The 63,816-nt window shown below is 47.8% G+C and overlaps 1 protein-coding gene across 2 annotated transcripts; it reads right to left on the reverse strand.

Moving 5' to 3' along the window:
• Window positions 1-26,678: 26,678 nt before the first annotated feature.
• Window positions 26,679-48,872, reverse strand: FUS (FUS RNA binding protein). 2 transcript variants are annotated; one of them, XM_089694163.1, is made up of 15 exons: window positions 48,756-48,872; window positions 40,976-41,000; window positions 39,958-40,115; window positions 39,272-39,434; window positions 38,925-39,187; window positions 38,647-38,842; window positions 37,227-37,261; window positions 36,094-36,129; window positions 33,954-34,060; window positions 33,717-33,846; window positions 33,535-33,636; window positions 31,045-31,174; window positions 30,860-30,957; window positions 29,019-29,196; window positions 26,679-26,908 (listed from the first exon to the last, which is right to left on the reverse strand). In XM_089694163.1, the coding sequence occupies exons 1-15, from the start codon at window positions 48,766-48,768 to the stop codon at window positions 26,869-26,871; spliced, it is 1,674 nt and encodes a 557-aa protein (XP_089550289.1). In that variant the 5' UTR covers window positions 48,769-48,872; the 3' UTR covers window positions 26,679-26,868. The 2 variants fall into 2 exon arrangements, with proteins under 2 accessions (XP_089550289.1, XP_089550290.1); XM_089694164.1 differs by lacking the exons at window positions 37,227-37,261; window positions 39,958-40,115; window positions 40,976-41,000; window positions 48,756-48,872 and having other exon boundaries at window positions 39,272-39,431.
• Window positions 48,873-63,816: the final 14,944 nt, after the last annotated feature.

The following is a 63,816-nucleotide window of genomic DNA, read 5'->3' on the forward strand; positions in this document are numbered from 1 at the left end:
ACTGTGTGCTGTTTTATTGTAAGCATGCTGCTATGCAGAGCCATACAAAGCAGCATGCTGGAGCTGACAGGGGAGAGATCTGTATTATTCACATACAGACCTCTCCCCTGTCAGTGTTCCTCAACGATCACTGGGTGCCGGAGAGGAATCACCAGCCGGGACCCGGTGATCAACAGCTGAAGCCACCAATGGTGGTGCGGATAGGACGGCGTGCGCGCCCCCTACCCGGAACTACAAAATCATGTATATATATATATACAGTATATATATGCAGAGCCATACAAAGCAGCATGCTGGAGCTGACAGGGGAGAGATCTGTATTGTTCACATACAGACCTCTCCCTCTCTCAGTGTTCCTCAACGATCGCCGGGTGCCGACGGGGAATCACCGGCTGGGATCAACAGCTGAAGCCACCAATGGCGGTGCGGATAGGGCGGTGTGTGCGCCCCCTACCTGGGAATACAAAATCATGTATATATATCAGGGGCGGACTGACAACTCATGGGGCCCCCAGGCAATAGGGGATCATGGGGCCCCTGTGTCCTTGCCGAATCTCAAAAAAGCCTATGAAAAAGGTACCAGGGGCATCTCATGGGGCCCCCTACTGACCCCGGGCCCTCGGGCAGTGCCCCGAGTTTCCAAATGGTCAGTCCGCCCCTGATATATATCTGATTTTGCACAGCCCTGCCGCCGCGTAGCTTTTTGCGTTTCTGCAAAAAGCATTCAAAAACGCACGGGTGTGAACGGAGCCTAAAATGGATCTTTTTAAAGGAAAAAAAAATGAGAAAAGCCGCGTGCAGTGCAGGTCCAGGGGGGGGGGGAGGATGGGGGGTAATGATCTGTACGGCGGTTTTGCTACATTGTCTCTGCATTGTAAATTGTCTCTCCAAATTGTTTTCTTTCTTGGGAATGACAGGCACCGTGCAGGTGTGACGCAGGTCCTGGCAGGTCCTGTTCATGTTCCCGGGGCCCTTCCCATGTCACCGTGATAATGCGCTCCTCTGCATCATCTATGACTGCTCCTTGTAATTGGAACAGTCAGGTAATGCAGAAACCGCCACACCTTCTGATTACACAACCACCGCCGAATGTGAAGGATTCCTGGGACCTGAACGTGGCGGGGACAGGAGGCGGGGGAGGGGCGGTGACACAGAATACATTACATTACTATACAGTGACACTCACAACTTCTGGGTCAGTGAAACACCTGGACAATAATCGCTGGACGAATTCCACCATGCGATGGGAAGATGGAGAGATGCAGGAAATCTCTTTCCATCCGCTATGTCACCTTTATCCCAGCAAATCTATTGTGATAGAGATACAGGGACTGTCATTGCTTGCAGCAGGGGGCTGATCTGTGTCAAACATTTGGGAACACAGCTAAGAACTGCACAGGCACCATGATTTACATAACTATAACATTTTTTTCCATAGTGCCCCTTTACTTAGACCGGCCATACATGGGTCAAAATTCAACCGATTTTTCGTCCGGAATAATCAGGGGGCTGATCTGTGTCAAACATTTGTGAACACAGCTAAGAACTGCACAGGCACCATGACTTACATAACTATAAATTTTTTTCCACAGTGCCGCTAGACTTAGGCCGGCCATCCATGGGTCGAAATTCGACCGACGAACAACCATATCACCGACTTTCTGTGCATTTTGGATGCAGAAAAAAGCAACTGAAAAGCATGGAGTGTGGACTGGTCCTTAACCAGTTGCCGACCGCAGATATCCAAATGACGGGTACACTGCGGCCGGCCAGTTCTGGGAGGGCGTCATATGATGTCCTCCCAGAACGCGCTCTCCTGCGCACCCCCGGGCGATCTCCGTGATTGCTGTGTCCTACGGACTCAGCTGATCATGTGATGTGGTAAGAGGCCAATCACAGCGGCCTTTTACCACATGACCAGCTGTATCCAATGACACGCTGATCACCGGGAAATGCAATTGCCGGTTCTCGGCTGCACTTTCCTCACACTGTCAGATCATGAGGAAAGTACTGCCGAGAACCGGCAGTTGTCAGAGGAGGGATTGGCACCGATCATCAGGGCACTAATGATCGGTGCCCAGCATTGCCACCCACCAGCTCCACCCACCTGTTCCCACCAGTGCCACCCACCAGTGTTTATCAGTGCCACCCACCTGTGCCACTCACCTGTGCCCACCAGTGCCACACACCAGTGCCCATCAGTGCCGCCAGTCAGTGCCCAGCAGTTGCGCCAGTCAATGCCCAGCAGTGCCGCCAGTCAGTGCTGCCTATCAGTGCTGACTATCAGTACCCATCATCAGTGCTGCCTATCAGCGCCACCTATCCATGCCACCTCATTAGTTCTGCCTATCAGTGCCCATCATCAGTGCCGTCTATTAGTGCCCATCAGTGCTGCCTCATCAACTTACATCAGTGATGGAGAAAAATTACCTGTTTGCAAAATTGTATAATAGAAACAAAGAAACTTTTTTTTTTCAACTTTTTTGCACTTTTTTTGTTTATAGCACAAAAAGTAAAACCCCCAGCGGGGAGTAAATACCACCAAAGGAAAGATTTATGAGAAAAAAATGATAAAAATGTCATATGGGTACAGTGTTGCATGACCGCGCAATTGTCATTCAAAGTGTGACAGCGCTGAAAGCTGAAAATTGGCCTGGACAGGAAGGGGGGGAAAGTGTTCGGTAGGCGAGGGGTTAAAGAGACTCCTGTCACCTTGCCCTATATCAGGGGTCTCCAAACTTTCTATATGAAGGGCCAGTTTACTGTCATTCATACTTTAGGAGGGCCGGACTGTGGCCAGCGGGAGTAGGAAATGTCTTAGGGTCAGTTGGAGTTGACAGTGTCCCGTCATTGGTGTCAGTGGGAGGAATAGTGCCCCATCATTGGTATCAGTGGGAGGAATAGTGTCCCATCATTGGTGTCAGTGGGAGGAATAGTGCCCCATCATTGGTGTCAGTGGGAGGAATAGTGCCCCATCATTGGTGTCAGTGGGAGGAATAGTGCCCCATCATTGGTATTGGTGGGAGGAATGGTGCCCCATCATTGGTATCAGTGGGAGGAATAGTGTCCCATCATTGGTGTCAGTGGGAGGAATAGTGCCCCATCATTGGTGTCAGTGGGAGGAATAGTGCCCCATCATTGGTGTCAGTGGGAGGAATAGTGCCCCATCATTGGTGTCAGTGGGAGGAATAATGCCCCATCATTGGTATCAGTGGGAGGAATAATGCCCCAGCATTGGTGTCAGTGGGAGGAATAGTGCCCCATCATTGGTGTCAGTGGGAGGAATAGTGCCCCATCATTGGTGTCAGTGGGAGGAATAGTGCCCCATCATTGGTGTCAGTGGGAGGAATAGTGCCCCATCATTGGTATTGGTGGGAGGAATGGTGCCCCATCGTTGGTGTCGGTGGGGGTAATAGTGCCCCATTGTTGATGTCGGTGGGAGGAATAGTTCCCCATCATTGGTGTCAGTGGGAGGAATAGTGCCCCATTGTTGGTGTCAGTGGGAGGAATAGTGCCCCATCATTGGTGTCAGTGGGAGAAATAGTGCCCCATCATTGGTGTCAGTGGGAGGAATAGTGGCCCATCATTGGTGTCAGTGGGAGGAACAGTGCCCCATCATTGGTGTCAGTGGGAGGAATAGTGACCATCATTTGTGTCAGTGAGAGGAATAGTGCCCCATCGTCAGTGTCGGTGGGAGGAATAGTGCCCCATCATTGGTGTCAGTGGGAGGAATAGTGCCCCATCGTCAGTGTCGGTGGGAGGAATAGTGCCCCATCATTGGTGTCAGTGGGAGGAATAGTGCCCCATCATTGGTATCAGTGGGAGGAATAGTGCCCCATCGTCAGTGTCGGTGGGAGGAATAGTGCCTTGTCGTCAGTGTCAGGAACTATTCCCCGCTGTTACTGACAGTGAGGGGGGAATAATGGCCCAAGAGCCGGATAAAAGCAAGCCAAAAAGCAAAGCGCTACATTTGGCCCCAGGGCCACAGTTTGGAGACCACTGCCCTATATGGACTAGAAAGAAGAGGTGGGGGATGTTTTGGGACACCGTTCTTCCCTTGTTTCTAGCTCTACGCCAAGCTGGCCGACAAGCTGACCGCCAAGCTGGCCATACACTAGTAGAATTTAGTTTGATGTTTTGTACAGAACTTGTGACACCGGATTCCTCTGAGCATGTCTCTCCTGCATTAAGGAGCCGCCTGCTTGCCGTGTTTTTTCTTCTATTGTAGGTTTAGTTCCTCCCCCCGGAGGACACACAGCACTGACTGAGCCCCGGCGCGGTGAGTGCCGCGGTCTCCGGTGACCCCCTAGTCCCTGTAGATGGAAGCAGCCAATGCCGTTGCTGAATCTGGTATTCCGGGGACGTGTTTGTCTTCTCTGTTGATGGACATTCCTGAGCGATGAGCTGACACTTCATCACGGATGCCTTGGCTGTGATTGGCTCCGGATCGGAGCGACTTCTCTTCTGCTTCCAGCAAGTCGAACAACAGAATTTTGTACCCATAACACTCTGTCAGCAATTCGTATGTCAACAAGACAGATCTCCGCCCTTCGCAGGATAATAGGCCTTCTGGACTGACTGGAAGGGCTCATGTATACGGATCTCGCCCTGTGAAGAGTGATCCACAATGGATCGCTATTTATAGAAGGGATTTGGCAGGTGGTGAGGAGGCGCCATGTTGCCTATTTACACATGGTCCAGGCAGGGCCCTATTCACATGCAGGGGTTGCATTTGGCGGGCGGCATTGTCTGCCAAGTGTGAGGAAAATTGTAACGGCCGAGGCATGTGTACACAACACTATGACTGCCTTTGCAGCTTACGGGGAGTGGATGGAGGTTGGTAAAAACATGGCTCAACTGCCTGTTTTTACCACCTCCAACAACAACCACAAATTAAAGTGTTACTAAACCCACAACAGTACAATCAGTCTGTAGATGCAGGAAAGCGTGCTTGTTATACTCACTGTGGACCCTAAGGGGTTAATCCTCCACACTGTTTGATCCTGTCCTCTCCGATCCTCCCCTTCTTCCACAGCCCCCATTTCATCTCCTGATAGAGCACAGCCTCGAGGGCACTCTGCACATGCTCAGTTTGGTGTGTACTGCTAGAGATGTTTTTCTCTTTCTTGGGAGAGTGCATGTGATCAGTACAGGGCCAATCAGCACTGTCCAGACAGAGGGTCATGCAGCCTCATAGGACAGTCAAAGGAGATTGAAAACTCCTCCTACAAGCTTTAACCAGTGCTCTGCTGGACACTGATAGAAGTCACAAGATTGCTATATACTGCTGCTGAGAAAAGGGATTTAGCAGTTTATGTTTAATAAAATAATTGCATTTCCATGTTCTGTGTACTGTATGGGACCGGATATAGTGAATGCAGGGTCCGAGGAGGGGGGTGGCGCTTGCAAGTTATATAAAAGCAATTTCCACAGCAGGGTCGGACTGACAACTCATGGGGCCCCCGGGCAATAGGGGATCATGGGGCCCCTGTGTCCTTGCCCAAACTCAAAAAAGCCTATGAAAAAGGTACCAGGGGCATGTCATGGGGCCCCCTACTGACTCAGGGCCCTTGGGCAGTGCCCGAGTTTCCAAATGGTCAGTCCACCCCTGCTCCACAGCCACCTACAGTAAAGCTGGGGGGAGGCTGAAAAAAACTGAAAGAAAATACTGTCTGTTACTACAGTTCTGAGCTGAGCATTTCCAGGTTCACAATGGGCAGTGGAGATTGGGAAATGGATGGTGTGGGGAGAGACCCGGGAACCATCGAGGGGAAGCATCGGCAAGGGGGGGGGGCTCCCATGAGCTATGCAAAAGCGATCTCCACAGCCACCTACAGTAAAGCTGGGGGGAGGCTGAAAAAAACTACTGGCTGCTACTACAGCCCTGAGCTGAGCACTTCCAGGTTCACAATGTGCAGAAGAGATTGGGAAATGGATGGAGGGGGAGAAAATCCAGGAGCCACAGAGGAGGAGTGATGGCAGGAAGGGGGGGTGGGCACCCGCAAGTTATGTAAAAGTGATCTCTACAGCCACCTACAGTACAACTGGGGGAAGGCTAAAAAACACTGAAAGAAAGTATTGGCTGTTACTACAGCCCTGAGCTGAGCACTTCCAGGTTCACAATGTGCAGAAGAGATTGGGGAATGGATGGAGGGGGAGAAAACCCAGGAGCCACAGAGGAGGAGTGATGGCAAGAAGGGGGGGTGGGCACCCGCATGTTATGTAAAAGTGATCTCTACAGCCACCTACAACACAGCTGGGGGGAGGCTGAAAAACACTGAAAGAAAGTATTGGCTGCTACTATGGTCCTGAGCTGAGCACTTCCAGGTTCACAATGTGTAGAGGAGATTGGGAAATGGATGAAGGGAGAGAGCCCAGGAGCCATTGAGGGGAAGCATCGGCAAGGAGGGGGGGGGGGCACCCATGAGTTATGTAAAAGTGATCTCTACAGCCAACCTCAGTAAGGCAGGACACACATTATTCAATTTTCTTGAGATTTTTGCTTTAGATTTACCAAAAACCATATAATAGGAGGTCAAACCCACACAGCACTTTCAGTTGTATCCAATCAGGCGAGCCCTCGCACTACACAGTTGAAGGTAAATCTAAAGGAAATTGGACAGAAAATTGTATAGTGTATGGCCGGCCTAAAGCTGGGAGGCCGATAAAGAAAACTGAAACCAGCTGCTCCTGCGGCCCGAGTGTCTTAACATCTTCAGACTTTGGAAGTACCAGACCCAACCGAACGATTTCCCCACCTCTCACATTTCTTACCCGCTAAAGAACAATTCATTCAGGGGGCAAGACAATCCTCCGAACTGCCCGACTGCTCTGCGGGTGTTACTCTATATCAGGGGCCACCAAAGTTTTTAGTCCGAGGGGCCACATCGAATATTTATGGGCCAAAAAAGTGGTTTTCTAAAGTGGTAGTAAACTCTACTACAAGTGAGCTTATAATAAAGGTACAATGAATATCTCTTGTATCTCCTATCAGGGGCGGACTGACAACTCCTGGGGCCCCCGGGCTATAGGGGATCATGGGGCCCCTGTGTCCTTGCCCAAACTCAAAAAAGCCTATGAAAAAGGTACCAGGGGCATCTCATGGGGCCCCCGGGCAATAGGGGATCATGGGGCCCCTGTGTCCTTGCCCAAACTCAAAAAAGCCTATGAAAAAGGTACCAGGGGCATCTCATGGGGCCCCCGGGAATAGGGGATCATGGGGCCCCTGTTTTCTTGCCCAAACTCAAAAAAGCCTATGAAAAAGGTACCAGGGGCATCTCATGAGGCCCCCGGGCAATAGGGGATCATGGGGCCCCTGTGTCCTTGCCCAAACTCAAAAAAGCCTATGAAAAAGGTACCAGGGGCATCTCATGGGGCCCCCGGGCAATAGGGGATCATGGGGCCCCTGTGTCCTTGCCCAAACTCAAAAAAGCCTATGAAAAAGGTACCAGGGGCATCTCATGGGGCCCCCGGGCAATAGGGGATCATGGGGCCCCTGTGTCCTTGCCCAAACTCAAAAAACCCTATTAAAAAGGTACCAGCGGCATCTCATGGGGCCCCCGGGCAATAGGGGATCATGGGGCCCCTGTGTCCTTGCCCAAACTCAAAAAAGCCTATGAAAAAGGTACCAGGGGCATCTCATGGGGCCCCCGGGCAATAGGGGATCATGGGGCCCCTGTGTCCTTGCCCAAACTCAAAAAAGCCTATGAAAAAGGTACCAGGGGCATCTCATGGGGCCTCCTACTGACCCGGGGCCCTCGGGCAGTGCCTGAATTTCCAAATGGTCAGTCCGCCCCTGTCTCCTATACATGCTCTGATTCGGAGATATTCCAGTGAGCAGCAGCTGATGACATCACCGGCACATGTGATCTGGAGGAACAGCATACCCGTGCCGCTCCATCAGAGCTCTGTGCTGTGCCCGGGACTAGCATGCACATCTACAGGAGTGACGTCATCGCAGCTCGGCCAGTCAGAAGATCGGTGCCTGAAAACCTGGAAGGTGAAGATGGAAGCCGTGTCAGTGGTGGCAGCGAGCCACTGGAGGCCTTCACTGGAGGCCTTCACTTTCAGGTAAGTACTGGTATGGGATGCAGGGAAACTTTTTTTATTTTTATTAAGCTTTACTACCACTTTACATAGAATTTTTGAAGAGAGAGGACTTCAATAAAAAATCCGAATAAACCTGAGCCTATCAGAGTCCTCATAAGAACCTCCTTATTTCAGATTCCTCATCAAAGTCCCACTTACTTTGGAGTCCCCCCTTACCTGAGTCCCCATCAGAGCTCCTTATACATCAGGGTCCCCATCAGAGCTCCTTATATTGGAGTCCCCATCAAAGTCCCCCTTACACTGGCGTCTCCCTTACATGAGTCCCCATTAGACTCCCCCATTACATCAGAGTCCCCTTTTACATCAGGGTCCATATCAGAACACCCTCTTAGACTAGAGTACCCATCAGAGTTCCCCCCCCTTACATCAGGGTCCCAGTCTGTGTCCACCCTTACATCAGAGCCACAATCAGAGTCCCCTTATATTAGTGTCTCCTCCCACCTTCCATCAGAGTCTCCTCCCACCTTCCATCAGAGTCTCCATCTGATTCCACTCTTATGTCAGAGCCCATATTAGAGTTTCCCCTTACATCAGATTCCCCATCTATGTCCACCCTTACATCAAAGCCATTAGCAGCGTTTTCCCTTACATCAGGGACTCCATCAAAGCTCCCTTTACATCAGGACTCCCCCCCCATAAAAGTCGCCTTACATTGGAGCCCCATTGGAGTCCCCCCTTACATTAGAGTCACCCCCTTCCATCAGTCCCCATCTGATTCCCCTCTTATGTCAGAGCCCCCATCAGAGTTCCCCCTTACAACAGATTACCTGTCTATGTCCACCCTTACATAAGGACCACCATCACAGCCCCCCCTTACATCAGAGTCCCCATTACATCAGAATCACCATCAGAGTTCCCCCTTACATCAGGGCCACGATCAGAGTTCTCCCTTTACATCAGGACCCCCCCCCCCATAAAAGTCCCCTTACATTGGAACCCCAGCTTTCACCAGAGTTCCCCCTTACATTAGAGTTGCCCCCTTCCATCAGGGTCCCCATCTGATTCCCCTCTTTTGTTAGAGTCACCATCAGAGTTTCCTCTTACATCAGATTCCCCATCTATGTCCACCCTTACATCAGAGCCACCATCAGTTCCCTGTTACATCAGAGTTCCCCCTTACATCAGAGTTCCCCCGTACATCAGCGCCACCATCAGCATTCCACTTACATCAGAGTTTCCCCATACATCAGAGTTCCCCCTTACATCAGAGTTCCCCCTTACATCAGTTTACCCATACATCAGAGTTCCCCCGTACATCAGAGCCACCATCAGAGTTCCCCCTTACATCAGAGTTCCCCCTTACATCAGTTTACCCATACATCAGAGTTCCCCCGTACATCAGTTTACCCATACATCAGAGTTCCCCCGTACATCAGAGCCACCATCAGAGTTCCCCCTTACATCAGAGTTCCCCCTTACATCAGAGCCACCATCAGAGTTCCCCCTTACATCAGAGTTCCCCCTTACATCAGAGCCACCATCAGTGTTCCCTTCAATTTGAGAATTGAAATCGCATCTAATGAATGTGAATGTCAGTGTGTTAAACGTGTGATTTGCTGCGGCACAATTTCTAAAGTAGCTCTTGCATGGCTTTGTCTGCAGTTTTGTTGCGATAGCACATACATAGGATACAATGGAAATCGCACCGCAAATTGCAAGAAATCGTTGAATATCTTCACAAGTAGCCATAAAGTCTTCAGAAATCGCTCCAGAAATCACGTTGAAATTGCTCGGAAATTGCGTGATTTTAAACCGCAGCGGTGTGACCGGTGACTTCTCTCTGAGGACAGGAAGAGAAAGCGAAGAGATATTGGCCAACTTGCTTGATTTGCCTGAGCAGACGTAAGGATCTATGGCCAGTGCTGGCGCTCCGACCAATAGGGAGCCCAGGAACGCAGACGCATTGTGCAAAGTCGGTGACGCATGCAGACAGACTTCATTATTTATGTTCCCGATGAGGAAAAAAAAGCAACAGCCGTCGCTCCAGAGCCAAGAGCGGGTGAGACGAAACCCGTTTCTCCACATTGGTTCTGTCTCATGTTATCTGATCCGAGGGTGTGGTGGGGGAAGGGTATGTGTGCTGACAATAGGTTCTGCTGCAATGCTGTACATAGCTGTGTCCTCCATGACCCCGCCGGCAGTGATAGCTGGCAAATCATTTGTCCATACACTGGAGGAGCTCAGCCAACTGCAACGTGTCTAATTGACAAGGAATACCACTGGCCATAATGCCGGCCATAGACGGGTCAAAAATCGGACGATTTTTCAGCCAAAAAAATCGGCGGATTTTTGCACCATTAGTGGGTTAATTGGTCGGCCATTTTTCGTGATTTTTGCACATTTTTTTTTATCAGGCATGTTGGAAAATTTGCGATTTTCCCGGCAACGATCGGCAAGTCGGCTGATCATTTTACCGATAAAAAAATCTGCACATGAGCCATGACCTGGAAGAAGAAGAAAGAAGAAGAAGAAGAAGGAAGAAGAGGAGGAAGGAGAAGAAGAAAGAAGAAGAGGGAAGGAGAAGAAAGAAGAAGTAAGAAGAAGAAGAAGAAAGAAGAGGAAGAAGGAAGAAGGAAGAAGAAGCAGAAGAAGAAGAAGAAAGTAGCAGAAGAAGAAAAAGAAGAAAAAAGAAGAATAAGAAGGAAGAAGAAGAAAGAAGAAGAGAGAAGAAAAATGTAGAAGAAAGAAGCAGAAGAAGGAAGAAGAAGAAAGAAGAAGAAGGAGGAAGAAGAAGAAAGAAGCAGAAGAAGGAAGAAGAAAGAAGAAGAAGGAGGAAGTAGAAGAAAGAAGAAGAGAGAAGGAGAAAAATGAAGAAGAAAGAAGCAGAAGAAGAAGAAGAAAGAAGCAGAAGAAGAAGGAGAAGAAAGAAGCAGAAGAAGAAGGAGAAGGAAGATAAGAGAAGAAAGAAGCAGAAGAAGAAGAGGAAGAGGAAGAAGAAGAGAGAAGAATTCCAGTCCGCTATTATATTTTATATGAAAAGTCTTGCGGTTGCAACAAATGTATCCATTTGTATCCAAATAAAAACATCTGTATCCGAATAATGTATTACAATGTTATTATTTGGATACAAATGGATACATTTGTTGCAACCGCAAGACTTTTCATATAAAATATAATCGCGGACTGGAATTCTTCTTCTTCGGCCGATTTTTTTTAACGTTGGTGGTTACGTCGGCCAATCGAACTACCGATTTTTTTTTTTTTAAAATAGGCCGATTTTTGACCCGTCTATGGCCTGCATAAGTCCCCAGTCACCCTGGATGCAAATTGGCATGCGATTTGCATGCCATGCGACTTGCAAAGTCGCAGCCTATTGTCCGCAATTACAGGTCCTATCGGTGCGGTTCCGACTTGGTCAGAGCCGCACTGATTTCTAAAGTAGTACTTTTGGTAGTGTCGGATGTCTTGCAAATTACACTAGAAACCGGCATGTTATCCGACTCTGAAATCGTGCGACTTCGCTGTGAGTTGCATGATTTCAGTCCTCATGCACACGGGATGTTTTTACAGCGGCTGTTTTTGGCTTTTGACGTTTTTTTTACAGCCAGTAAACCCCCCAACATGTTATCCTCTGTGTCCATACACACATAGACTGGAATCAACGTTTTTTGGCTGGAAAAACCCCCAGAACTAGTGGGCTTCTATATGAGTTTTTTTTAGTTGTAAAAACGCTCTAACGCTGAAAAACGTGGCAAAATGTGGTAAAACGCCGCAAACTGGCGTTTTTGGACTTTTTTTGACCAAAAAATAATTTTTTTTGGTAAAAAAAACATGAAAAAATACAAACGTGGGAAAACGTCACTAAACGCTAATGCAAAAACGCTACAAAAAAAATGAAAAACTTACGTTTTTAATGTGACTTTACGCAGCTAACGTTTTTATACAGCGGCTGTTTTTGGCGTTTGATGTTTTTTTCTACAACCAGTAAACCCCCCAGCATGTTATCCTCGGTGTCCATACACACATAGACTGGAATCAACGTTTTTTGGCAGGGATGTTTTTTGGCTGGAAAAACGCTCTAATGCTGCAAAACGTGGTAAAACGTCAGAAACTGGCATTTTTGGACTTTTCTTGACCCCAAGAAAATTTTTTTTTTGGTAAAAAAAACAGCAAAAAAATACAAATGCGGGAAAACGCCACTAAATGCTAATGCAAAAACGTTAAAAACTTACGTTTTTAATGTGACTTTACGCTGATAACGTTACCAGCATTATCAACCCCCCCCCCCCCCCCCCCAGAGTGTATAAAGACTCAAAGTCAGATTTGGTGGAGTTTTTACAGCAGCTGTTTTTGGCGTTTGATGTTTTTTTCTACAGCCAGGGGTGGACTGACCATTTGGAAACTCGGGCACTGCCCGAGGGCCTGGGTCAGTAGGGGGCCCCATGAGATGCCCCTGGTACCTTTTTCATAGGCTTTTTTGAGTTTGGGCAAGGACACAGGGGCCCCATGATCCCCTATTGCCCAGGGGCCCCATGAGATGCCCCTGGTACCTTTTTCATAGGCTTTTTTGAGTTTGGGCAAGGACACAGGGGTCCCATGATCCCCTATTGCCCGAGGGCCCCATGAGTTGTCAGTCCGCCCCTGCCCCCAGCATGTTATTCTATGTGTCCATGCACACATAGAATGGAATCAACGTTTTTTGGCTGGAACAAAACCCAGAACTAGTGGGTCTCTAGAGGAGTTTTTTTAGCTGTAAAAACGCTCTAACGGCCAATCCCAATAAAATACATGGACATTTTTGGTTATAGCATGACAACATGGGGAACATCTCAATGGGTAGGAAGACTTTTTCAAGGCGTTGCATCTCTAAGTCTACATCTATTTCTGTGACTTCAATTGGGCTGTAAATTATATGGGACCATAAGTGCAAAATGGATAAAACAGAAAGTGCCAAAGGGAAAGGAGTCTGTGTACCTTGCTGTATGGCAGCACATGGCCCAGAACATTACGTACTGATAAGCAGCTTCCTGAACAATGATTCATAAAGTCACCAGCTGAATTTCCGCATATTTGTGTGACAGTTGGACAATGCATGTACTAGACCTGTAATTGGATCATTTTGTTGTCTACTTAACAGAGACAGAACTACCCCAAAGGTGTCATATACGACAGCTTTGGCATTTGTAAATATCTGCAACAAAAAACTATTTTAAAGGGTAAGTTCACCTTTTCATTAAAACTGAGGATAAAGGTGATGGACTGGCCAAGCATGTCTCCAGACCTAAACCCTATTGAGCATCTGTGGGGCATCCTCAAATGGAAGGTGGAGGAGCGCAAGGTCTCTAACATCCACCAGCTCCGTGATGATGTCATGGAGGAGTGGAAGACGGAAGGTGGAGAAGCTCAAGGTCTCTAACATCCACCAGCTCCGTGATGTCATTATGGAGGAGTGGAAGAGGACTCCAGTGGCAACCTGTGAAGCTCTGGTGAACTTCACGCCCAACCGGGTTAAGTGCTGGAGAATAATGGCGGCCACACAAAATATTGACACTTTGGGCCCAATTTGGACCTTGTCACTTAGGGGGGGACTCACTTTTGTTGCCAGCGGTTTAGACATTAATGGCGGTGTGTTGAGTTATTTTGAGGGGACAGCAAATTTCCATGTTATACAAGCTGTACACTGACTACGTCACATTGTAGCAAAGTGTCATTTCTTCAGTATTGTCACGTGAAAAGAGAGAATCAAATATTTGCACAAATGTGAGGGGGGGGGACTCACTTCTGGGGGATACTGTATGTGTAATTTTAAATCCATAGGAAGACCACCATTGCCTTGCTAAAGAAGCTGAGGATAAAGGTGATGGACTGGCCAAGCATGTCTCCAGACCTAAACCCTATTGAGGATCTGGGGCATCCTCAAGCGGAAGGTGGAGGAGTGCAAGGTCTCTAACATTCACCAGCTCCGTGACGACGTCATGGAGGAGTGGAAGACAGAAGGAGGAGCGCAAGGTCTCTAACATCCACCAGCTCCGTGATGTCGTCATGGAGGAGTGGAAGACGGAAGGAGGAGCGCAAGGTCTCTAACATCCACCAGCTCCGTGATGTCGTCATGGAGGAGTGGAAGAAGACTCCAGTGGAAACCTGTGAAGCTCTGATGAACTCCATGCCCAAGAGGTTTAAGGCAGTGCTGGAAAATAATGGCGGCCACACAAAATATTGACACTTTGGGCCCAATTTGGACCTTGTCACTTAGGGGTGGACTCACTTTTGTTGCCAGCGGTTTAGACATTAATGGCGGTGTGTTGAGTTATTTTGAGGGGACAGCAAATTTCCATGTTATACAAGCTGTACACTGACTACGTCACATTGTAGCAAAGTGTCATTTCTTCAGTGTTGTCACATGAAAAGAGAGAATCAAATATTTACACAAATGTGAGGGGTGTATTCACTTCCGGGGGATACTGTATGTGTAATTTTCAATCCATAGGAAGACCACCACTGCCTTGCTAAAGAAGCCGAGGGTAAAGGTGATGGACTGGCCAAGCATGTCTCCAGACCTAAACCCTATTGAGGATCTGGGGCATCCTCAAGCGGAAGGTGGAGGAGCGCAAGGTCTCTAACATCCACCAGCTCCGTGATGACGTCATGGAGGAGTGGAAGACGGAAGGTGGAGAAGCTCAAGGTCTCTAACATCCACCAGCTCCGTGACGATGTCATGGAGGAGTGGAAGACGGAAGGAGGAGCGCAAGGTCTCTAACATCCACCAGCTCCGTGATGTTGTCTTGGAGGAGTGGAAGAGGACTCCAGTGGAAACCTGTGAAGCTCTGATGAACTCCATGCCCAAGAGGGTTAAGGCAGTGCTGGAAAATAATGGCGGCCACACAAAATATTGACACTCTGGGCCCAATTTGGACCTTGTCACTTAGGGGTGGAGTCACTTTTGTTGCCAGCAGTTTAGACATTAATGGCGGTGTGTTGAGTTATTTTGAGGGGACAGCAAATTTACATGTTATACAAGCTGTACACTGACTACGTCACATTGTAGCAAAGTGTCATTTCTTCAGTGTTGTCATATGAAAAGAGAGAATCAAATATTTACAAAGATGTGAGGGGGGGCTCACTTCTGGGAGATTCTGTACAATCCTGAAATGTGTGTCCAGAGTGGGGCACAATCATACAATCTCCTTCAAATGCCCTTTCACCACTGCGTGCCACCTATCGCTCGATACTCCTAGGTGCGTGTCCCGGTCACGTGACCATTACATGAACGTACTCCAACCTACCAAACAGATGCTGAATTGCACAATCATTGTGTTGTTTTCCATCTGTCTTTAGAATGTCTGCTGCTCAGGTGCATATTAGCAAGACAACAATTATATTGACATTCTCAAGTATCGTGAGTTTTAAACGCTGAACGATTTGTTGTTTATGTATACAATAGGGATCTCTGTGCCTGGAGGGTAATTATTTGATGCTAGCTCACCTGTATTAATCCTCTACATGCTGACCTACATTGTGTAGTCACCCTATACAGTACACAAGGTGTCACATCCAACGCTCTGACCTTTCTGTTATGCAATAGTGGAAATAACTTTTGTCTTGCAAGAATGAACAATGTATTGCTGAAATGTAAACATCCCAACTATTACATGCCAGTGAAACGCTTAACTTGCTGGAATGTTGATGAATAGATACACAATACACCCGTATACTGAAACTGCTCAGACTCTTACATCAGTGTCAGGGATTCTGGATATGCCTCATTTAACCCCCCTGGCGGTGTTCCCGAGTGTAGCTCGGGGTAAAGTTTCAGTACCAAAAGCGGTAACCCTGAGCTACACTCGAGAATACACTGCAGCGTTGCTCTGGAATCCCTCCAGCACTTACCTTGTCCTGCGCTCCCGCGATGCCCCCCCTGCAGAGTTCCCGGCAATCTCCTCCGGCGGATGCCGGCATCCGGCTTCCATTTCCTGCAAGTGTCGGGACGTACGGGGGACAGAACCGGCGGGAAACTGAAAAATTGATATTCACTCAATACAATACATTCCTGTATCAAACCATTTCACATACATTTTGTCCCGAGTGCTTTGTCCGGCGCCCTGCCTGCATTTTGTCTGTTCTTTCTGCCTGGAAACTGAGAAACGTCCATGGCGTCCAAAAAGCGTCCCTTTAGGTCAGACGCGGTTTTAGACCGGCTAGAGAACAGCGATAGTAAATCAGAACCACTTGCAGAATTGAGTGATAATGATTTGTGGGGGAAATTCCTCATCAGACATTGAAAACGATTCTGCGACTGAGCTCAGCGATGTGCGAACTTGGCGCTCTATTTCACATTTCAGTGTTTTTGGTTTGATTATATTATTGAATTCAATTTAATATTATTATTTTTTATGATTATTTATTATATTATAATTTATGATTTTGTGTTTCAAATTTTATCCTACCCGGGATGTTTACTAGACTCTTGTTCGGACAGATTTCAGTGAGTTATTCCTAAGAATTACAGCCTACAATAAAAAACCAACATATTTTCATGCAAAAAAATTTACCGCTTTGAGCACAGAAATATGGACATAATCAGACCGCTAGGGAGGTTATTGTATTGACCAGCTGAAAAAGAGTTAAGCCGGCGGGAAGAGACAATGATGGTATGTTCATGTCCGGCTACCAAGCACACACAAACGTAGCGCTGGGCATATATAAAGAGAAGGGTCCCGTTCCAGGCAAATGAGTCTTCAGAGATGGAGACAGGATATCACTATCATAGCTTTGGTCCTCATAACTCAGCAAGGATTAACCAGGTTGGTCTGACCAGAAAAGTGAAGTCTCGTGCTAGATGGAACACAAACCGCAGTGTCACCGCAGAAAAAATGGCAGTACTCAGAGGCGTCCCTAGGGTTGGTGTCACCCAGTGCAGTAACACTTGGTGACACCCCCTCCGACGATCCCCGCAGGATGGTTTGGATCTAAGGATTGAGCATAATGGATTGGAGTCTGATCCATTATGCTCCCCAATCCGCAGATCCGATCCATCCTGCCGGGGATCGTCGGCTTGCTTTACAACTGGCACTGTCAGTACTATCACAGTGGGAACGCCAGTATACTTAAAGCGGAGCTCCACCTGAAAAACAAAAAATAAGTCAGCAGCTACAAAAACTGTAGCTGCTGACTTTTAAAATACAGACACTTACCTTTCCCTCAGTCCAGCAATGTCCTCACCACAGCTGGTTTCACCGGCCGTCTTCTCTCCCCGGAGCCGGCATCTTCAGTGTGGGCACCCGGCTGTGACAGCTTGCGGCTTCACAGCCGGGTAACCACTGAGCATGTGCGAGAAGCGCTGCGCTTTGTGAATGGCCCCGTAGTCTTCTGGGACCTGTCACGTCCCAGAAGACTACAGAGAGGACAACTTCTGCTTCCGATCGTCTTGGGTGATTACAGCGGAAGTGGGAGTGGGTACCTGTCAAATTTGGGTACCCGCTCCCCCCAGGTGCCAATGCTTAATGGGGAGCGGGGGACAAAGACTTAAAATTGAACTTCCCCTTTTGGGTGGAGCTCCGCTTTAAAGAACTGATGAAGAGGGTACTACCCTTGAAACACGTTAGATACACCCTTGCAGATGGGCACCCTTTGAAAATCTGGAACTGGATTTATTTTATGCTTGCCGTTCATTTTTGTGAGTATATTGAAGTTTCTATTATTTTACAATAAAATGGCCTTAAGATGGAGCCCTAGTCTTGCTCGAGAACAAAGATGTAACTAGAACCTTCCGAGCCCTCATGAACCCACAACCAGGTTGTAGCAAGCTTGCTCATCAGAGTTGGACGCGGAGTTCCCCTTTTTCTTTTCTCTTAGTGGAAGCATTCCTCAGCCCTCATTCCCTACCCCTCCCTTCCTGAGAGGCAAACGTTATCTCCTGAGTGACAGATGGTGGGGGGGTCAACACAGGCTAGGCATTCCTAGTTTGGTGCCAGCCGTCTGTGAGAGTGTACTTTCTCCCCCATCGTAATCAAGATAAGATAGCTTCTCTCCCGGGCTTGAAAGAGAATTGAACATTCCTCAGGTCAACTGTATGTTTCATATCATGGGGTATGAAGCTGTTCCTCTAATTCAGAGTTTCCCACTGACCACTCCCAAAACGTGTAGTCAGAGCCCCCCTCCCTTTGAGAGGGACTTTTAAGAAGAGACAGGCTAGCAAGTCTGAGTGAGAGTTTTAACAGATCTCCTCAGCTGAACATCGTAACAAAAGGAGATCAAAGAATCATCCTGCTCTGCAACTTGGATCTGCAAACCCAGGCATATGGGCAAGTAACTTAACCCTGTAACTTTCTTCCTAATATCTCTTGGCTGTATCTATATATACATATATATATATATTTTCGTGACATCTTTGTAAATATTTTTTTGCACCTGTTTGACTCTTTAAGTAATAAATCTTTCTTTCTGAAAGTGTTAAACTGTTTTAAAGCGCTTACCTGCAATTCACGAATTCCTGCCTTTTGAAGAGACGCTACTGTGTTTGCTTACTCCCTGCCCAATTGACTATATTGGACAGGTGACTTTTCAATCATTATAGTGTATTTCTGACAGAGTCCGTCTTCTCTGTACATTTCAAGACGGTGGTGGCAGTGTGAAGGGTTAGTGGCGTAATTAACCTGACCCAGTAACAAGCGCATTCAGGCTGCAGGCACCGATTGTAGCCCATTAGCTGGACAATCGCTGTGCAGGGTGCAGCTGGGTGGTGCCTTGTTACGCGCCTCACACCGCGGTTTTAGATTGGCCGGTCCTTCGGTCACGAGTTTGGTGAGAAGGTCTGGGGTCTGACGCCGTGCGCGTGACGTATTGCTGTTAGTCGCGGTCGTGCAATTGTCGCATGTTGGTGGCGTCGACTGTGCGATCGTGACACAGAGCACTTCCTTCTGAGCCTGGGGCCCCACCCACTGATCTTAGGGTTCTTTGCTCCCTTTATTAGGGTCTTGCAGCAGGACCCTTTCACATGTTCTGCTGCCTTGGGCCACTCTCACAGTAGTGCAATGCCAGGGCCTGGTCGCAAGTGCAACCTTGGTAGGTCCACCAGTTTTGTTAGCTTGAGGCTCAGGCTTCGGTCACGTGACCATTACATGAACATACTCCAACCTACCAAACAGGCTTCTTCAGCCGGGGCAAAAGTGCTTTCAGTGAAAATTTTATATTTTTTTTACACAGAATTGTCAATTAATAAGATATTTCTAACACACAGCATGGGCATACTTAGAATTACACCCCAACGCACATTCTACTTCTCCTCCCGAGTATGGGGATGCCATGTGTGAGGCTTTTTCAATGTTTGGACTGATTATGTACAAGACATTGAGAATCACAAAACTCAACATACACTGTATAGAAAATAATGTACTGTAATGGTCACCTCTGTGCGAGTGGTCGGTAAATATAGCATGGTATAGTGTCACCTACAGCAGCCCCGTTCTGAATAACCAAGCAAGCCTAACTTACTAATACGTGGCTACCCCCTTAGCACAACTCTGTGTTCATTGGCCAGGATTTACAGGAGGCTGACTATGCTGTCCTCAGTGGTGTATTCAGGTTTTGTGCTGCCCTAGGCAACACAAAAATTGGACACCTCTCCTCCCCAACGTAGAGAGCCTGACACCGACCAACACCAGCCCCCCGTGTGGAGACAGCCTGACAGTGACCAACAACACCCCTGCCCCATCATCCTCCCCACTAGAGAGAGCATTTCCCTAACATCCACCTCCTGGGTGGGTCACCTTTACTGCTCTGGACATCACCAGGAATGACAGTCGGGCTCTGCATACACCATCAAGCAGCCCGCAGCCTCTATCAGATCCCACCTTGTTCCCATACTGCATATGTCCCTTCTTCCAGGGGGCAGTGCTGCCCCCCTAAAAAATGCCGTCCTGGGCAAATGCCTTGTTTGCCTTGTGATAACTACGCCCCTGGCTGTCCTACTAACAGTTAGCTTACAACTAGCTAACAAAACTAATGGAAGCAGCATTGTGTTTCACTCCAAAACTGAATTTACTTCTGTGACTAGTTCTATAAAACTGCAATACAATTGTAGCACCCTCTAGTGTGCTACTAGAACAGTGTAGTGTATTGCAGGTAAAATCATTGTGGATGACCCGTGGTAACTGCGAGTCCGTGATTGAAGTCGGGTTATTGCGGGTCAGCTGGATGACTCAACAGTTTGTGGCTCTATCGCCTCCTCCTGACTCTGGAGGACCATAGAACCTTCCAGAAGTCGGTAAGCAGGAAGGGGTGGAGACCTGATCTGCCTGTTTATGGGAGTCCGGCCAATCCCAGGTTTGGAGGCCCTGGCAGAGTGGTGGACTGGCTCATAAATATGGGCATCAGGCTGACAGATGAGGCAGGTGGAAGATGGAGTGCTGAGGAGACTTTCAGTGCCTGGGTGGGGTCCCCTAAGTCTGGTGGGGTGGGGGGGCTGACCTCCAGAGTGCCTCAGGAGGATACATTCAGCAGTGCAGCATGAATGGGATCGGGACCTGGAGGGAACAAAGAGGACAGTGCAAGTACAGCAGCACTCTCTGGGATCTACAAGGGAAAAGACAGCCACGCATAGCAAGCTTTCAAAGGACAGCATTGGGCTCAATCCTTATCCTTGTTCGGGAGATCTTTCGAGAAGCCAGAAGGGCTGGTAGTGTTTGCAGGCCTTGGAGCTGGGAGCAGCTCTAGAGGGAGAGAAGACATCCCTGCATGTAATTACGAGACAATAAGCTGATTTTTGAGGGGCTGCTAGTTCCTTGCTCATAAAGGGCTGTTACTACTGATCCACAATGACTGATGGCTTTCAATAAAAGAACAGTCCAGGATCTGCCTTTGTACATAGGAAGGAAGTGTCCCTCTCCCATTGATTGAAACCAACTGGGCATCTCATAAGCCCTATCCAAGTTGATTTCTCCTTACAAAACAACAAAACAAAGCCCATGGACTAGTCATTGTCTTTTGGATGCAAGTCTGTGTGAGAAATATTTGTTGCCTGGCTGTGCTAACAGAAGCTTATGGGTGCTCACAACACAGCTGCCTTCACAAAGGTAGTGCTACACAATCACATAAACTGAAGTTATAATACACTTGTATACACATCTCTTTACAAATGCATACAATGAACATATTTCTTGTAAACAGCTACCTACAAGTCACAATAAATATATTGTAATGTGATCTGGCTATGTATGACTTTTAACAAACACAATGAAAGAACTTACAGGCATATGTGTATCAAAGGGAGAAAGGAAGCCTTCACTGGTGTATCCTTCTGGAGGCTAAAGTGGAAGTGCAGTGGTAGATGGAAAATCTTTATTTTTTTAAAGCATGAGACACTTCCTATTCTTTATTGACTTGAGTACAAGAGTGCAATTTCAGTGAATACCCAATAGATGGCTCCCTACGCAACACAATGATGTGATACAGAACACTGACTATAGGGTGAACAAGAGTACCTGTGGTTCAAGTAGTGCATTTGTTTGCAGAGGATGGGTGGGACTGATGTCTCGCAGTAACACATTGGGACGTGTAGACGGGTCAGTACCGGTGACAGGCAGAAATGTGGTCAACAAACAGGAAAAGTATTGGTCCAGGCAGCAGACAGAAACATGGTTGATAAACAGGCCAGGGTCAGTACAGGCAGTTATAGTCAGCACATAGCCAAAGGATTGGTTTTAGACAGCAGGCCAAACATATTATTATTATTATACAGGATTTATGGCGCCAACAGTTTGCTCAACACTTTACAATATAATGGGAGACAATAGAGCAATAATACAAGAGGGGTAGGGGGGCTCTGCTCCTTGGAGCTTACAATCTAAGACAAACATATGGTCAAGTATGCTGGCAAAATATCAGTCCAGGGGGCATGTAGAAATGTAGTCAAATAACAGGTCGTGGTCAGTTCAGTCAGAGGCATGGTCATCACGCAGACAGGAACATGGTTGAGAAAATAACCAAATGGTTGGTACGCAGGAAATCAGATCAGTCCGAAATCGGAGAAACACCTTCACCAATATTTTAGTAAAAGTACGGTAGTGACAGAAGCAGTCCTTTATGCAAAGGCCAAGCTGTGAGGGACAGTAGTCCCATGCGTTATTTAATCTTTCGTACATACACTTTTTGGGGTAGGGGGTTTTCAGCCTATAGGAAGTGGAGGAAAATTGGAGAAGTGGCCCTCTTGCAGCCTGCATCTGAATTAATTTGTGCAAATATGTGCCAATGAGGTGTCTTGATAGATGGAAGAAAGGATATAGACATCTCACTTATCCTTCTCTTCAAGGACCAAAATGTTTTCACTGTGAATCTTGCCGACTCCCCAATTTCATCTTCGCCGTGACCAGTCTTTGTGATTCTCACACTATGGCATCTGTTTATGAAAGTCAGAAGAGCTGCCATCCTAAAGATTACACCGGAGCCTGTGCCTGAGCATTAGCAGTTTATGGAACTGAGGTGATCAGCGGAGAACATGCAAGTCATGTGTGCCCCGTGGCCCTCTCACAAAATAACTTCTCCCTGTGGGGGCAATTCACTAAGAGTTAAAGAACACTAAAAAAATACGGTGAAATAACACATGCGGAAACAATTGTGCAAATGTTCAATTCACTAAGAACTGTGTGGCAGATACCTACCGTGGTAAAGTTCCCACAATGTGGCAATTGCCGCATATTTTAATGCATTGTTACCACACCCATTAAGTTTGGGATTGATGCCATATTGTAGAATCCTTTAATTTGTTCCCACTCCTGCAGTGACGAGGACATGTAGGTTGGTGCAATGTGATGGAAGCCCTGTAGCACTCTTTCAAGGATTCTTGAAAAGGATGCCTGCTACATGCCGACCACATCAACGGCAACCATCTTGGTAGTAGGACTTTCCAAGAAAATGCGGCACAGCTAGCAATTTGGTCATGCCAGCTATTGCATGACTCTGCCAGGTGGTGGACTCCAACACTACACGAAGCCTGACGTTCAGTAGAATGAGCTTCTTGGTCAGACAGACATTTTGCAGTGCTTCAGCCTCTGTAGACATCCAACAGGGGGCTCTTTGGAAAATGCCTTGGAGCTATGATGACCGCTCTTCACCAACCACTAATACAGCTTCTCAGCAGGTTGAGCTGCCGGAGATCACATGCATTCAGACAACTCCATGCCTAATTCTTCCAATGTCTCCAAATGTCCTCAGAGAATCAGGAAATACCACACCTGATACCGCCACCAAAACCCTGGTGATAAAGATCACTTTTTTTTCTTCCTGTTCCATTTGTGAATTGGACTTAACAGGTTGCTGCATATTTTTTTTTTTTTGCATTTACCAACAAATAGCACATAATTTGTTGCCACGTGACTGTCCTTTAGGTAACTGACCTGTGTCTGGCACATTTACTGTTAAATGCCCAGTCTGGCTATAAAACTGAGGGTCTCATCAATGCAGATGTTTGTCAGGAGCATATATTTCAGTAAAATTGGGGGGAAAAAAATGGCCCAATTCAGTAAAGCTTGTCATATACAAGGACAACTTCAGAGAAGCCGCAAGGAATTGTCAGTCAGACGCACAAATCTTTTTAAGTGTGTCCTGGTCATAACGAAGGAATACAATGACATACAGTAAATGGCGTGGGTGGACCAAAAGGAGCGCAATTTCCTTTGAGAGTCCCATATTTGGGGTAAGGCAAAGAAAGATTTTAGATACCTCAAATACGATGAGCTCCCTCTCACATGGACAGGCATAAACAGATTTGGGAATACCAGTGATGTATTGCTGGGTAAATTACATTGGTCCACAGTTGAATAAATATTTGGTGAAAAACAAAACTGAAAGGGTATAAAATGTGTTTCATACCCAGTTGCACTGTATATAGGGGGAGGTTAGCAGAATGAAGCCAGAGCAGTGGTCTCCAAACTGCAGCCCAGGGTCCAGATCCGGACCTTGGGACACTATTCCTCCCACTGACACCAATGATGGGACACTATTCCTCCCACTGACACCAATGATGGGACACTATTCCTCCCACTGACACCAATGATGGGACACTATTCCTCCCACTGACACCATCGATGGGGCACTATTCCTCCCACTGACACCATCGATGGGGCACTACTCTTCCTGCTAAGACCAATGATGGGGCACCATTTCTCCCACTGATACCATCGATGGGGCACTATGGCTCCAATTGATACCAACCAAAGGTTTGCGATTGCTCCTGCTAAAGCCAATGGGGGAGCAGTGTTTCCTCCCACTGATGCCAGGACATTTTCTACCCCCACTGGCCACACTTCAGCCCCCTCCCCCCCCCAAGCCTTAAGGACAGTCAACTGGCCCTTTGTCATCCTTTATGGCAGGGGTCTCCACATTTTAAACAAAGTGCCTCTGGGACACTAGTATGGGCCCCAACCCTTTGTGGCAGATATATTACCCCACTACTTGTACTATACTGGTGCTCATGACTGCCAGGATGTACTGCATTGCTGCAGTTTCATAGGATTCAGTACTTGTAGGGACTCTTTCCCCCTCTGAATCAGAGGCAGTTCTTGAACTCTTGCACTTCACAGGTTGATATTCTGAAGGCAAACCAGACAGCAAGAGCTCCTCACGTGTCATGCTTAGATCCTGAAAGGCCTTATTACTTTTTTGGGACATGGCATTCAGGACATTCATTTTGGCTAGTAATCAGGCTATGCTGGCACTGGTGACACTACAGAAAGCAATGCTAGATTTATTGGCTCAGCTTAAACTGGCCTGGAGAAGGGGGAGACTAGTGTCAAGGGGGAGACTAGTGTCAAGGGGGAGACTAGTGTCAAGGGGGAGACTAGTGTCAAGGGGGAGACTAGTGTCAAGGGGGAGACTAGTGTCAAGGGGGAGACTAGTGTCAAGGGGGAGACTAGTGTCAAGGGGGAGACTAGTGTCAAGGGGGAGACTAGTGTCAAGGGGGAGACTAGTGTCAAGGGGGAGACTAGTGTCAAGGGGGAGACTAGTGTCAAGGGGGAGACTAGTGTCAAGGGGGAGACTAGTGTCAAGGGGGAGACTAGTGTCAAGGGGGAGACTAGTGTCAAGGGGGAGACTAGTGTCAAGGGGGAGACTAGTGTCAAGGGGGAGACTAGTGTCAAGGGGGAGACTAGTGTCAAGGGGGAGACTAGTGTCAAGGGGGAGACTAGTGTCAAGGGGGAGACTAGTGTCAAGGGGGAGACTAGTGTCAAGGGGGAGACTAGTGTCAAGGGGGAGACTAGTGTCAAGGGGGAGACTAGTGTCAAGGGGGAGACTAGTGTCAAGGGGGAGACTAGTGTCAAGGGGGAGACTAGTGTCAAGGGGGAGACTAGTGTCAAGGGGGAGACTAGTGTCAAGGGGGAGACTAGTGTCAAGGGGGAGACTAGTGTCAAGGGGGAGACTAGTGTCAAGGGGGAGACTAGTGTCAAGGGGGAGACTAGTGTCAAGGGGGAGACTAGTGTCAAGGGGGAGACTAGTGTCAAGGGGGAGACTAGTGTCAAGGGGGAGACCAGTGTCAAGGGGGAGACCAGTGTCAAGGGGGAGACCAGTGTCAAGGGGGAGACCAGTGTCAAGGGGGAGACCAGTGTCAAGGGGGAGACCAGTGTCAAGGGGGAGACCAGTGTCAAGGGGGAGACCAGTGTCAAGGGGGAGACCAGTGTCAAGGGGGAGACCAGTGTCAAGGGGGAGACCAGTGTCAAGGGGGAGACCAGTGTCAAGGGGGAGACCAGTGTCAAGGGGGAGACCAGTGTCAAGGGGGAGACCAGTGTCAAGGGGGAGACCAGTGTCAAGGGGGAGACCAGTGTCAAGGGGGAGACCAGTGTCAAGGGGGAGACCAGTGTCAAGGGGGAGACCAGTGTCAAGGGGGAGACCAGTGTCAAGGGGGAGACCAGTGTCAAGGGGGAGACCAGTGTCAAGGGGGAGACCAGTGTCAAGGGGGAGACCAGTGTCAAGGGGGAGACCAGTGTCAAGGGGGAGACCAGTGTCAAGGGGGAGACCAGTGTCAAGGGGGAGACCAGTGTCAAGGGGGAGACCAGTGTCAAGGGGGAGACCAGTGTCAAGGGGGAGACCAGTGTCAAGGGGGAGACCAGTGTCAAGGGGGAGACCAGTGTCAAGGGGGAGACCAGTGTCAAGGGGGAGACCAGTGTCAAGGGGGAGACCAGTGTCAAGGGGGAGACCAGTGTCAAGGGGGAGACCAGTGTCAAGGGGGAGACCAGGGCTGACTGGAGGCAAGGATATTCCCAGCTTAATGGAGATTAGGGTTCCCAGACTGGCAGCAGCTATCAGCAGACCTCTGCAGGGACTGACACTGGCACTGCAGGTACACATCTACCATTTGTAGTGTCAATAACTAAAGTATGGATTACGGTCTCAGGATACGCAAGCTGCCAGCTTCCCTGCACTCAGCAACATCTGAATCTTGAAACCCTTTACAGTTCTGCAAAGCTACTAACAAAATCACAAAATGTTTCTACTGCTATAACTTTATATATAAAAAGAAAGAAAATAAAAGTACTTATATTCTAAATATCTGCATATCTTCTATATTTCCAATGTTCAGGAGATCTGCTATACAGCCTGACAAGATTCTTCTTCAGGTGAAATCAGGGGCGGGTTACAAGAGATTATGGAAATGTACACACAAGGTCATCTGTTTAATGGCAAGTACTTTACAAAGACGGGTAAAATTCACAGCGCACTGGTAATACAAAGTACATAAATTTAGAACAATTCAGAAGGATCCATAGGATACAGCTTAATATGTATAAAATTAAACTTAAACTAAAAAAAAACCGGTAGAAACATGCGTCACAGCTAGTAGGGCCGTTCACGTCTGTCCTGTCTGTGGTCTCCCCTGAAAAAGAAGAAATAGAAGTGTGATGAGTGTGAACATACAAAGCCAGGCAATCAGCTTTGATATGGCACCAACCATGGCGGACTGACCATTCAGGAGCTGCCCAAGGGCCCGGGGTCAGTAGGGGGCCCCATGAAATGCCCCTGGTACCTTTTTATAGGCTTTTTTGGGTGTGCTTTGAGTGTGGGCGAGGTCAGAGGCCCCATGATCCCCTATTGCCTGGGGGCCCCATGAGTTGTCAGATCACCCCTGGCACCAACTATTCCAGCACCAACCGGCTTCTCTTGTATGCCAACTGTAGTGTTCCTTTTCCTACATGCTGATATCTTGTCACATCCACCATGACTGTTTGTCCGATTCAAAGCAGGCAATGGTCTTGTTGCTCATTTATGGTCAGACTTAGGCTGGCCATAGATGGGACGTTTATCGGCCAAATTGTTGGCTGATAAAAAAAAAATAAAAAAAAATTGTGTCGTTGCTGTCACCAATGCTTACAAAAAACGGCTGTTTTTCGTAGATTTTCCAGCATGACTGATATAAAGAAACGACAGGAGCCGTGAAAATCAGCCGATGACATTGCCCCACTAACGGCACCATGATTGGCTGATTTTACGTTCAACCGATAAACGTCTTATCTATAGCCACTTGGGGACCAACGCACAGCGACTGCGCTAAAATGCAGATACATTTACATCCATTTTAGTTGCGTTTTCACACGCGCCGATATCTGTTGACATACATTTCACAGTTGAGTGCAATGCAATGTTATGGCGTGAATAGGACATTCGAAATGGGTTTTCAGGTGTCCTGCTGATCTGCATTTTACAGTTGTGCTAAAATGCACTGTGATGTGGCCCCAAATTTAAGCCCCCGTTCACACTTCACCGCCCCCGTTCACACTTCACCGCCCCCGTTCACACTTCCAGATGAGGTTTGAACTGCATCCAATCTGCATGACGTGTGAAACAAAAGGTCTTCCTATGGTGCCTGTTCACATGAGTCTGGTGCACTGGCGGTGCAGATTCAGTGTGGTTTAAAAAATACAAGTCCTGTACAACTGAGCAGTGCGGTCAGGTTCAGGTGCGTATTACAGGCCATTGACTTCTATGGGAAGTTTCTAAACCTGACGTGTGAACAGGATACAATCCTGTCCTGAACCTGACATGAACCAGTGAACAGCTACTGTATCAACTATTTATTTCAGGTACTTATATAGCTGTCAATTTACACAGCACTTTACATATATATTGTACATTCACATCAGTCCCTAACCCTCAAGGGGTGTACAATCTAAGGTCCCTAACTCACATTCATACATACACATACTAGGGACAATTTAGACAGGATCCAATTAACCTACCTGCATGTCTTTGGAGTGTGGGAGGAAACCAGAGTACCCACGCAGGCACAGGGAGAACATGAAAACTCCAGGCAGGTGGTGCTGTGGTTGGGATTCAAACCAACGACCCGAGTACTGCCAGACGGAAGAGCTAACCATTTAGCCACTGTGCTGCCTAATTACCTGTGAAACCTGAACGTCAACCTGCACCGCACATGTGAATCAGCTCTTACAGCAAAATGGTTAGCTCTTCCCCCTGGCAGTACTAGGGTTGTTGGTTTGAATCCCAACTATGGCACCACCTGGAGTTTGCATGTTCTCCCTATGACTGCGTGGGTTTCCTCTGGGTACTCCGGTTTCCTCCCACACTACAAAGACATGCTGGTAGGTGAATTGTCTCCTGTCTACATTGTCCCTAGTATGTGTATGTATGAATGTGAGTTAGGGACCTTAGATTGTACGCTCCTTGAGGGTTAGGGACTGATGTGAATGTACAATATACACACGTAAAGCGCTGTGTAAGTTGATGGCGCTATACAAGTACCTGTAATAAAGACGCTGCCGTCTCAGGCCGATCTGTAGTTCCTAAGGTGCTGCACAAACAGTTGACACCAGCCATTAGATGGCTGGACTTGATTCAGAGCACAAGTGACAGTTATTCAGAGCATGCCTCGAATGTATGTTTTGGGGAACCTTTTCATAGATTTCAATTCTACTTTACACTAAAACCTCTGGGTTTTTCTAAATTACAGCTGATGGAAATGACATTACCTGGAATCCATTTTGCCTGGTCCAAATCCACCACCACGGTCACCGCCACCTCTGCCACCACGGAATCCACCTCTGTCTCCTCCCCTTCCTCTGAAACCACCACGATCAAAACCACCGCGTCCTCCACCACCTCGTCTCTCATCACCAAATCCACCGCCACCACCTCCTCCACCTCCACCTGAGTGAAAACAATACAGTACGTTATACAGTCGCCAAGCAAATGATCCGTTCAACCCTTGTAACCCAGACATTTGGCTCAAATGTGTTCAAAAAAGCCAGATGAAGCGCTGGAGCTGGTGACCCATCAGGCAAATGACTGGCTCTCTGCCAATCAGAGCTCTCTGATTATGTCAGTATTTCTGTGCTCAAAGCGGTACATTTTTTTTGCATGGAAATATGTCATTTATTGTAGGCCTGTAATTTTTAGGAATAACTCACTAAAATCTGTCCAAGAGTCTAGTAAACATCCCGGGGAGGATAAAATTTGAATCACGAAATCATAAAATACAATATAAATAGTCAAAAAATTATTATAATAAATTTAATTCAATATAATCAAAACCAAAAACACTGAAATGTGAAATATAGCGCCAAGTTCGCACATCGCTGAGCAAAGTCGCAGAATCGTTTTCAGTGTCTTTGTGATGAATATCCCCCACGAATCATTATCACTCAATTCTGCAAGTGGTTCTGATTTACTATCGCTGTTCTCTAGCCGGTCTAAAACCGCGTCTGGCCTAAAGGGACGCTTTTTGGACGCCATGGACGTTTGTTTCCAGAAAGAACCGAAAAAATGCAGGCAGGGCGCTGGACAAAGCACTCGGGACAAAATGTATGTGAAATGGGTTGATACAGGAATGTTATACTATGTGATTTTAGTGTATTGAGTGAATGTCTTTAAATTTCCCGCCAGTTCTGTCGCCCATATGTCCCGTACGCCCCGACGTCGCAGGGAACAGAACACGGAAGACAGATGCCGGCATCAGCCGGAGGACATTGCTGGGGACACTGCAGGGGGGACATCGCAGGAGCGCAGGACAAGGTAAGTGCAGAACAGATCCCGGAGCAACGCTGCAGAGTATTCCCGAGTGTAGCTCGGGGGGGGGGGGTTACCGCTTGTGGTGCTGAAACTTTACCCCGAGCTACACTCGGGAATACCGCCAGGGGGGTTAATCTGTAGGGTTCGCCCACACAATGAATGAGCCAATATCTGCTCTGTCAACAAACAAGTAAACATAATCGCGCTTTCCATCAGGAAGTCTTCTTCAGGGATGTCCACCCCACGGACAAACAAAATTGTAAACATAAGTTTTTTTAAAAATGCATTTACACTTAAACACATGCAGCCAAAAAAATGTGACCGCATCTTTTTACTGGACTTTTTTTTTTATCTTTCCATAGAAAAACCTCCCACTCCCTCCATATTTATGTCATATTTAGGCAGCACTTCTATATGTCAGCAACTATTTAAAAATGAAGACAACGAAGGGCACAATTAAACCCAAAATATCAGATGAGCACCTTCAGAAAATGGCTACTATAGGCATCCAACCCGATATTTGTGCGTTTACCAAAATTCGTGCCAGATAACCAACTAGTTTTATGTTGGCCGCTTAAATAGTTTATTACTCAAAAAGGTACATAATCTATCAGTGATCGGTAACTTGTGATCTGTGCGACTTTCTGCCCATCAGCTCTCATTGGGTGGCCCGAGAATTCCACTTCCAACGTGGCCCAGGAACGTTAACACGTTGGGCACTCCCGCTCTAACGGAAGGTCACCATTGTGCGGTCTCATTGGTGTACATTTGACAAGCAGGCAATTGTTCATAGAACACTCACCCATGTGTGAACCTCCAGGTCCTCCGGGACCATCGGGTTTGGGAGCCTTGCACTGGTTGCACTCATTCCTCCAGGAGAAGTTCATGTTCTCACAGGATCTGCAGGAAGGAAGCCGTAACAATCGGTGAGGTCATACTCTACACAGGGATGTCATGATGTACATCGGCAAGGTGAACCCAACTTACGGGTTGGGGCATTTCCAGTCTCCAGCCCTCTGCTGTCCTCCACCACCACTGGGGAATCCTCCACCACCACCACCTCCTCGGTTGCTGTTTCCACCACTAGGACCACCAAACCCTCCACGTCCCATGGGACCTACCAAAGCAAAAAAAAAAAAAAAATTGAGCTATACTAGAACAAGGCAAGAGCTCCTACAGTCACTGGAAATAGTTCAAGCCTGTTGCCGCTTGGTGTATGCAAGATGTGGCAACATGACTATGGCCTTTAATGCCATGCTGCCTGAGCGGATGCTGGTTGGTGCCAAGAATGAGAGCCCAGCTCTGAAAGCCATCAGCAGCTCTGGGTCACCGACGTTGCTGGGATGGGCTTTGCAATACATGACCATTGAGAGCCACTGATCACTAATCTGTCTACAGGCCTGAAAATCAATGACTGGCAGTAAGGGGTTAATATAATTATATCAAAATGTATCACTAATTGGTTGGAAATGAATGGATTGTATCCAGGCCAAGACACCTTTAAAGTGTTACTAAACCCCGGACCCTGCATTCCCTATCCCCAGACCCCCCCCATTCGCTATATCCACTCTCCCCGGACCCTGCATTTGCTATACCCGCTCCCCCCATTCGCTATACCCGCTCTCCCCGGACCCCGCATTCGCTATACCCGCTCTCCCCGGACCCCCCATTCGCTATGTCCGGTCTCCCCGGACCCCGCATTCGCTATGTCCGGTCTCCCCGGACCCCGCATTCACTATATCCGCTCTCCCCGGACCCCGCATTCACTATGTCCGGTTTCCTCGGACCCCGCATTCACTATACCTCCTCTCCCCGGACCCCGCATTCGCTATATCCGCTCTCCCCGAACCCCGCATTCACTATATCCGCTCTCCCCGAACCCCGCATTCACTATATCCGCTCTCCCCGAACCCCGCATTCGCTATATCCGCTCTCCCCGGACCCCGCATTCGCTATATCCGCTCTCCCCGAACCCCGCATTCACTATATCCGCTCTCCCCGAACCCCGCATTCACTATATCCGCTCTCCCCGAACCCCGCATTCACTATATCCGCTCTCCCCGGACCCCGCATTCACTATATCCGCTCTCCCCGGACCCCGCATTCACTATATCCGCTCTCCCCGGACCCCGCATTCACTATATCCGCTCTCCCCGGACCCCGCATTCACTATACCCCCTCTCCCCGGACCCCGCATTCGCTATATCCGCTCTCCCCGGACCCCGCATTCACTATATCCGCTCTCCCCGAACCCCGCATTCTTTATATCCTCTCTCCCCGAACCCCGCATTCACTATATCCGCTCTCCCCGAACCCCGCATTCACTATATCCGCTCTCCCCGAACCCCGCATTCACTATATCCGCTCTCCCCGAACCCCGCATTCACTATATCTGGTCTCCCACAGTAAACAGAAATGCGATTTTAGTAAATATAAACTGCTAAATACATTTTCTCATGAGCAGTATATAGCAGTCTTGTGACTCCTATCAGTGTCCAGAAAAGCACTGGTTAGAACTTAGTTTTTATTCTGCTCTAGGAGGATCCTAGATTGTAAGCTCCAGAGAGCAGGGCCCTTGAACCCCTCGTGTATTGTATTGTTACTGTATTGTCTCATGTTGTCCCCCACTATAATGTACAGCGCTGAGCAAACCTGTCTGGCACTAATACTGTATAATAATAATGCAGGACTCCTGACCTGTCTGGACAGTGCTGATTGGCCCTGTGCTGATCACATGCACCTTCCCAAGAAAAAACCTCTAGCAATACACACGAAACTGAGCATGTGCAGAGTGTCTCCACATTTTTTTTCCAAAAGATGAGTGGGGCACTACAAAAGGGGAGGATCAGAGAAGTATACAGACTGATTTTACTGCTGTGGCTTTAGTAACACTAAGCCAGGAAGCCACATTGCTACAGAGACCACCATGTCCCATAGTTGATCTCAAAACATTAAAATACTTGGAACATTGAGGCTTGGCTCACGCCGACTCCTAAACTGAGCGATTTTCAATGCACTGAAGCCGTATCAAAGTAGCGCAGGAACCTTTTCTGAAGTTGGCGTCAATCGGAACGGCTCTCAGAGATGCATGGCATTTCACATGATCCGAAACTAAATGGCAGGAGTGTGGACAGAGCCTACAAAGGTTTAGAACACCCCCTAGTAGATGGGGGGGATACACCCTATCCTGATATCGGGTGCAACATTTTAATCCCAAAATATTGAATCGTAAACAGAGGGCACGTCACATGCGACCACGTCTGGCCCTGACGAGACCATAGACCTCCCTAGACCTGGAAGCCTTGCTCTGGGGCAATGCCAAGACCATAGACCTCCCTAGACCTGGAAGCCTTGCTCTGGGGCAATGCCAGGAGGCCGCTAGGGAGGGTGGCCGGGCAAGTATATACTGCCTGTGGAACCGCTCAGATGTGCCCAATATTACATTTACACAAGACTGGGGATTCTTTATAAACGGACCTCCACGTCCTCTGCCCCTGGTGTTTCCACCGCCACGGCTGTTGAAGTCGGCTCTCCGTGTAGCAAACGAGACTTTGATTGGATTTCCAGAAAATTCTTTGCCTGAAACAGAAGACACGGGTTAGTCTCTACACAAAGATGGAGAAAAAAAACCAACATCTAGATCAAGAAATCCGACCCACCATCAAACCAGTCGATGGCAGCCTTGGCAGATGGAGGATCATCGAAGGACACTGTTGCTTCTCCCTTCAGCTTGCCCGTCTCCCGGTCTGTGTACAGGTTTATCATGGGCTGCCCGGTCTTCTTGTTTGTCTACAGAAAGGAAAGATCATCTCAGTCACCAGATTGGAGGAGCTCATCGCCCATTCTAGATCTGAAAATCTTCATTCCACATGTATCCAGGCTGCCTTCATACACACCTTGATGATTCCAATCTGCTTGAAGTATTCAGCGACGGACTCGACGGTCACGTTCTCTCCCAGGCCTTGCACAAAGATCGTGTTGTTGTCGGAGTTATCTTGTTCAGCTGTCAATGAGAGGATTTATTAATGGTCTGCTCCTTCATATGGTCCCCATTCTATGACATTCCTCAATGGTGGCCTTGTCTATTAGGCCTGGTACACACCGGTGCAACGCGTCATGTGATTGGATAGCCCCGGATCGCACCCTATGGAACGGATCAGCGTTTATGAACCTTCGACTGTGGTGCGGCAGATTTTGAAGGTTCCGGCACGGTTTTTGGCGATTTGATGTGCGACTTGCATAGACATCTGTGCCCCTAGCTACATCGCCAACCTCATCCGCAGATACCGCCCACTCCGCTCCTCCCAAGATATCCTCCTCTCTAGCTCCATCACCTCCTCCCATGCTCGCCTCCAGGACTTCTCCAGAGCCTCTCCCACCCTCTGGAACTCCCTACCACAGTATGTTCGGTCAACCCCCACCCTGTGCCTTTAGGCGATCTTCGAAAACTTACTTATTCAGGGAAGCCTACCCCACCTCCACCTAACTGTACTTGAATCCCCTCCACCAGATCATCCCCCCGCAGCTATCACCTTTTGTATCACCTCCCCCTTCCTTCAGATTGTAAGCTCCACAAGCCGGGCCCTCCTATTCCTTCTGTACTGAAATGTATTGTAATTGTACCGCCCCCCTTATATTGTAAAGCGCTGAGCAAACTGTTGGCGCTATATAAATCCTGTATAATAAAGTGGCACAGATATCAGGCAAGCTGCACATGAAATCACACTGACCGGCTTTGTAATTGCACTACTTGATCCTAAAGCCACATTCAGCGTGAACCCTATAGGGGCCTACACGTGTCCCATGCCTATTATACACAGCCACTCCCTGCGCATTTCAAGTTCCTCAAAGGCCGCTCTACCTACTACACACTCCAGCCACCCTGTGCCTGTTCCACACAACCACCTTGTCTATGCCCCCCCATTACATATTCACCAGTTGCCCTGGGCCTAGTCTGTACCCGACAGGTAATAGGGGTGGCCATTAAAGTGTGGAGTAGGCACAAGGCAGCCGTTCCATCACACAATTTGTGTGCGATTTCTGAAGACTATATCTACTTGAAAATTTTCAACAATTTTATAATTTCCATTATTCTATGGATGTGAAAATCACAGAAAAAGTAATGCAAGAACTACTTTAGAAATTGCGCTGCAACAAATTGCACAAGACATTCATGCACCAGTGACTGGGTACCTAATGGCTGCCTCCTATTATCAGAATTACATTCTCATGCACGATGGGCTGCATGTTAACCCATTACATATTCCTGATATGTACCTGTTGTACTAAAAAGAATACAGTTTTTTGTATTTCTTCCTCTGCATGCAATACCTGGTCCCCCTAATTCCACATTTCCAACCGACCACTCTAGGCATGAGCACACAACCAGCATGCCCATTTTTCATGACTGTGCCAGGAGAACAGCTTGCGTCTTTAATTGATCTGACAGTGTACAGCCATTCACTAAGATTTATTTATTTCAGGTACTTCTAGGATGATCAGTGTACTGCCGTTTCTTCACCCCCACCTCTCCAAGCACCTTATGCAGCTGAGAACCTAAAGGTATTCACAATGTTGATATCTATATACAAATGTTTGCCTTTCATTTCTCTTTTTAAATGGAATAGGTTGTCTTCGCTAGGATTTATTTCAGGTACTTATAGGACGATCAGTGTACTGCCATTTCTCCACCCCCACCTCTCCAAGTCCCTTATGCACCCGAGAACTTGAAAAAAAGGTATTCACAATGTTGATATCTATATACAAATGTTTGCCTTTCATTTCTATTTTTAAATGGAATAGTTTGTCTTTGCTAGGATTTATTTATTTCAGGTACTTATAGGATGATCAGTGTACTGCCATTTCTTCACCCCCACCTCTCCATGTCCCTTATGCAGCCGAGAATTTTAAAAAAAGGTATTCACAATGTTGATATCTATATACAAATGTTTGCCTTTCGTTTCTATTTTCAATGGAATAGGTTGTTTTACAAGGAGTGCTCACATACACATGTATCCCATTTCTCATGAAACCTACCCATTTCGTGTCTGGGAGGTCCGCCTTCACGTGGTCCTTTGAGAAAGCAGAAAAAAAACACTTCTGTTAGAAAAGTGGAGGGCAGACAAGACGCACATCTCCCCAAACCCATCATACATGTAAACCACCCACATGAACGCTCAGACTATCCATTCTTAGTGCCTGGCAACACACCGTGCGCCGCCGTCTCCGTCATATGAAACTCTACAGAGCCTGTTCTCAGGCCCCAAAGCAGGCGCTTTCAGGAGCAGACATCTGACCGTGCATTTAGGTTCAACGCACACAGGATAGGTAGTACCCCTAATACACACTATGAACGCACAACATGAGCCATTTGTAATGATACACCATGGATGTACACATCTATTACACACTGCTCACCCCCCCATCTGGTACACGTTACATGCGAACCCCAAATATTTGAATACACGTTACACACTGTTCACCCCAATTTTTGTACACATTACACGCTGCTCACCCCCAAAATATTTATACACACCTATGACGCACTGCTCACCCCCAATTTATTGTACACCTCTATTGCACACGGCTCACCCTTACTTTTTTTATACACATTACACACTGCTTGCCCCCAATTTGCAGGTTTTTCTTTTTTTACAAGATCCTTTTCCATTGTGAAGTTCCACCGGACTTTTAATACCTTCTAGTTTGTAATCTTAATACCCAGTGATAGTTGTATTACCGTCACAGAAAAGGTTGTGCTGTATACCTGGTAACCATGGATAGAAGACACACCACAGGGTTTCTGTATACAAGTCTACCTCCTTGTAGAACGCTTGTATAAATATATTATTTTTCTTACCAAGTTGATCATTTTCCCTTTATTGATCATTTTCCCTTTACAAACACATGCATGTTACCAAAATTCCCCACAGCCCTCAATGTTAACCAGAACCCAGCAACTGTTACTGTAGGCTTCAACCGTAATATATATATTATATAGGATATAATGTACTCCATGTATCCAGTATATAGAGGACTGAGTGCAGAGGCACCGACAGTGGGATGAAGCCTGCCTGACCCCCACACAACTCTCATGAATGAACCGTAAAAAAAAAATAAAATGAACAGTAACAAGAATTTTTTTGTTGATTTTTCAACTCTTCACTTACCACCAAATTTACTGAATCCTCCCCGTTCACCACCGCTGAGAAGACAATTAGAAGAAAATTGAAGGGTTTTTGTTTTGTGATTCCCGAGGCTACAGAAGTTCTTTATTCCGTCACACACATTTGCCTAGTACTCTGTACAACTAACACACTTGCGTCTTTGTTTTGCATGTGAAAAGCCTTCGTTCACCTTCAGCCGCTTGGGGCTTTTTTTTTTTGTTTTTTTGGAACGTTTGACCTCTAGTTACTAAACGTTTACCAACACTCGTCAGTGCAAACACCTCTTTAGCGGAGATTTTCACTCTGGATTGTGTACCATTTGGTTTGCATAGGATTGTAAGCAACAGAGCATGGTGTATATGGTGTATAAATGAGAGAATCTGTTACGGCTAATCTTACATCTACAAATAGAAAAGTTTGTGTGGATAAATGCTAAGTGTGAAAGCTGACGACACCTTGAAAACCTGTAGCACATAAAATGCAGAATTTGTTAACACAAAAGCAGAGCAACACAGCAAACATGATTTTGGCAGTTTTGTATTCCTATCTCTGCCTTTTCCCCCATACTTACCCCTCTCTCATGCTGTGTACTGCTCTTGATGGGCGCCCTCAGCTTAACCCGCTGACTGGAAGTGATCACATGGCAACAATCACACAACACGCCCCCCTCCCCTCCCGGCATTGCACACAGAACCTGTACGCCATCACACACATGATATCGCACACCCGCTGTACACGTTGTCACAGAAATCCCGTCTCATGGCTGTACACATTAGCTCGGTCCTGATCACCCTCGGTTTTTTTTTTGTACCCGATTTTCATCTATACACACCGTGTCAGACTCCATTTTTATGCTACAGGAGGTATGTTGACACACCATGCACCATGTCCGTTTCATTGCTACCTTCGGTTGTGGTTCGGTTTCAACACCGTTCCTGCTACGCCAGTATACCAGACCTGAGGACGTCACTTTGGTGTAGAGTGAACTCCTCTACCGGGCGCAGGAAATCTAGTGTTTATACGTCATACAGCACCATTGTGATATCCTAGCAATGCAGAACCATTGTATGGTAAGAGGAACACCTTTGTCAGACCCGTACCTCTGAGATACACATTGACATACCCCGGGTACCCTGCCTACACATTCTGCTAAGACTCAAACTTATGGTTCACATTTTTTTTTGGTTTTCAACCTCTACAGATAATAAAACCTCCATCCTGTCACAGGCAGTGTGAAACCTCCTTCCTCTCTTTACAGCCACAGGTCAGAGTTGTCAGTGCTTAGGAATCAGTTGTCAAACACCGGAAACAGGAGGTTGTGTGTTTTTGTTTCGCTGTAATATCCTGAACGCTCATATCCCATGCAGTCATCAACATGCAGCCAAGCTCCGCCCACACACACCACCCATGTTCAGACACCTACCCCATGCCGCCACCGCCGCCTCTTCCGCCACGGCCTCCTCTGCCGCCTCGGTCAAAGCCTCCGCGCCCACCAAATCCACCGCGGCCTCGGCCTCTGCCATCCTGTCCGCCAAAGCTGCCTTGGTCGGAACCACCGTAGCCGCCTCCACCACCACCACCACCACCCATGGGAGGAGAGTCCTGGCTGTAACCTCCAGCTGAAAAGAACACATTTTGCAAGGTTGAGCTGAGCCTTCATACAAACGTAACTTCCCCCCGTAAATGAGTATGCCGACTTACATCCCCCACCATACTGGGATTGCTGCTGCTGGCCATAGCCCTGGGGGGCATTATAGCTGGACTGCTGCCCATAGGAACCGGACTGCTGACCACCACCACCATATCCGCCTTGACTCTGCTGACCTCCATAACCAGACTGGCCTCCTCCATAGCCGCTCTGTTGACCTCCATATCCACCACCTCCTCCTCCTCCACTGGACTGTTGTCCATAACCGCTGCCCTGCTGCTGCTGGTATGAGGACTGAGAACCACCACTGCCATAGCTGGGGGGGAAAAAGAAAGGATAAGCTATCCATAACGTGCAACGATGAGGTACGGGGGTCACAGAAACTGGACTACAAACTCACCTTCCAGTGTTACTGCTGGCTGGAGGCTGCTGGGAATAGCTGGAATATGATGACTGGGAGGACTGCTGTTGCTGCTGTCCCCCGCTGTAGGGGGTCTGGGATGATTGGGAGCCGCCATAGTTACCAGCGCTGTATCCTTGAGCCGACTGAGAGCCATAGCCAGCTGTGAATAGTCAATGAGGTGAATGTTAAATATGTAAACCCAACATGTCATATTCCTGATATGTGCCTGCTGTGCCATGTACTTGTATGAAGAAGTCTCCTGTCTGTATGAAATCCCTGGTGTTCCTGACACTCCCTCTGCTTTCCTAATAACTGACCACACTATGCAGGAGAGCACCGCGTGGTCAGTTTAACTGTGCTGGGAACGCCACCTACTCGCCAATGATCAGACTTGCCCCGACACCCCCTCTGTACAGCCATTTGCTGGGAAGCCCAGTGTTCTGTTATTTCTTCCCCCTCTTATACAGCTGAGAACAAAAGGTATGTGATCACTAAAAAAAATATATATTTGTTTATATATAGTATAATTTACACAAATGTGTTTCATTTCTATTTTAAACTGAAAGGTTTGACAAGGTGATCATTTACAATCACTGACACTAAAATGTGATACAAATAAAAAAAAGTCATCTCCACATAATCAAAGCTACATAAGATTTCCCTTCACTGAGCAGCATACTTACAGCTTTGCTCCTGTCCATAGGACGAGCCGTACCCTCCACTCTGTCCATAGGAAGAGGACCCAGCAGACTGGCCGTAGCCACTGTACCCCTGCTGACCATAGGACTGGCTGCCCTGCTGGGAATAGCCTTGTGCGGGCTGAGACGGGTATGAGCTGTACCTGAAAAATGAAACAAGCATAAGCAAACCCCCAAAACCACGCCCACCCCCAAAACAACAAAAGCCAACCCCCCCAAAACTACAAACAAAAGCCAACCCCCCCCCCCCCCAAAGCTACAAAAGCCAACCCCCCCCAAAGCTACAACCAAAAGCCAACCCCCCCAAAGCTACAACCAAAAGCCAACCCCCCCCAAAGCTACAACCAAAAGCCAACCCTCCCCAAAGCTACAACCAAAATCCAACCCTCCAAAGCTACAACCAAAATCCAACCCTCCAAAGCTACAACCAAAATCCAACCCTCCAAAGCTACAACCAAAAGCCAACCCCCCAAAGCTACAACCAAAAGCCAACCCCCCCCAAAGCTACAATCAAAAGCCAACCCCCCCCAAAGCTACAATCAAAAGCCAACCCCCCCAAAGCTACAATCAAAAGCCAACCCCCCCAAAGCTACAACCAAAAGCCAACCCCCCCAAAGCTACAACCAAAAGCCAACCCCCCCAAAGCTACAACCAACAGCAAACCCCCCAAAGCTACAACCAACAGCAAACCCCCCAAAGCTACAACCAACAGCAAACCCCCCCAAAGCTACAACCAAAAGCAAACCCCCCAAAGCTACAACCAAAAGCAAACCCCCCAAAGCTACAACCAAAAGCAAACCCCCCAAAGCTACAACCAAAAGCAAACCCCCCCAAAGCTACAACCAAAAGCAAACCCCCCAAAGCTACAACCAAAAGCAAACCCCCCAAAGCTACAACCAAAACAAACCCCCAAAACTACAAACGCAAACCCCCCAAAACTAAAACCGCAAACAAACCAACACCCCCCACAATATTAATCACTTCTTCCAGAAGTAAGTCTTACCCTTGGGCTGCTGGCTGTGAATAATCTGAAAAAGAAAAATGGGAAAAAATGTTACTGTTGAATGAAAACAAATCTCATCCTGAACTCTCCCCTCTTCCAGTCATCTGAGCCCCGCAATGCTGCGCAGGTTTCTACAGCGGGACTTCCAGCCATCATTGTATTACAAAAACAACAAAAACTGGTGTGGATGGCTTTTCATCCAGTCAGAAGAATCATTGCTTTTCTATTGGATGGAAAGCTGTTCAGCCCACAGCCAATCAGTGCGGACAGATACAGGAATCGTGCAATCAGAGCCAAAACCTGAAGGGAATGTTCTGAGGACAATGGTACTTGTATGAAGTCACCGATCACATCGCTGTGATTTAACAATTGTGCAGTTTCTGAACTTATTGCCACATCAAGATTTTCAATGATTTCTTGCAATTTCCATTATATTCCATGGATGTGACATCACAACGGATGGAAAAGTAACACAACAACTACTATAGAAATTGCATGTCAATGACGCCGACATTCACCATCATTAGATACCATTTCAGTTCTCACCGGTATGACCGGCCACTTCTACCATTGTACTTGGAACAGTCCATTCAGGTTTGGGCTCTAAGACAGCTTCCATACGGAGGAGCTTCTGAAGCGTTTGTGCCTGAAAAGCTCAAGAAAAATGCTTCCCTGTGTACATGACTCCACCCCCACGCATGCACGCCACGCACGCCACTCTTTTCACACTGGGGCGTTGCACTTGTGGTGTAAACTCCTGCTTGCAGCATCTTTGGAGAGTTAAACGCCCCAGAAACCCTCTATTGAAATCAATGGAAACACCTCTGAGAAGCGTGTTTGGTGCAGTTTTGAAGTCACGTGTCCTTTTATTTTCCGGTAAGAACCACACAGTACATCCCAACCGACTACCACAGACCTCTCTTACCTCCATCCCAACCAACTACTACAGACCTCTCCTACCTCCATCCCAACCCACTACTACAGACCTCTCCTACCTCCATCCCAACTGACTACTACAGACCTCTCCTACCTCCATCCCAACCCACTACTACAGACCTCTCCTACCTCCATCCCAACCCACTACTACAGACCTCTCCTACCTCCATCCCAACCCACTACTACAGACCTCTCCTACCTCCATCCCAACCCACTACCACAGACCTCTCCTACCTCCATCCCAACCCACTACTACGAACCTCTCCTACCTCCATCCCAACCCACTACCACAGAGCTCTCCTACCTCCATCCCAACCCACTACCACAGAGCTCTCCTACCTCCATCCCAACCCACTACCACAGACCTCTCCTACCTCCATCCCAACCCACTACTACAGACCTCTCCTACCTCCATCCCAACCCACTACCACAGAGCTCTCCTACCTCCATCCCGACCCACTACTACAGAGCTCTCCTACCTCCATCTCAACCGACTATTACAGACCTTTCCTACCTCCATCCCAACCCACTACTACAGACCTCTCCTACCTCCATCCCAACAACTACAGACCTCTCCTACCTCCATCCCAACCCACTACAGACCTCTCCTACCTCCATCCCAACCCACTACAGACCTCTCCTACCTCCATCCCAACCGACTACTACAGAGCTCTCCTACCTCCATCCCAACCCACTACTACAGACCTTCTACCTCCATCCCAACCGACTACTACAGACCTCTCCTACCTCCATCCCAACCGACTACTACAGACCTCTCCTACCTCCATCCCAACCGACTACTACAGAGCTCTCCTACCTCCATCCCAACCCACTACTACAGACCTTCTACCTCCATCCCAACCGACTACTACAGACCTCTCCTACCTCCATCCCAACCGACTACTACAGACCTCGCCTACCTCCATCCTGACTACTACAGACCTCTTCCATCTCTCAGATAGGAGACAGCCCCATAATATTCTACATGGCTGTAATGTGGCAGTACATCCAGGAGAGGGCACCACTCACCACTGGATATACAACAATGGAGGCGGTGTCTGCTGGGTCTCCATATACATCAGTGGAGGGGCAGCAAAAATTAAAACGCAGTAAACACGCAAGGACACCACTGCTGCAAACCTATATAAAAATCCCTCAACTCAAACTCCCGGCTGCTGAACAAAAGGGGCCCAGAGCATGCCACAAACCCAGCAGGAAGTCAATCAATCTCACCCAACTTTATTAAAGCCAGACAAAGCATGCTGCTGCCCCGCCCCTTTGTTTCACCCAACAAAGGCTTGAGCACAGAAAAGGGATCATCCCTGTAATGGGTGAGGGGCAGTCTAAGGCAGGGCGGCAGTGTGCTTTGTCTGGCTTTAATAAAACTGTAGGCGATCTGACGCTGGCGTGCAACTTCCTGCTCTCCTGTTGTCCGAAAAAAAAAAAACAGTTTTGAGGCTGGTTCACACCACAGCGCAGGAAACACTGCACATGCAATCTATAACGGGGTGTCCATGTTAACTCACCAACACCCTATTATACAGGATTTATATGGCGCCAACAGTTTGCTCAGCGCTTTACAATATAACGGGAGACAATACAGCAACAATACAGATCAATACAAGAGGGATAGGAGGGCCTGATCCTGGGAGCTTACAATCTAGGAGGGAGGGGCTAGTGGTACAAAAGGTAATAACTGTGGGGGATGGACTGGTCGGAGGAATAGAAGATTCCAGTATTAGCTGAGGACAGGATAGGCTTCCCTGAAGAGAGAGGTTTTCAGAGATCGCCTAAAAGAGAGCAGAGTAGGCGATAGTCTGATAGATTGGGGTAGAGAATTCCAGAGGATGGGAGAGGCTCTGGAGAAGAGCATGGGAGGAGGCAAGGGAGCTAGAGAGCAGGAGGTCGTGGGATTAGCGGAGAGGACAGTTTGGGTGATATTTGGAGCCAAGATTGGTGATGTAATTTGGGGCGGAGTTATAAATGGCTTTATATGTTATTGTTAATGTTTTGAATTGTATCCGTTGGGCAATGGGAAGGCAGTGGGTGCGTTCACCTACACCAGGCCCTACGGTACAGTAGCACCACATGATCTGGTTGCTGGGCGTTCTTTACAGGGGCGTAGTTTGGTGCCATTAAAAATGAATGGGCTGGAATCGCACTGCAGCTGAACCGCGTGTGAACTACACACTTCCGTGTGATTCATTGTATGTATTGGCCCTTAAAGTGATAGTAAGATCTTCAATCATTTTACCTTCAGGTAAGCATATAACTACTGGCAGCACTGGGGTCATCGGATCAAATCCCAACCACGCACCACCTGCCTGGAGTTTGCATGTTCTCCCTGTGCCTGTGTGTGTTTCCTCTGGTTTCCTCCCACACCCCAAAGACATGCTGGGAGGATAATTGGCTCCTATCTACATTGTCCCTAGTATGTGTGTGTATGAATGTGAGTTAGGGACCTTAGATTGTTTATAATGTAAAGCGCTGAGCAAACTGTTGGCGCTCTATAAATACTGTATAATTGTACGCTCCTCGGGGGCGGGGACTGATGTGAATGTACAATATATATGAAGCGCTGCGTACATTGACGGCGCTATACAAGTACCTGGAATAAAGCTGACCTGTAGGTAAAATAATCTCCTAAATGTGGACCATTTAGGAGGTATTCGCCTTTTCTGATAACCAGCACATGCAGTCTGAAGGGTTGGCATACCATCAGAACTGTGCCGGGGCCCAGACCCCCCCCCCCCCCCGGCACAGGAGTGACGTCATCGCGGCTTGGCCAGAGCTCATGAACCCGTAAGGATGACTGAATGAAGATGGAATCCCTGTGACAGCGCTCTGCTGGGGGGTTTCGTTTGAAGACGTCTTTCATAATGAAGCCTATCCTGCTTCTACCTAGTAATCTGCCATTGATTTCCTCCATCGGCCCCTCCCCCCACAGCCATTACCTTTTGTATCACTCAACCCTTCCTCCTAGATTGTAAGCTCCCAGGAGCCGGGCCCTCTGTGTCCTCTTGTATTGAACTGTAACCTATGTCTGCCTTCATTTTGTAAAATGCTAAGCAAACTGTTGGCGCCATATAAATCCTGTATAATAATGTGCTAGTCTGCAATGGTACTAACACTATGCCTTTACCTGGCAGGGGGTGTTTTTTTATGCGGTTTTACTATGGCTTTAAAGCGGACCCCCCCCCGAAAAAAACGCTTTGCACCTGGCTCTAGTCCTTCCCCATCCTCTGGAACTCTCTACCCCAATCTATCAGACCATCGCCTACTCTGCTCACTTTTAGGCGATCTCTGAAAACCTCTCTCTTCAGGGAAGCCTATCCTGCCCTCAGCTAATACTGGATTCTTCTATTCCTTCTACCAGTCCATCCCCCACAGTTACTGCCTTTTGTACCACCAGCCCCTCCCTCTTAGATTGTAAGCTCCCAGGATCAGGGCCCTCCCTCTTAGATTGTAAGCTCACAGGATCAGGGCCCTCCCTCTAAGATTGTAAGCTCACAGGATCAGGGCCCTCCCTCTAAGATTGTAAGCTCACAGGATCAGGGCCCTCCCTCTTAGATTGTAAGCTCCCAGGATCAGGGCTCTCCCTCTTAGATTGTAAGCTCCCAGGATCAGGGCCCTCCCTCCTAGATTGTAAGCTCCCAGGATCAGCCCCTCCCTCTTAGATTGTAAGCTCCCAGGATCAGGGCCCTCCCTCTTAGATTGTAAGCTCCCAGGATCAGGGCCCTCCCTCTTAGATTGTAAGCTCCCAGGATCAGGGCCCTCCCTCTAAGATTGTAAGCTCCCAGGATCAGGGCCCTCCCTCTTAGATTGTAAGCTCCCAGAATCAGCCCCTCCCTCTTAGATTGTAAGCTCCCAGAATCAGCCCCTCCCTCTTAGATTGTAAGCTCCCAGAATCAGCCCCTCCCTCTTAGATTGTAAGCTCCCAGAATCAGCCCCTCCCTCTTAGATTGTAAGCTCCCAGAATCAGCCCCTCCCTCTTAGATTGTAAGCTCCCAGAATCAGCCCCTCCCTCTTAGATTGTAAGCTCCCAGGATCAGGGCCCTCCCTCTTAGATTGTAAGCTCCCAGGATCAGGGCCCTCCCTCTTAGATTGTAAGCTCCCAGGATCAGGGCCCTCCCTCTTAGATTGTAAGCTCCCAGGATCAGGGCCCTCCCTCTTAGATTGTAAGCTCCCAGGATCAGGGCCCTCCCTCTAAGATTGTAAGCTCCCAGGATCAGGGCCCTCCCTCTTAGATTGTAAGCTCCCAGAATCAGCCCCTCCCTCTTAGATTGTAAGCTCCCAGAATCAGCCCCTCCCTCTTAGATTGTAAGCTCCCAGAATCAGCCCCTCCCTCTTAGATTGTAAGCTCCCAGAATCAGCCCCTCCCTCTTAGATTGTAAGCTCCCAGAATCAGCCCCTCCCTCTTAGATTGTAAGCTCCCAGGATCAGGGCCCTCCCTCTTAGATTGTAAGCTCCCAGGATCAGCCCCTCCCTCTTAGATTGTAAGCTCCCAGGATCAGCCCCTCCCTCTTAGATTGTATGCTCCCAGGATCAGCCCCCCCCTCTTAGATTGTAAGCTCCCAGAATCAGCCCCTCCCTCTTAGATTGTAAGCTCCCAGGATCAGGGCCCTCCCTCTTAGATTGTAAGCTCCCAGGATCAGCCCCTCCCTCTTAGATTGTATGCTCCCAGGATCAGCCCCTCCCTCTTAGATTGTAAGCTCCCAGAATCAGCCCCTCCCTCTTAGATTGTAAGCTCCCAGAATCAGCCCCTCCCTCTTAGATTGTAAGCTCCCAGGATCAGGGCCCTCCCTCTTAGATTGTAAGCTCCCAGGATCAGCCCCTCCCTCTTAGATTGTAAGCTCCCAGAATCAGGCCCTCCTGTCCCTCTTGTATTGTCTCCTGTTATATTGTAAAGCGCTGAGCAAACTGTTGGCGCCATATAAAAACCTGAAAAATGAGGGTTAGGCTGGTCATAGACGGGCCGTTTATCGGCCAATAAACAGAAAATCGGTCGTTGCTGCCACCAATGTCTATGAAAAACAGCCGTTTTTCATGGATTTTCCAGCATGACTGAAAAAAATAAACGAGAAGATCCACAAAAAACGGCCGACGGCATTGCCCCACTAACGACGTGAATATCAGCCGATTTTTCTTGCGGACGAAAATTCGGCCGATAAAAGACCCATCTATGGCCTGCATTAGGAGAGCCTGATCCTGGGAGCTTACAATCTAAGAGGGAGGGGCTGGTGGTACAAAAGGTAATAACTGTGGGGGGATGGACTGGTAGGAGGAATAGAATATTCCAGTTTTAGCTGAAGGCAGGATAGGCTCTTAGATTGTAAGCTCCCAGGATCAGCCCCTCCATCTTAGATTGTAAGCTCCCAGGATCACCCCCTCCCTCTTAGATTGTAAGCTCCCAGGATCACCCCCTCCCTCTTAGATTGTAAGCTCCCAGGATCACCCCCTCCCTCTTAGATTGTAAGCTCCCAGGATCACCCCCTCCCTCTTAGATTGTAAGCTCCCAGGATCAGGGCCCTCCTATCCCTCTTGTATTGAACTGTATTGTCTCCCATTATATTGTAAAGCGCTGAGCAAACTGTTGGCGCCATAAAGCCTGTATAATAAGAGGGCCCTGATCCTGGGAGCTTACAATCTAAGAGGGAGGGGCTGGTGGTACAAAAGGTAATAACTGTGGGAGATGGACTGGTAGGAGGAATAGAAGATTCCATTATTAGCTGAGGGCAGGATAGGCTTCCCTGAAGAGATTGGTTTTCAGAGATCGCCTAAAAGTGAGCAGAGTAGGCAACAGTCTGATAGATAGGGGTAGAGAGTTCCAGAGGATGGGTGGAGACTCTGAAGAAGTCCTGCAAGGAAGAGACAAAGGAGCTGGAGAGTAGGAGGTTGTTGGAGGACAATTAGACTTGCAATGTGGTAGCTCCCCAGGTGAGGAGGATGCTGGGCTCGATTCCATGCCCTCCTGGACCTGGCAGAGACTCCCTTTCCATCTACACACACGGGATCTACCATGTCAAAGGCGGAGATCCCAGCATGTCAAAGGCGGAGATCCCAGTGGTCTGCGAGGATGTACCACGAATCACGGCCAGGTCCTGAAGAGGAGGGAGAAGAGGCCTCCAGCACATTTGCCAGACTTAAAGATGGCGGCACCAGCTTCAGAGACAGGGGTCATGTCTAGCCAGAGTACAGGTCCGCCAAGGATGCCCTCATCTTCCGGTCCATCATGTTCGGTAGATTCGGCCTGTTACAAGCTCTTCATCTCATACAGACCACATACATAACATACAACTAAATCCATCCAATCCCTCCACTCACATAGAAATACAGGCATTGATTCCAGACGCTTTCCTGATCCCAATACAACTCCACCAATGAGCATCATCAGCTCTCACCAATCAGATCAATAGAACTCCCCCCTCCATACAAAGCGTGGCTGCTCAGAGGCCAAATCTGCCTAGTAACAGCAGCAGCCAATCATAATTCCCGCCGCATCCCCACAGTAACTGGCACCGCCCCCTCCACACACTGCAGAATGGCCGCGCCGCAAAATGGCGCCGAGCTTCCCGCGAGGACAGAGAATGGCGGCCGGCCCGGGGAGACACCGATCCCCCTAACCGAGCCCATACCGGTAAAAACAAACAAAAAAAAAAGTTAAGAAAATAATAGATGTAACCCGAAAAGGTCAGCGATACGAGCTAATATGGCGCCATCAAATAACGGACATAAATACGAGTCCCGGACATCGCCCTCATTGGAGGGGAGGCCGGTAGGGGACGGGGAGGCCGGTAGGGGACGGGGTGCCCTCCCGGGGGTGAGCTGGGGACGGGGTACGTACCGTTGGTTGCCATTGTCCGCGTCTGATTGATCACTAAGACCTCTAGCTGATGATTCTCCGCGTCGCACTGATAGAGGCGGGGCCCTACCGCTCCTTATCAGCCCTCAGACTGAACCATTCCTCTGCCGGGGGGGAGAGAACGCCCACCGCTCCGAGTGTGAATCTCCGCCCACCGCCACACGCTGATACATGTACCATTAGTAATGACGGTGACAAAGCGCGAGGGGCTACAGACCCGGTCTGTGAATGTCACCGGAGACACCGGGGGGGATATGGTATATCCCGCCGTACATTGCCATGGTGATAACAAAACAATAGGCTATCAGATAAAGGCGGTATAGATCATATCACATAGGCAACGATCGATAACTGCAATAGAAATGACAATCACTGAAAAATGGAGACCCTCCAACACCCCAGAGGCGGCAACAGTGGCTTCCCCCCTTCCTGTACACAGCATGGCCGCCATTGTGTTCCTCAGGTCATAGCTCTGGACCAGATCTGGGAGGAAGTCGGTGTGGGGGATGGTGTAACAAAGATGTCTCCTGTTGTAAAATCTCTGTCCTATAATACGATGGAGACATCTCTGTCCTATAATACGATGGAGACATCTCTGTCCTATAATAAGATGGAGACGTCTCTGTCCTATAATACGATGGAGACGTCTCTGTCCTATAATACGATGGAGACGTCTCTGTCCTATAATAAGATGGAGACATCTCTGTCCTATAATAAGATGGAGACATCTCTGTCCTATAATACGATGGAGACATCTCTGTCCTATAATACGATGGAGACGTCTCTGTCCTATAATAAGATGGAGACATCTCTGTCCTATAATAAGATGGAGACATCTCTGTCCTATAATACGATGGAGACATCTCTGTCCTATAATAAGATGGAGACGTCTCTGTCCCATAATAAGATGGAGACATCTCTGCCCTATAATAAGATGGAGACATCTCTGCCCTATAATAAGATGGAGACATCTCTGTCCTATAATAAGATGGAGACATCTCTGTCCTATAATAAGATGGAGACATCTCTGTCCTATAATAAGTTGGAGACATCTCTGTCCTATAATACGACGGAGACATCTCTCCTATAATACGACGGAGACATCTCTGTCCTATAATACGACGGAGACGTCTCTGTCCTATAATAAGATGGAGACGTCTCTGTCCTATAATAAGATGGAGACATCTCTGTCCTATAATAAGATGGAGACATCTCTGTCCTATAATAAGATGGAGACATCTCTGTCCTATAATAAGTTGGAGACATCTCTGTCCTATAATACGACGGAGACATCTCTCCTATAATACGACGGAGACATCTCTGTCCTATAATACGACGGAGACGTCTCTGTCCTATAATAAGATGGAGACGTCTCTGTCCTATAATAAGATGGAGACATCTCTGTCCTATAATAAGATGGAGACATCTCTCCTATAATACGACGGAGACATCTCTGTCCTATAATACGACGGAGACGTCTCTGTCCTATAATAAGATGGAGACGTCTCTGTCATATAATAAGATGGAGACGTCTCTGTCCTATAATAAGATGGAGACGTCTCTGTCCTATAATAAGATGGAGACGTCTCTGTCCTATAATACGACGGAGACGTCTCTGTCCTATAATAAGATGGAGACGTCTCTGTCCTATAATAAGATGGAGACATCTCTGTCCTATAATAAGTTGGAGACATCTCTGTCCTATAATACGACGGAGACATCTCTCCTATAATACGACGGAGACATCTCTGTCCTATAATACGACGGAGACGTCTCTGTCCTATAATAAGATGGAGACGTCTCTGTCCTATAATAAGATGGAGACGTCTCTGTCCTATAATAAGATGGAGACGTCTCTGTCATATAATACGATGGAGACGTCTCTGTCCTATAATAAGATGGAGACGTCTCTGTCCTATAATAAGATGGAGACGTCTCTGTCTTATAATACGATGGAGACGTCTCTGTCATATAATACGATGGAGACGTCTCTGTCCTATAATACGATGGAGACGTCTCTGTCATATAATAAGATGGAGACGTCTCTGTCCTATAATAAGATGGAGACATCTCTGTCCTATAATAAGATGGAGACATCTCTGTCCTGTAATAAGATGGAGACATCTCTGTCCTATAATAGGATGGAGACATCTCTGTCCTGTAATAAGATGGAGACGTTTCTGTCCTATAATAAGATGGAGACGTCTCTGTCCTGTAATAAGATGGAGACATCTCTGCCCTATAATAAGATGGAGACATCTCTGTCCTGTAATACGATGGAGACATCTCTGTCATATAATAAGATGGAGACGTCTCTGTCCTGTAATAAGATGGAGACGTCTCTGTCCTATAATACGATGGAGACGTCTCTGTCCTATAACAAGATGGAGACGTCTCTGTCCTATAATAAGATGGAGACGTCTCTGTCCTATAATACGATGGATACATCTCTGTCCTATAATAAGATGGAGACGTCTCTGTCCTATAATACGATGGAGACGTCTCTGTCCTGTAATAAGATGGAGACGTCTCTGTCCTGTAATAAGATGGAGACGTCTCTGTCCTATAATAAGATGGAGACTTCTCTGTCCTATAATAAGATGGAGACGTCTCTGTCCTATAATAAGATGGAGACGTCTCTGTCGTGTAATAAGATAGAGACGTCTCTGTCCTATAATATAATGGAGACATCTCTGTCCTATAATACGATGGAGAAATCTCTGTCCTATAATAATATGGAGACGTCTCTGTCCTATAATAAGATGGAGACATCTCTGTCAAATAATAAGATGGAGACGTCTCTGTCCTATAATACGATGGAGACGTCTTTGTCCTAAAGTAAGATGGAGACATCTCTGTCATATAATAAGATGGAGACATCTCTGTCCCATAATAAGATAGAGACATCTCTGTCCTGTAATAAGATGGAGACGTCTCTGTCCTATAATAAGATGGAGATATCTCTGTCCTATAATAAGATGGAGACATCTCTGTCCTATAATAAGATGGAGACATCTCTGTCCTGTAATAAGATGGAGACGTCTCTGTCCTGTAATAAGATGGAGACATCTCTGTCCTGTAATAAGATGGAGACGTCTCTGTCCTGTAATAACATGGAGACGTCTCTGTCCTATAATAAGATGGAGACATCTCTGTTCTATAATACGATGGAGACATCTCTGTCCTATAATAAGATGGAGACATCTCTGTCCTGTAATACGATGGAGACATCTCTGTCATATAATAAGATGGAGACGTCTCTGTCCTGTAATAAGATGGAGACGTCTCTGTCCTATAATACGATGGAGACGTCTCTGTCCTATAACAAGATGGAGACGTCTCTGTCCTATAATAAGATGGAGACATCTCTGTCCTATAATAAGATGGAGACGTCTCTGTCCTATAATACGATGGATACATCTCTGTCCTATAATAAGATGGAGACGTCTCTGTCCTATAATACGATGGAGACATCTCTGTCCTATAATAAGATGGAGACATCTCTGTCCTGTAATACGATGGAGACATCTCTGTCATATAATAAGATGGAGACGTCTCTGTCCTGTAATAAGATGGAGACGTCTCTGTCCTATAATACGATGGAGACGTCTCTGTCCTATAACAAGATGGAGACGTCTCTGTCCTATAATAAGATGGAGACATCTCTGTCCTATAATAAGATGGAGACGTCTCTGTCCTATAATACAATGGAGACATCTCTGTCCTATAATAAGATGGAGACGTCTCTGTCCTATAATACGATGGAGACGTCTCTGTCCTGTAATAAGATGGAGACGTCTCTGTCCTATAATAAGATGGAGACCTCTCTGTCCTATAATAAGATGGAGACGTCTCTGTCATATAATAAGATGGAGACGTCTCTGTCCTGTAATAAGATGGAGACGTTTCTGTCCTGTAATAAGATGGAGACGTCTCTGTCGTGTAATAAGATGGAGACGTCTCTGTCCTATAATATAATGGAGACATCTCTGTCCTATAATACGATGGAGACATCTCTGTCCTATAATAATATGGAGACGTCTCTGTCCTATAATAAGATGGAGACATCTCTGTCAAATAATAAGATGGAGACGTCTCTGTCCTATAATACGATGGAGACGTCTTTGTCCTAAAGTAAGATGGAGACATCTCTGTCATATAGTAAGATGGAGACATCTCTGTCCCATAATAAGATGGAGACATCTCTGTCCTGTAATAAGATGGAGACGTCTCTGTCCTATAATAAGTTGGAGACGTCTCTGTCCTATAACACTGTTCAACAAATTTTTATTTTTTGCCAGTTTTGGAAACAAAAGGATCCATTTCTTAATGAATTTCACATTCTGAGTTCAAATATAACAATGAAATTTGTCAATTGGCTCTAGTTTTTCTGTAAACGGAAAGTTTTCTACTATAGGCGTAATGACTACATAATGCACAATAATTATATAGATAGATGTCTTTCCACAAATATAAAGCAAGTGATATTGACTACATAACAAAGCCTAAATGGCATAATATATTGCATAGGATTACCAAGAAAAATTATAGCCATAAGCTAAGTTGAATCATTTTAATACTTAGGATTCTCACTAGTTTTGTCTTCAGTTTGTGTCGGTTTTGCTTCTCTTGGCTTTTCTCTTGTATTCGAGGAAAGAGCTATCTCTTACAACTGCACGTGACTACACGCTTCAGGTTCTTCCTCACTTGACTCAACCACGAAGGATTCTGGTGCTTTAGGAATTGGTAGCCCCTCTCCATGAGGAACTGGACGTATTGCCGATGGAATATTTGGATAGTGCACAGATAACTTTTTCTTCTTATTTAGCCCTTTTACAATTGGAGGCACCATACAAAAGTAACAATTACTAACATGATCTGTTGGCTCTCTCCAAATCATTGGCACAGCGAAAGGCATAGATGCCTTTTTTCCATTCAACCATTGCTCCAGTGCCGTCCCACAAGAATTGCAGCATATATGTGGTGCCCAGCTCTTGTCCTGGTCTCCTATCTTGCAGCCAAAATACAAGTTGTAGGCTTTCTTAATCATTCCTGTTATCCTCCTTTTTTGTGAGATAAAAGTTATTTCACCGCAGATATAGCAGAAATTATCTGCTTTATTCACACAAGTTCGAGGCATTACTGAGTAGCCTATATAAGCAGAAAACCAAATGTAAAGACGAACTACAATCAGCTACAGATACTGCAGCTTTTATGCAGTGAAGTGATGCAATTAAAGGCTAATATTGCATCATCTCAGTATACATGCAATTTTCTATTGGTCACCAGTATCAATTGCGCAATATGCAGCTGAAGTTGCATCATAATTTTGAATGGCTTACGTCATTAGATGGGTGAATATATCATGGAAACTAGAGCCAATCAACATTTTTTAGGGTAATTTTCGTTTTCAGCACCCCAAAATTATGTAAGATTAGCTAATTTTATGCCCAAAACTTTTTACCTGTTGAACAGTGTAATAAGATGGAGACATCTCTGTCCTATAATAAGATGGAGACGTCTCTGTCCTGTAATAAGATGGAGACGTCTCTGTCCTATAATAAGATGGAGACATCTCTGTCCTGTAATAAGATGGAGACGTCTCTGTCCTATAATAAGATGGAGACATCTCTGTTCTATAATACGATGGAGACATCTCTGTCCTATAATACGATGGAGACATCTCTGTCCTATAATAAGATGGAGACATCTCTATCCTATAATACGATGGAGACGTCTCTGTCCTATAATACGATGGAGACATCTCTGTCCTATAATGCGATGGAGACATCTCTGTCCTATAATACGATGGAATGAGCCGTTGTCCCATGATAGGATATTGTATTGCTGATATGTACACAGCACAGCACTGATTATTTATTGGGGGCTCTATGCTGGCCTTACACCTGTAACATTGTGTTAAACATTTTTCATTTTCAGAACATTTTGATTATCTAACAGTTAAGGGGATGATTCTTTGTAAAGTGCAGCCAAAAAAAAAAGATAAATGAATTACGGGGGTTAGTTTTGTGGCATCTAATTGGAAGACACAAATGTCCAATCTTTGAATTGGATCCCGGCCAGGAAAACTGATAACTAATCCTATGCAGATGTACTCGTCAAATATTTGTATAGAAATGGAGACGTTGACTTGGTACTCGAAGGAAAAGTCTTTTGAAATGAACGTTGTCTATGAAGACATCATCCATTGGTTGGATTAGTCATTTTTATAGTTTGTCATTGGAAAGTCCAAACCACATTCTACACCTGTAAGGTCAGCTTTAGTACATACAGTCTCGCTCTTTTGTTTTTTTGGTAAGTAAATCTTCTCTGTGGGGGAAGCATCTTGTTTTTCATCATCTACACATGAATGATGGGGGCCATGATCTGACAAAGACTCCATTGGGAGTGAGAGGTGGCCATTGTTTACCTGAGGACTGACCTTACAAGAGATGCCCATTTTTTATTGTTTACCTTTAAATCCTGATTTCCCTTCTTTGTCTAGAAGACACACCACAGACAGAACATCAATTGTGGAGCCCTAACCCAAAATGGACATCCAGCCTTGTCATCATAATGCATTGAGGTGTCATTTTGTGGCATGTTCAGTTCCTGGGATGTTTAAGGTAACACATGTTAAAACATGTTAAGGAACCACACCAATGCAAATGGACCCTTGAAGCATATCTAACCCCATCCCCCCCAAAAAAGTGAAACATTCTTCGCTTGTTTACCACTCTGTATATGTAATGGCCACATTAACCACTTCCCCCCCCCCCCCCTGTACACCCCTATGGACCTCTTTATATGTCTGCTATGGCAGGGCTTAAAATTTTGAGTCTAGACCTACTAGCCAGGCACAAACCTTACTCTCTAGCAGTTGCCCCATCCAACCTTGCCCAGGTCCACCTCCAACCCCAGCCCTGTCCCGTCCCCCAACCCAGTCCCCAACCCTGCCCCTACCACGCCCCCTTAAAGCTTATGAAATTACATTTTTCTTTAGAATAAAGAGTCCAAAATATAAAAAACTGCAATTATAACATATCTTTATTATGTCAATTTAAACATAACAGCAATAGCTTAATAGCAATAGGGTGCAATCAAAATGTCACATTTTACAGCTTTAAACCTGTAGGAAACATTTTGTATTTTTTTTGTTTATCGCCTCTCTTTACTCTTTTCGAAATCGTTTTGCCCCCAGAGCGTAGCGCAAAAAATGTCATGTACCTTAATCTGGAGGGTGTAGTGATGTGCACCATTGGCGGGTCTCTCCTTCAAGTGTCCCCCAAGGCGGTGGAGAGCGGGCCTCGTGTCCCCCAAGGTGGTGGAGAGTGGGCCTTGTGTCCCCCAAGGAGGAGGAGAGTGGGCCTCGTGTCCCCCAAGGTGGTAGAGAGCGGGCCTCGTGTCCCCCAAGGCGGTGGAGAGCGGGGCTCGTGTCCCCCAAGGCGGAGGAGAGTGGGCCTCGTGTCCCCCAAGGTGGTAGAGAGCGGGCCTCATGTCCCCTAAGGCGGTGGAGAGTGGGCCTCGTGTCCCCCAAGGCAGTGGAGAGTGGGCCTCTCCTCGTATCCCCCAAGGCGGGGGAGAGCGGGCCTTGTGTTCCCCAAGGCAGGGGAGAGGGGGCCTCGTGTCCCCCAAGGCGGTGGAGAGTGCGTCTCGTGTCTCCCAAGGCGGTGGAGAGCGGGCCTCGTGTCCCCCAAGGTGGTGGAGAGTGGGCCTCGTGTCCCCCAAGGCGGTGGAGAGCAGGCCTCGTGTCCCTCAAGGCGGTGGAGAGCGGGCCTCGTGTCCCCCAAGGCGGTCCCGTGGTGGCGAAGAAGAAACCGGAAGTCAGAAACCGGAAGTCGGCTTCAAAACGAGGCTTGAAGCGCAAGTGGAATGCAAATCGATCCCCGGGGCCTGGGGATCGCATTGCAAGCCACCCGCTCCATCTGTGCTCGCCACAAAGGGATTTCCCCTCGCATTTGGGGAGAGGGAGAGCGGAAATTTCAAGCCCTGTGCTATGGGCATGTTTATTTGGCAATAACTTTGTCATTACATAAAGAGGAACTTCAGATCCCTCTTTATTGGCTCTGCCTCCCCTTCCAGCGCCAAGCTGGATGCACAGCCATGCAAAGCAGTGTGCTTACAGTGAAGCACACACACACAGCCCCCTAGTAAAACACACACAGTTAACCTTTGATCACCCCAGATGATATCCCCTTCCTGCCCAGTGCCATTAGTATAGTGTCAGTGCTTTTATTAGCACTAATCACTGTGTTGGTGTCACTGAGGAAGTCAGTTCCCCCCCAGTGTCAGAATGTCCATCGCAGTCCCGCTATAAGTTGCTGATCGCTGCCATTAAAAATTAAAAAAAAAAAATCACAGTATCTATACCGCCATTTGTAAATGTTATAACTTTCATGTAAACCAATTAATTTACACGTATTGGGATTTTTTTTAGCAAAGACACGGAGCAGAATACATTTTGGCCTAAATGTATGAAATTTGTTTTTTTTTACATTTTTTTACTGGACGTGTCTAATAGCAAAAAGTCAAAAATATAGTTTTTTTTCCCCAAAATTGTCGGCCTTTTTTTATAAAAAAACAAACCAAAACACACAGGCAATCAAATGCCACTGAAAGAAAGTGCTGCTCATGGGAAAACAAGGAGGTAAATTTAATTTGGGTGCAGCATTGCATGACCGCGCAATTGTCAGTTATAGTAACGCAGCTCCATAATGCAAAAAATTGCCGGGTCAGGAGGGGGGGGGGGGAATCCTCTGGAGGGCGAGGGGTTAATAATGACACTACAGGAGACTCCATCCATACAATTGATGCTCCTATACACTCCTACATCTACTATCGGCTCAGGATTTTGGTAAACTCAATTTCCCGGTGAAAATGAGGTCACCCTGGATATAATGAGTCGTCCCGAGGATCGGTTTCCTCTGCTGCTCTGAATACACAAAAGGCAGCCAATGAATGGGAAATCCTTTTATCCCGGCATTTTCACCTAAACCGGAAATCATTGACATGCGGCCTCTGCAGCTGCAGCCCCGTGCAGGGGTATACATGTGTGCATACATACAAAGGAAGACGTGATTATAAACACGCCATTGTGCACACATGTCTTGGGAAAATGTTCCAGCTCTACATTCTGCCCTGCAATCCATCCCCCCTCTGCTCTCCCTGAATGGTCTCCTCCATACTGGCTCAGTCCAGTCTGGTTTCCATAGGAAGATGGGGAGGGAGGGGTGGAGGCCGATTGCGCAGCAAGAAATAAAATGTAGGTCATTGCAGGCATTACATCATAGATTTGTATATTGTGCAGCGGTTGCTTATTACATGATACCGTCTTTGTTTTGTACATTTTCCTGATTGCCCTTTAAATGGACTTAAATGGACCTACATTTAAATAATTTGCATTGAGCATACCATCCTGCTGCCCCCCTCCCGTGACACTTCCCCCTCCTGTCCCACTGTCCCCTTTTGTCCTGCTGTTCTCCTCCTGTCCCACTTCCCCCCTTTTGTCCCGCCACTCTTCTCCTGTGACACACCCCTTTCCTGTTTCACTACCCCCCCCCCCCCCGGCCTGTCCCACTTCCCACCTCCTGTTCCCCTGCCTCTCTCCTGTCACACTTCCCCTCTATCTGTCCCCCTGCCCCCCTCATGTTCCCCCTCCTGTCACACTGTCCTCCTTCTGTTCCGCTGCCCCCCACTTCCCCCACTGCCCCCTCCTGTGGTTGAAGGAGATGGGACTGAAGGAACAGGAGGACATGAAATGGAGGAGATGGGACTGGAAGCGGACATGGGATGGAGGAGATTTGACTGGAGGAGGAGGACGTGGGATGGAGGACATGGGACCGGAGGAGGAATAGGACATGGGATGGAGGAGGACATGGGATGGAGGAGATGAGACTGGAGGAGGAAGACGACATGGGATGGAGGAGATGGGACTGGTGGAGTAAGACATGGGATGGAGGACAACATGGGATGGAGGAGGACGTGGGATGGAGGAGATTTGACTGGAGCAGAAGGACATGGACATGGGATACAGGAGATGGGACTGGAGGAGGAAGGCATGGGATGGAGGAGATTTGACTGGAGGAGGGCATGGGATGGAGGAACTTTGACTGGAGGAGGGCATGGGATGGAGGAGATTTGACTAGAGGATGACATGGTATGGAGGAAGACATGGGATGGAGGAGATTTAACTGGAGGAGGAGGACATGGGATGGAGGAGATTTGACTGGAGGAGGACATGGGATGGAGAAGATGGGACTGGAGGAGAAAGGGGACATGGGATGAAGGAAGAGGAGGACATGGGATGGAGGAAGAGGAGGACATGGGATGTCTGAGATGAGACTGGATGAGGACATGGGATGGGGGAGATGGGACTGGAGGAGGGCATGGGATTGAGGAGATTTGACTGGAGGAGGACATGGGATGGAGGAGATGAGACTGGAGGAGGACATGGGATGGAGGAGGACATGGGATGGAGATTTAAGTGGAGGAGGAGGACATGAGATGCAGGAGATTTGACTGGAGGAGGAGGACATGGGATGGAGGAGATAGGACTTGAGGAGGAAGAGGACATGGGATGGAGGAAGAGAAGGACATGGGACATCTGAGATGAAACTGGATGAGGACATGGGATGGAGGAGATGGGACTGGAGGAGGAAGAGGACATGGGATAGAGGAAGAGGAGGACATGGGATGTCCGAGATGAGACTGGATGAGAACATGGGATGGAGGAGGATGTGGGATGAAGGAGATTTGACTGGAGGAGGAGGACATGGGATGGAGGAGATAGGACTTGAGGAGGAAGAGGACAAGGAATGGAGGAAGAGAAGGACATGGGAAGTCTGAGATTAAACTGGATGAAGACATGGGATGGAGGAGATGGGACTGGAGGAGGAAGAGGACATGGGATGGAGGAAGAGGAGGACATGGGATGTCCGAGATGAGACTGGATGAGAACATGGGATGGAGGAGGACGTGGGATGAAGGAAATTTGACTGGAGCAGGAGGACATGGGATGAAGGAGATGGGACTGGAGGAGGAGGACATGGGATGGAGGAGATTTACCTAGAGGAGGAAGACATGGGATAGATCAGATGGGACTGGAGGAGGGAATGGGATGAAGGAGATTTGACTGGAGGAGGACATGGGATGGAGGAGATGACACTGGAGGGGGGCATGGGATAGAGGAGATGGAACTGGAGGAGGACATGTGATAGAGGATATTTGACTGGAGGAGGACATGGGATGGAGGAGGACATAGGATGGATGAGGACATGGGATGGAGGAGATTGGACTGGAGGAGGAAGCGGAGGACATGGGATGTCCAAGATGAGACTGGATGAGGACATGGGAAGGAGGAGGATGAGGGATGGAGGAGATTTGACAGGAGGAGGACATGGGATGGAGGAGATTTGACTGGAGGAGGAAGACGTGGGGGGGAGGAGATGGGACTGGAGGAGGAGGAGGTGGGAAGGAGGAGGACATGGGATGGAGATTTGACTGGAGGAGGAGGACATGGGATAGAGGAGATGGGACTGGGGGAGAAAGAGGACATGGGATGGAGGAAGAGGAGGACATGGGAAGTCTGAGATGAGACTGAATAAGGACATGGGATGGAAGAGGACATGGGATAGAGGAGATGGGACTGGAGGAGGAAGAGGACATGGGATGGAGAAAGAGCAGGACATGGGAAGTCCGAGATGAGACTGGATGAGGACATGGGATGGAGGAGATTGGACTGGAGGAGGAAGCGCAGGACATGGGATGTCCGAGATGAGACTGGATGAGGACATGGGAAGGAGGAGGATGAGGGATGGAGGAGATTTGACAGGAGGAGGACATGGGATACATGGGATGGAGGAGATTTGACTGGAGGAGGAAGACGTGGGGTGGAGGAGATGGGATTGGAGGAGGAGGAGGTGGGAAGGAGGAGGACATGGGATGGAGATTTGACTGGAGGAGGAGGACATGGGATAGAGGAGATGGGACTGGAGGAGAAAGAGGACATGGGATGGAGGAAGAGGAGGACATGGGAAGTCCGAGATGAGACTGAATAAGGACATGGGATGGAAGATGACATGGGATAGAGGAGATGGGACTGGAGGACTAAGAGGACATGGGTCGTAGGAGGAGGACATGGGATGGAGGAGATGGGGAGGACATGGGATGGAGGAGATGAGACTGGAGGAGGAAGAAGATATGGGATAGAGATTTGACTGGAGCAGGAGAACATGTGATGGAGGAGATGGGGCTGGAGGAGGGCATGGGATGGAGGAGATTTGACTGGAGGAGGAAGAGGACATGGAATGGAAGAAGAGGAGGAGATTTGACTGGAGGAGGAAGACGTGGGATGGAGGAGATGTGACTGGAGGAGGAAGAGGACATGGAATGGAAGAAGAGGAGGACATTGGATGGAGGAGATGGGACTTGAGAAGGAAGAGGACATGGGATGGAGGAAGAGGATGACATGGGATGTCTGAGATGAGACTGGATGAGGACACGGGATGGTGGAGAGGGAACTGGAGGAGGAAGAGGATGTGGGATGGAGGAGATTTGACTTGAGCAAGAGGACATGGGATGACGGAGATGGGACTGGAGGAGTTTATAGAATGGATGAGATGGGACTGGAGGAGAAGGGCATGGGACAGAGGAGATTTGACTGGAGGAGGAGGACACGGGATGGAGGAGATAGGACTGGAGGAGGAGGACATGGGATGGAGGAGATAGAACTGGAGGAGGAGGACATGGGATGGAGAACATGGGACTGGAGGAGATTTGACTAGAGGAAGAGGAGGACATGAGATGGAGGAAGGAGAGGACATGGGATGTCTATGATAAGTCTGGATGAGGACATGGGATGGAGAAGGACGACAAGGGATGGGAATTTGTGAGATGTTCAGTGGGCATATTCAATGGGATCAGTGGGTGGGCCCTGGGGAATATGGACTGGAGGAGGAGGACATGGAATGGAGGAGAGCATGGGATGGAGGATATTTGACAGGAGGAGGAAGACAAGGGATGGAGGAGATGGGGCTTGAGAAGGAAGAGGACATGGGGCTTGAGAAGGAAGAGGACATGGGATGGAGGAAGAGGAGGACGTGGGATGGAGGAAGAGGAGGACATGAGATGGAGGAAGAGGAGGACATGGGATGTCCGAGATGAGACTGGATGAGGACATGGGATGGAGGAAGGGATAGAGGAGATTTGACTGGAGGAGGAGGACACGGAACGGAGGAGATAGGACTGGAGAAGAAAGACACGGGATGGAGGAGATAGAACTGGAGGAGATTTGACTGGAGGAAGAGGAGGATATGGGATGGAGGAGATAGGACTGGAGGAGATTTGACTGGAGGAAGAGGAGGACATGGGATGGAGGAGATAGGACTGGAGGAGATTTGATTGGAGGAAGAGGAGGACATGGGATGGAGGTGATAGGACTGGAGGAGATTTGACTAGAGGAAGAGGAGGACATGGGATGGTGGAAGAAGAAGACATGGGATGTCTATTATAAGACTGGATGAGGACATGGGATGGAGAAAGCGGACAAGGGATGGATCCAAAGGGACCAGTGGCTGGGCCCTGGGGAATATTGGTGGTCAGTCAGGGGGAATTCTAAAGTTGTGCAAGGGGCCCCAAAATTTATAATGGCTGCCCTGTTCGCCCTGAGGACTCGGGGGATTTTATTACTCCCACTGACATCACTGCTGGGGGTTAATATAGTGTCCACCACCAGTGATGGGGGATATCGTTGCACTCACGTCACCGGTGCTGTGGGTTATTATTGCATCCATCGCCACCAGTGCTGAGGCTTAATATTGCGTACACTGACACCACCAAGATCGTTGTGATCAAAAGCTTTCCATTTTTAAAACTGGCGCCGGGGAAACTGGAAGTGATGCATGGTCAACGCTTCCTGTTTCCTATATCATAGAGGTGGACAGAGTGGTTGCAGTCTTTGTCTGCCTCTCAGAGGTGTAGCTAGAACCTTCAGAGCCCCATTGCAAAAAACCAAGAAGTATCCCTGGGGACCTTTCCATCGGTCCCAGGACCCTTCCCACTGATCCCAAAGCCCTTTATCATGTTCCTGCAATGGGCCCCTTTCCTGTTGTCTTGGGGCCCTCCCATGGTGGCAAAACGCCAGGGCCTGGTCACAAATGTGACCTTTGAGACCCCGGTAGTTCCACCACTTGGTTAATTGTGTACAGTAGGGGTCTCCAAATTTTACAAACAAGGGTCCAGTATACTGTCCTTCAGACTGCAGGAAGGCCGGACTGAGGACAGCGGGAGTAGAAATTGTCTTGGTGTCAGTCGAACTAAACAATGCCCCCATCGTTGGTGTGAGTGGTAGGAATACTGCCCCATCTTTGGTGTCATTAGTAGGAATTTTGCCCCTTCATTGGTGTCAGTGGCAGGACATATGCCTGATTGTTGGTGTCAGTGGGAGAAATTGTGCTCCGTTGGTGTCATTGAGATGAATTGTGCCCCATTGTTGGAGTCATTGGGAGGAATTGTGCCCCTTCGTTTGTGTCATTGAGAGGAATTGTGCCCGATTGTTGGTTTCGTTAGGAGGAATTGTACCCCATCGCTGGTGTTATTGGGAGGAATGCCCCATCGTTGGTGTCTATGGGAGGATTTTGCCCCATTGTTGGTTTCTTTGGAAAGAATTTTGCCCCATCGTTGGTGTCATTGGGAGGAATTTTACCCCATCGTTGGTGTCATTGGGAGGAATTTTACCCCATCGTTGGTGTCATTGGGAGGAATTTTGCCCCATCGTTGGTGTCATTGAGAGGAATTGTGTCCCATCGTTGATGTCTTTGGGAGGAATTGTGCCTTTTTGTTGGTGTCTATGGGGGGAACTAAGTCCAATTCCAATTGTTGGTGTCAGTGGACAGAATAATGCCCCAAGGGCCGGGTAAAAGCAAGCAAAGGGCCGCAGTTTGGAGACCACTGGTGTACAGTAACCAGTTTAATTGCTAGAAGATTCCTGGTGACTGGACACGGTTAACCCTTTTAATGCCGGCAGACGAGACCCCAGTTGGAAGGG

This window comes from Staurois parvus, unplaced genomic scaffold (assembly GCF_062004578.1).
Source record: "Staurois parvus isolate SC_StPar_1 unplaced genomic scaffold, SC_StPar_1.0 ptg000654l, whole genome shotgun sequence".
In the NCBI taxonomy this organism is placed as follows: domain Eukaryota; kingdom Metazoa; phylum Chordata; class Amphibia; order Anura; family Ranidae; genus Staurois; species Staurois parvus.

Coding starts and splice junctions, on each gene's coding strand:
- FUS (XM_089694163.1), bottom strand. Junction 40,116..40,975: donor TCACAGCCAGCAGCCCAAGG/GTAAGACTTACT, acceptor TTCATTTTTCAG/GTACAGCTCATACCCGTCTC. Junction 39,435..39,957: donor CTATGGACAGGAGCAAAGCT/GTAAGTATGCTG, acceptor GACTATTCACAG/CTGGCTATGGCTCTCAGTCG.